We start from the raw sequence: 72,089 nt of genomic DNA on the forward strand, positions 1-72,089 counted from the left end.
GCAACTATTCTATCTCCAAAATGAACCTTTCGTACATCGTGATAACGATGTGTTAGTCAATCGCAACCATATATTGCAAAATCGACAGTGTAACGCACGCGACTAACATGCGTGTTAGTCAATCCGTACTGTCATTTTGGAGCCAGAATAGAATCATCTGTCTTTGTCAGCCTCCAACATGACCCTTTCACTTAGTAAGCTACCATCAATATCCAATTCCAAGTCATACACCATGAACCAAAATTCTTCTAACTAGTCCGTGTCAAAACTAGATTCTTCTCCAATTGCCTTCTTGAAGAATGCATAAGTAGGAGCGGAGCAGTCTTGATGCTCCCCAATGAAAATGGTCTTGAAATTTGCACCAAAAGGAAACAAATGGCACCACTACATTCTTCTCCATGTATGCTTTCAAATAAGTTGCAGTAGGAATGCCAATGCCATATTGCGTCACCACCATAACCTTACGTAGCCTACTAGTGTACTCATTTCCAAACAACCTTCTAGTCATACTTCTAATTTCATCCTTCAACATCTCTAGGTCCAATAGGGAGCCCACAAAGTGAGATACAATATTAGTGTTTACCTGGTAATGATCCTCACTAACCTGAAAACCTTCCTCTAGAATCCATTTTATGAAAATGAACACTAACTCGTTATTAACTTATTGATGAGTCATTCCAAATGAAGATCTGTTATTGTGCCTAGAAATCCTCACTGAGCCTTGGTGGTAGTTGGGCGCGTCTATTCTAGCTCCAAAATGACAGTACGGATTGACTAACACGCGTGTTAGTCGTGCATTTTACACCATCGATTTTGTAATTAACGGTTGTGATTGACTAACCTGTCACTAACATGTTGTATGAAAGGTTTGTTTTGGAGCCAGAATAGACGCAGGCATGGTTGTTAGCCTAATGGGAGTGTCCATCTTTGCCTAAGCCTACGCAATTGCACTAATGCTCTTTGTAACACTAGCTTAATTTCTAAGTTTGGAATAATGTAATTAACAGAGTAATTGGGCCTTTTATAGACATCTCTGACCCTCTGTGCATGTGTGAATAGAAATGCACCTACATTATGAGGTAGGTGATAATTCCTTGGAGCAAGTTTTGAGGTACTAGAGAAGTGTACCCAGTGTACTTTGTACTTAGTAAGTTTTTTAATTTGATGTCCCCTTATATGATAATAGGGATTGTATAAGGAACTCATCTTTTTAAGTTAAGTAAGACATTAATGCATTTATTTCTCCTATTTATAACATAGGATTTGGCTTGATTTTACAAAGATTTCAATTTTATCATAAATTCTCATACAATAGCCAATTATAGCATAGGCTTGTGGCGATGTCCATGAAATCCACTAATAATGACACATTTAATATTTCTTTAATGTGAATTAGGAGAAAATTACCTCTTTAAGTGAAAAATATAAAGGTTAATCTCACTACCACTTTGGTTTCCAACTTGGCAACCTGATTTTAGTATTGGCAGAATTAAAAGGTGAAAATAAATGAGCAAAATCTCTAAGGAAAAAAGGTACATGTTAAATATTTCTATGCCTTGTTGATGTGAATAACTCTACCATGGCTATAGATGTTCTATTGGTAGTAGAGCTATGTTTTTTGGAAACCAAAGCAATATCCTTTTTGGGACTATGTACGATTGTCTAGCATCAAGGCTTTATCTAGTTGGCTATGAGGAATAAACCTAACAATGTAGCTTAATGAGGATGTGTCTTTTGTTCTATTTTACTTTGTGGAAAGGATAAGGTATGAAACACAGTGCACACATTCAAATTATTTGATTCCCACATCTAGTGCTCTGATCCTCTATTGTACAATTTTTTTTGATATGGAGAATCTTTATCTTTGTTAGTTTGTTCTAAATGTTTTGTTATGAATTAGAGACATCAATGCACTTTTTTTATTCCACTAAAGGTAGTTGTCCTTTGTATTGATCTCTAATGATATTCATATCATTTTTGTTGGAATTGGGATGTCATCATATTCTCTACTAAGCATTGAGCTCACTACATAATGCATTTGCATCTCCTTGATTCTTTAACCTTTCTCCCACATCTCTTTATGGTGCAAGTTTCCCTTCTTTTTTATGTGTCTACATGCACTGCCTTGCATTTGTTTTTAGGATCTAAGGGTATTTCTTGTGGAGAGTCCTTTTCACCCCACCTCTACTATATTTTTTTATGCTAGCAAGCTATGTCTTCATGCACTATTTAAGCTTTAAAGAACAGATTAAAAATTTAGCCTAATGGACTCTTCCTAAATTAGATGATAGAGGTCTTGATTCTTGAAACTCTTTGCTCACAAATATTCTGAATATTTGATTGGAGCAGAGAACAAGAAAAGTGTGGTAAATGCAAAGAAAGATGGGTCATCTACTAGAAAACTAATGTTTCTAAAGGAGGCAATACATCAAAACATCATATAAGTCTTTACCCGAGTAATCATTGAAAATTAATCCAAGACATCTGCAATGAGTTGGTGGGAGTAATCCAGTAGTGCACTGCATACCTAGATTTTCTGGGTTCAACATCTATATTCGAAGGTCCCTTGTGAGTTACCAAAAGCCATAGATTCTCTTCTTATACCTAAACGAGGGAGCTTTGATTTGAAATAGTAATGGCCCCTCTGGCTCTTTCTCTGCTCCACCTCAAGTGCACAACCTATAATCTTCAAATTTCAAACGGGTTCCTCCTCTTCGTTTCCACCACGGGGTGACTTCTTGGTTTCCTTCGTCACGGTGACCTCTTCATTTGGATAAGACCTTGCTAACCTACTACATAGGGATCCCATACCCTTGTAGACATATAAAATTAATTAAATTAATGTTTAATTAATTTAAGCCTTTCCACATAATTAATTTAATCATGTTGATCCCCTTCCTCTTAGGATTAATTGAATCAAATTTAATTAGTCTTATCACTATAGTCCAATAATTAATTTATCAAAATTAATTATTTTCCTATTCTTCTAAAGTTCTCTGATTCATTATTTATTCTAAATCTCTATTAGATAATTAACTTTAATTAAGTAAGCTAACCATGTGATTACTTCAAATTGCCTTCTCTAATCCTATCATCTAGCCTAATTAATCACTCTTTAATCACACATATCATTTTCCTCAATTTTATATTCCTCCACCCATTATTTCTCTTCATGTCACATCCTCTTAACCTTCCTACTAGCACTCTAATCCCTCATCAACCCACCTAATCAGTACACTTAATCATTTTTCACATCCCTAATCACCTTGATTAAGGATAGGTCAACTCTTTTCCACAAATGGCTTTCTTCTCTCACCCTCCAAACCTTAAATTCTACCAAATTTGTCCCTTCCAAGGAATGTCAAATCCTTGCACATTCTAATGCCCCCTCTTCCCGAGGAATTTTTAATTCCTTTTCTCTTTTATTCTTTCCACATATCCTCTATTTTGGAATTTTTAATTCTTTCTCCCTTCCCCCAATGAATTTTGTATTTATTTTATCTTCCCAATGTACTTGGAGAACTCTTTCTCATGTACTTGTGGGGTGTGGAGACAAGAAAAGCCTTTATGGCATATCTCTTGGATCCCACATTTTTTTCTCTCAATCCTCTCCACCTTCTTTCAATCCTAGCCCTCCATTTCAAATCAATCTTGGTCCTCCATTTTGGCCTCCTCCAGTCTATAAATTGGAGTCTCCTATCCTCACAAATCATCCATCCTTTGAGTAATCTTATGCTACTAGTTTGAGCTTTGAATCCATTGCTCATATCATCATAATGCCCAATTGTTGCCTCATACAATCGATCCAATCCACATTTAGCCTTTGAATCATATCTCACCTTGTTGTGTAGTGGAGGGAAATCCATAACTATTTCCATCTCAAGGAGCAAATCAAGTAGACATCAAGGGCGCATTCCACTTCAAGCTCAATTGGAGGAGGAAGGTATAAAGGTTATTTGTTATTTCGAATGCTTTGTTGATATTTTGTGTTTTGTTTATGCATCTAACCATTTTACCATTTTCTCGTCTTCATTTTGGCATGCATGATGGGACCTGAAGTCCCTTTTATTTCACAATTTTTTTTATTTTTGTAGAAAATTTCTTGCAAGTAGTGCATTGACATCTTCGACTACGATTTGGTGCCTTTGCCTCTGCTTCAATGCCTTTGCAAGGAAAATTGGTGTTTGTATTTAAATTTATTTTCTCACCTAACATTTTGTGTGTAGGAAATCTATGGATCAGTATCTTAATATGAGCATCAACATCTTCACCTCTATTCCAGTTCCTCCATAGAAGTTGATCGGCATCTCCATTTTCTTTGTCTTACCTCTTTTTTTTTTTTAGCATAAGGCTCTAAAAATCTAAAATATATATATATATATATATATATATATATATATATATATATATATATATATATATATATATATATATATATATATTAAATTCTAAAAAATACAAAAAGTTAGCTTCTTATTTGTTTAGTTTTCATTCTAAATCATAGTGTTTTTAGATATTTTACTTAATCTTTTTTTGTGGGCTATGCTTCAACACCTATGCAAATGGAAACATCTATGCCTATAGATCGACATGTCTACTTTACTTTTCTCACTTTATGTTTGTATTTAAATTTTGAATTGTTAGAGCTAACTGTTGTTCTATGAAAGCTGGTTCGACATCTCTACAGGACTGTTTTGGCATCTTCACTCAAGTATATTTCTTACTTCTTTTTAAATTTTCCAAATTTTCAATTTGCAAGCTCACCCTTCCCTGTGTAGGACTTATATCGGCATATGCGCATACGTTGACGTATGCGCATATGCCGACGTCTACGCCTGCACTTCAGCATCTGTGTTTTATATTTTTTGCTCTTTGATTTGTTTTTTACTATCCTTCGTGTGTCCAAGGCCAAAAACTAAGACTACTAACTGTATATGGTGAAAATGGATAACAACAATGTTGAAAGACTAAATAGATTTAACCACAAAACCCTAGCCTAACAACAACAGAAATCCACCATAACATATGAAGATTACCTAAGACAATGCAAATCAAATGAAATCACAAAGATTATACCATCACATGTCCAATAGGGTTTGGATCTCCATTCTTCCTATCTCCATTGATCTTGCTTGATATATTTGCTCTCAGATTTTATGTGCACAAGAGCTCAACAAAGAACGGAATGTGGTTGCAAGTAGGATCGCCTATGTTCAAAAGCGTAGTGTAGTCAAGTAGTCAACGGGGGGGTGCATAGATTGATTGATTAGAATGATTGATTAGGGTTGATAATGAAGGAAGTATCCTCTTATATAGAAGACACTATATGAAATGGAGGGATAAGATTGAGAGGTGTAAAAGGAGGTCGGCTATGATTAGAGGGTAGGTAAAAGAAATAATAAAATAATGAAAGGGGTAGGTAGTGTAAAATAAGAGATGAATGACATGTGTCATGGGTGGAAAAGGTTAATGAATTAATTAAATAAATAAAGACTTATTTAATTAATAGAAGAAGTGGGATAATTAAATAAATAAGATATTTATTTAATTTAGGAAAAGGATAATTTAAATAAATAAATGAATTTATTTAAATGAGAAATAAGGCTAGCAAAGGATAAATTAATTAATTAAATAAATAAAGATTTATTTAATTAATAGAAGAATTAAGCTTAGATAATTAAATAAATAAAATATTTATTTAATTAGACTGGACAATTTTGGGTGTCTACACTAACCATCATTGCTTAATTTTAGATTAGCACTTGCACTAGTGTAGGGTGGACCCATTATTACACCGAGTATCCTCTCCCCTCGCTTTCATGGACCTCGGATGTAAGAGAAAGGTGATTAAAAAAACCTACTTTTTTTTGTTTTGAGTAGAGAATCACCTCTTGGGGGCCTCATCAACCCAAGGGAGTGTTTTAAAATTGAGGTACATTGGGGATATCATCTTTCCCAAGAGGATCTTGAGTGGTGTTTTTCGAGCTGCTATATTGAGCAAATAGAGTGTTGAGTGAATTCCGCGTATGTGGAGGCCTTCTCTACAATGATAAGCACAATTAAAGCCTTAAGTGGCTTGCTTTGAGAATCCATTGTTAGACTGGTTTCCCTCATAAAATTACTAGACACCTTGTTGTAGTTGCCAAAATCCTATTTGCTTGTTGGTGCAGGAGGTCAAACCTCCGAAGCTACCCCAATTCGTATCATTCAAAGTAGAGATAGATGTCCCCCAGTTCATAAGATCTCTGGATCTTTGGGGTAAGAGATTTTGATATGCCTAGAAGTGAGTATCATGGAGGGGAGCCAGTGCTACCAAATCTCTATCTATCTACTTTGTCTAGCTATTTGGAGAAATCCAAGTGGGAATCCAACAAGTACAATCCACTTTCCATCTTAGGTATATGTCTTTTGTGTGTCTTCATTGTTCATACTAGTAAATTTTGTTACATTGGGCTAATCTAAGGCCCCCTCTTCCATGCTTGTTTCAAGTGTTACCTTGCCCAACATGCTTTCATTGTTTGACATTTCTTGGCAAGACAAAATGATCCAAATCCACTTTTCACTCATACATCATAAACCCAAGTTATTTAAACATCCCAAGGAATCCATTTACCACCAATTCAAGAAGAAGAAGCCAAGTTATAAGTTACAAATCCTCAAGAATCATAAATTCTTATACATCAACTGCAAACTCTTGTTTAAACATCGTACCTTCCTACATCGTTTTCATGATTATCTACATGGAACTATGGAAATGAGTTTGACAAAGAACCTTTGAGATCTTGTGCTTTCCATCAAAGATCAGGATTATCCCAATTGCTTAACAGGAGTAGTTGCATCCCATTGTACAACTTGCCTCTACTATAAATCACTTATTGGGTCATTTCCCATCTAAGGTAGCCTTAATTCCATTTCTTTTCTTCAATCCATCTTCTTCCATAGTCATTGCCATTTTTCATCTTTAAGGACTTAGCTCATCAATCCAACCAACAACCTTAATCCAATTTCAATCAATCAATCAATCAATCAATCTCCCAATCCAAGGTCAACACTTTGCAAAGTCTGACTTAGACCTGTTATCATTTGTCAAATCCTCAATTATCCTTGTGCTTGAGAAAGAATCTATCTCAAGTATATTGTTTAATTGGTCCTAATCATTTTTATTAGTGAACAAAGTCTATCATAAGTAGAAGAAGTCTTGATTCAATCTTAATCCAAGGTCTGAGTTTAGCCTAGCACGGTTGTTACCTCACTATGTCGCTTGCATCGTTGACCCCTACACCTCATCTATGTCCTAATCTAAGGACTAAGATATCATCCAATCAATCTCATCCTAATCCAACGACCATAGAATCAAATCAAATCCAAATCAAACAAAAAACCAAATTTTCTAAGTCCTTCTCATCACTTTTTCTCACCGAATCCAAAATCCATTCTCATCATTTCCATCCTTGTCATTCTTGAGGCTACTCATGCATGGTCTTGACTCACTCCCAAAAAGTGAAGATGCGCACCAAAGGTAGTGAGATGCCTGAATCTAGTCTACTTGTCAATCATGATCTTCAATAAGAGGAACAATTAGTTCACCAACCCAAGCACTCTCCACATCTAAAAACTTTCATGGATGATCCTTACAATCAAGAATTGAGAAAAATTCTTCAAAGTTGATCTCAATGGGCTTGTAGCTCAGCTTTTTAGTCAAGGGGGTCGATTACCCCATGTATTTGTGTTGGACATTTGGAGGAATTGATGTTTTTTCATTGATGTCAACACTGGCTATTTTGGATGCTTTACCGACACCCTTCTGGTCCCGATAGGATGTGTGGTTTCTGGTTGGTTTGGATTCGACATGATCTAGTATGCTCTGATATGATTTGGTTATGGAATTGGATTATTCATGATACTCATGTTCATATTCAATCATTTGGTTTTGGTCTTGTGATCGGATGCTATCATGTTTTCTTAGAAGCTTGGTTTGTGGTTTCGATGAGGGTTTCACCGGCAGAGCTTTGATGAAGATCTTTCATGATATGCATGTGGTATTGGTGCAGCTTTTGGTGGAGATTCAAGATGTTGATGGTGATCATGTTCGAGACTTGGCGGATGGAGATCATTGTTTTAGCGTGTGGACTTATATTGGGTCTCGATTGATCTAGGTTATGGACTGGCTTAATGTAACGTGTGGATTGGACCTCTCGATGTGTTTTCGAGATGTTTTATGAGTTGAATATTATTTTTTGGTCTAAGGTCGACATGTTTTGTAATTATGTAATTAGTTTATTATCTGGTGGCCGACCTGATTGTTTATGGTCGAGGGTTTGTATATATGATGTAAGATCTCATTATAGATCATCATGGGAATGGGATATGGATATGTAATGTGCGAATAATGTAATATCATTCAGGCAGAGGATTTGGTCGATCATTGGAGATCGAGTTGGGTTTATGTAAGAGGATTTAGTCCTCCTGTATTGAGCTTAACCGAAACTGTACTCAGGCATAGGAGATGTTATCTTTGCAGTTCATTCATTCTTCCGGATTGTAGTCTAGATTTCTATGTAGTCAGTGAGACTCCTTTTGTGATGAGCAGTGCGCTCTAGGCTATTGGCCTTCCTGCAAGCGCAGGCCCCTCAATTGTAATTCACATACTTACTACAGAAGTATTATCTGACTATGGGTAGGCTTCCCACCGTGGTTTTTCCCTTTACCGGGTTTTCCACGTATAAATATTAGTGTCATGTGGATGGTATTTATTCTCTGATTATTGTTTATGCTTAATTGGTTTAATTGCTATTTCAATATTTGGTTTAAACATTCTAATATTAATGTTTTGGGTTTTGGTATTAAAGTTTTAATTTCTAAATGTTTTGGTAATCTGTGACAACTAATTCAACCCCCCCCCCTCTATTGTCTTTTGGTTATTTGAACGGTCTAACAATTGGTATTAGAGCTCTGGTCCTCTCTGCAGAAAGCTTAACCGCTTGAGAAAGATCTTATGGCGACTAATAATTCAAGTTCATCTAGTTCATCTGGAGCTATCTTTTGGATAGATATTCCTAGGCTTGATGGAACAAATTACACAGTATGGAAGATTCGGATGGAGACTCATCTAAGATGTCTTGGCAAAGGAGATTTGGGAGATGACATAGAATGGTGTTACACCTCATAATCCAGCATCTGGCAATCCTCCTCTTGCAAACTTGGATAAGGAGCTTGAGAATGATTGTAGGGCAAAAGAAGCCTTCTTGTGTACACTTTCTGATCAGCAAATAATGGGATTAACCGACAAATCATCTGGAAAGGCTATACTGGATAAGTTGGAGACTCTTAATGAAGGTGACCCTACTGTGAAGATTGCTAAACTTGATGGTTACCAGGTGAGATATGAAAACCTGAAGATAGAAGAAGATGAAAGGATTACTGCATTCATGAAAAGGGTAAATGAGATTGTTATGGGAATTCAATGTGTGGTGGAACTCTGAGTGAAGATGAAATTGTTTCTAAAGTTCTGAGAGCCTACCACCAACTTACAAGATGAAGGCTATTGCAATTAATGAGTTGAGAACAATGGCTAATACTTCTGTCAATAGAGATACCTTGGTTGGGAAATTATCTTCTTTGAGCTTGAAGAATTTGGACCTTCTGGAGTTGTGGAAATTGAACCTTCTTTTTATGCATCTACATCATCAACCGGTAAGAAAGATTGGAAAGCTTTATATGCAAAGGAATTGGATGATATGAAGAGAGAAGATGATGAGTTTGAACAACTTGAAGCACTATTTGATAGAAGAATACCTAAAGGACTGATAGGAAGTAAGTATGAAGGTAAAGAACCTTTTAAATGTTTTGCATGTAATAAGATTGGTCATTTTGCATCTAGATGTCCTGAAAGGAATTCAAGATTTGAAGAGAGAGTTAGAAGATATTTTAAGCCTAACCCTGGATATCAAAACAAGTATAAGTACAAGAAAAATAGAGGTCAAATCAAAGTTTATGAGAAGAAACTGATAGTGGAAATGATTATATCTGAACTGGTAGCATCTTTACCGAAATAAAGTGTTGAACCAGTTAGTCCGGCAGTATCAAAAAATTTAATTAACTGAAGAACTGGGAAGAGGAACAGGGAGTCAGAAGACTCCTAGGTATGTGAGATTGAATCATTCATAAGATCAGATCATTGGGGATAAGAACAATGGAGTGATTACAAGAAGACTGACAACTAATGAGGTATGTTTAATTTCTCAAGTTGAACCGGTATTAGTAATTGAAGCATGTAAAGATGAATGTTGGTTGAAAGCTATGGAAGAATAATTAGATCATATTGACAAGAATAACACATGGACTTTAGTTCCCCGACCTAAAAAATAAGAATGTTATTGGAACTAAATGGGTTTTTAGGAATAAATTGAATGAGGATCTGGTCAAGTTGTAAGGAATAAAGCTATATTGGTTTGTAAAGGATATTCTCAAAAGGAAGGAATTGATTATGGAGAGACTTTTGCACCTGTAGCTAGGATTGAAGCCGTAAGATTATTGATTGCCTATGTTGCCCATTAGAACTACAAGGTTTATCCGATGGATGTTAAGTATGCATTTTTGAATGGGGATCTTGTTGAGGAAGTTTATATTGAGAAACCCGATTGTTTTTCACTATCAGATGATAAAAACATGGTTTTCAGGTTAAGGAAAGCTTTATATGGATTGAAACAGGCACCTAGAGCTTGGTATGCAAGGTTGGATAAATATCTTTTGAAGATTGGTTTTATTAAGGGTAATGTTGATAGTAATTTATATTATAAGATCACTGATGATGATATACTGATTATTGAATTATTTGTTGATGACATTATTTTTGGAGGTGAAGATAAGTTATGTATGGAATTTTCTAAGAATATTGAGAAGAAATTTGAAATGTCTATGATTGGGGAAATGAAATTTCTCTTAGGTTTGCAGATTACTCAAACGGACAAAAGTATTTTCATCTGTCAAACTAAGTATGCTAAGGAATTTTGTATGGGATATTCTAAACCGGTAATTACTCATATGGTTACAAGTGATAAATTGACAAAGGAAAGATGTTTTTGCACCGGAAAATCCTACAAGATACAAATCTATGATTGTAGGTCTACTTTATTTGACTCAGACTAGGCCTAACATAATGAATGTTGTTTGTATTGCATCTAGATTTCAAAGTGATCCTAGAGAAAACTGTGAGAGTGCAGTGAAAAGGATTTTTAGATACTTGCAAGGTACATCAGAATATGGTTTGTGGTGCCCTAAGGATGATGACTTTACTTTATGTGCATATACAAATGTTGATTAGGCTGGAGATGTTGATGATCGGAAAAGTACTTCCGGTGGAGCTTTCTTTCTTGGAAAGAAGTTGGTTTCATGGATCAGCAAGAAACAGTCATGTACTTCTTTATCTATTGTTGAAGCTGAGTATGTTATTGTTGATACTAACTATACATAGGTTCTATGGATGAAGCAAATGCTGAAGGATATCAAGGTGCATTGCACTGGACCAGTAGTTATTCACTGTGATAACTTTGTTGCTATTGACATATCAAAGAATCTGGTATTTCATTCTAAAACTAAACACATATCTATCAAGTATACATTTTTGAAGGAGAAGGTGGAAGAAAATTAATTTGGATTGGTTTATGTGAACACTAAAGAACAGATTGCAGATATTTTCACTAAACCTTTGGCTAAAGAATCATTTGAGTACCTGAGAGACAGGCTAGGGATTTCTTCTCCTCCAATAAAGAACTGATTGATGTGTTTTGGCATCAGTCTAGTATGTATTATCAGAGATATCATTTATTCTGGCATTGATGTGGGGATGCTACTACTCAGGGGGAGTAGTTAGCCTTGTGTTTCAGTGGTTTTTGTTTTTGCTTTGATATTTTCGTCAGATTTCTGGCATTGATGTCAAAGGGGGAGAGATATTGATGTGAAAAATAAAAAAGGAGTTGTATACATTAGGGGGAGTGATATATGTGTAATTTGGAGCTTTACAGAGATATCATTCACATAGGGAGTTTGGTCTTTGTTTCAGAATTTCATTGCTATATCTTTATGTGGGAGATTGTTGGATGTCTTCCATTGGGGGAGACTTGTTTGGCATTTCTTGGTACTTAGATGTTTTTTACATCTAGTGTTGCCATCAATACCAGAGGGGGAGATTGTTGGACATTTGGAGGAATTGATTATGTGTTGCATTGATGTTTTGTCATTGATGTCAACACTAGCTATTTTGGATGCTTTACCGACACCCTTCTGGTCTTGGTAGGATGTGTGGTTTCTGGTTGGTTTGGATCTGGCATGATCTCGTATGCCCTAGTATGATTTGGTTATGGAATTGGCTTATTCATGATACTCATATTCATATTCAGTTAGTTGGTTTTGGTCTTTTGATCGAATGCTATCATGTTTGCTTGGAAACTTGGTTTGTGGTTCTGGCAAGGGTTTCACCGACAGAGATTTGATGAAGATATTTGATGATATGCATAAGTGGTGTTGGTGTAGCTTCTGGTGGAGATTCAGGATGTTGATGGCGATTATGTTTGAGACTTGGCAGATGGAGATCATTTCTTTAGCATGTGGACCTATATTGGGTCTCGGTTGATCTAGGTTGTGGACCGACTTAATGTAACGTGTGGATTGGACCTCTCGATGTGTTTCTAAGATGTCTTATGAGTTTAAAATTATTTGTTTGGTCCAAGGCCGACATGTTTTGTAATTATGTAATTGGTTTATTATCTGGTGGCCGACCTGATTGTTTATGGTCGAGGGTTTGTATATATATGATGTAAGATCTCATTGTAGATCATCATGGGAATGGGATATGGATATGTAATGTGTGAATAATGTAATATCATTCAGGCAGAGGATTTGGTTGATCATTGGAGATTGAGTTGGGTTTATGTAAGAGGATTTATTCCTCTGGTATTGAGCTTAATTGGAACTGTACTCAGGCATAGGAGATGCTATCTTTGCAATTCATTCATTCTTCTGGATTTTAGTTTGGATTTCTATGTAGTCAATGAGACTCCTTTTGTGATGAGCAGTGCGCTCTAGGTTGTTGGCCTTCCTGCAAGTGGAGGCCCCTCAATCATAATTCACATACTTACTACAGAAGTATTATCTAACTGTGGGTAGGCTTCCCACCATGGGTTTTCCCTTTACCAGGTTTTCCACGTATAAATATTGGTGTCATGTGGATGGTATTTATTCTCTGCTTATTGTTTATGCTGAATTGGTTTAACTGTTATTCTGGTATTTGGTTTAAGCATTCTGGTATTATTGTTTTGGGTTCTGGTATTAAAGTTTTAATTGCTAAATGTTCTTGTAATCTGTGACAATTGATTCACCCTCCCCCCTCTCAGTTGTCTTCTGGTTATTTGAACTATCTAACACTTTGACTGATCAGTCCTTGACACCCCTACGAAAGGTTACCTTATAAATCGCCATATTCTCAATACCATTCTTCATCCACTGCCTATGAATTCTACACTTGCGACCTACCTAACTTTGATTTCTATACTCCCAAGCAATTCTAATCCCCCCATCTCCCCTCCTAGGTCATCCACACCCCTTCACAATTCAGCTAATTACATCAATGCTAGCTTACCCCCTATTAGGACCATTACCATACCATACCCTCTAATCACTTGGCAACCTCCTACTTCATCCTATCAATATATTGGTGGTGGTATACCATCTGTATCCACATAAATACCAAGGTCCAACTCAATTCACTACATTCCTAATGTCCAAAATCAACAACCTAACCTCATGAAAGAAATCCAGGACATGAAGGATCTTATAAAAAACCTTAAGGGTGAGACTCATAAGAAACCATATACATTTGAGGAAATTTTTCCATGTCCCTATGATCCTTCTCTTTTGGTAACTTCGTACCCCCCTAGTTTTGGAATGCCTAAGTTTAAAAAATACAAAGGCAAAGGGGACCCTAGAGATCATGTCCAAGAATTCTATATAGCATGTCAAGAGATCTCCTATAGTGGTGTCTACTTACACTGACTTTTTCCCAAGAGTCTTAGTGGATCTGCCCTCGCTTGGTTTTTGGCCTTACCTCATGGTTCCATCAAATCATTCTCCGACCTTGTAGAAAAGTTTGTGATCCATTATGAATATAAGATTTGAAATGAAGCCTCTATGATGGACCTATGCAACACAAATCAAAGGCTTGGAGAGACTTTTGCCAACTTCTTGCAAAGATGGTGACACCTCATTAAGAAATTCCCTTGGGACATGCCAAAGTCTTACCAAATTGAGTTATTCCTATGCAACCTAGTGCCATAAATTTCTCATCCTTTGACTTGTCAGTGTCTTGATTCCTTTGAACAAGTTACCTAGACGGGTCTAACATTAGAAAGAGTCCTCCTAGAAGAAGGTACTCTCAAACCATATTAGAAAAATTTGCAAGGCCCCTCTTCATCTAATGACAAGCCTTGGTTCTGGTCCAAATATAAAAATGGTGTCAATGATGAAGTCACCAATGCCAAGCATGTCCAAATTATGACCATCCCCACCAAACCCACCACCACTAATAATCAATTCAATAACCAATCTGATTCCCACAACCAATCCAAACACTACAATAACATCTCCATCCAAGTTCGCCCATCTTGTTCCAATAATCAATCCCAATGTGAGTATACCCCACTTGCTGAACCTATAGAGGTCATCTTCCAAAAGCTTGTCAAGGCTGGCATTGTTGTATTTCTGATGACCCGCCCTTTTGATGCAAATCAACCGAAACCTAGATGGTACAATGAGATCGAATATTGTGACTATGATCGTTTCCAAGGTCATGACACACACAAGTGTATGAAACTCAAGAATTATATCCAAGACTTAATTGACAAGGGTGATGTTGAGGTTAAATTCGCTAAACCTAGTAATTCAGACAACAAACTTAAACTGTATCAGGACCCCTTCCCTAAACATGGTAAGGATAAAATCTCATCATCTCACAAAGTCCATGATGATTACACCAACCACATTACTAGCTTTGACTCCTTGGTAGGCCACTTACAACCTGCTAATACTCATGTTAACACAATTACAATCCAAGGAGATAACCCCTTTCCACTCCTCACAGAACTAGGGTAACCATTCAAGGTGCCCCTCCCCCACAGTCATCAAATAGACCCTCCCAAGATAAGATAGTTATCCAAGGTGCCTCACCTTCCACCTCATATTCTCAAAATGACTGCAATGCCACCACCCATAGAGGGAGATTAACCATTTAGGGAGCTCCTCCTCCTCCGCAAGCTTCTATGTCATCTACCTATCGCTACGATATCCTTGATCACCTCGATAAGATGCCTACATAGATCTTCGTCCTTGAAATCCTCAAGACCTCACCTGGTCATAAAGAGATCCTTGAACAGGCCCTCCTAGAGTCTCATATTCCAGATAAAATCAATGTATCTCAATTCCAAGCCTTAATTGGCAACCTTTCTACACAACACCATCTCGTCGTCACATCCAAAGAGGCTCCATCTACTGACCCATCCCATAAAAAACCTCTTCACATTGAGGCAACCATACATAAGCATAAAATTAAGAGAGTCCTTATAGACAGCGAATCTGGATTGAATCTATATACATATAAATTGATCAAACAATTGGGTATTTCTAAAGACTTGGTTGACACATCTAACAAAATCATAACAAAATCCTATGATGATGCAGAAAGGGTCTTTAAAGGCACAATCACATTACCTCTTCAAGTGGTCCCTGCAATGATGGAAACTACTTGTCAATTCTTAGAACTTGATCTCCCCTACAACATCCCCCTTGGTTGTCCATGAATCCACTAAATTCAAGTTGTACTATCCACTTACCATCAATGCCTTAAATTCCCTTACAATGGTAGAGAGATCATGATGTTGATTGATCCATAACCCTTTCCGTATTGTAAACTTCTTGAGGGAAAACATCCTACCATTGTCCACTCAATACACTCATTCTGCCACCTCCATCCGATCCTTCCAATGTCAGATCCACCTCCTCCAAATCAAATATCAAGGTTAATATAATTGACAATGGCTATAGAGAATATACACTTCAAAATGCACTCTATGTGGGATAACTCCCACCCTCTCCCAACTCATATGGAAGACCTAAAGAAATTGAGATCCAAAAAAAACCCACAATGAAATGCAAGAAGACCACCTTTGATAAGTGGGGCTGACTTGATGAAGAGAACATAGTAACTAATGTCAATTCTTGGCTATACTGAGAAGAGGATGAAAAGCCAACAGATATTCCAAAACAAATGTATCCTAAGGCATCTTCTATTTTATAAAAAATGGGCTATAAAGGACATGGTCTTGGACCCCAAGAACAAGAAAGGAAATCACGCATCTCACCAATCTCATACAAGTACAATAGGGATTGGGGTTACTCATTGGTTCCTAAGTTTACTATCATTGGTGCTCTAATAGAACCTCTTTCTAAAATCAAAGACTCGAATGAAGATGAATTTCATGAAGTGCCTTTTGAATACCTCGATGACCTCTTTGATGATGCCTGCATTAACACCATCACCCCCATTACCCCTTCCAACCCATTAGAACTTAAATTCATTCACTCATAACTCATTGACTAGGCCCAAAAATGATCACCTACCCTTGACATCTATGTTTATGACAATGCCCTTTTGGCATTACTAAATGTGCGAGACCTTGAAAATCACACATCTATGAATGTAATCCAACTCAACAGGGAGACATACTTTGGTAGTCAAGTTGACTCCCTCAGTCACAAAAAAGGAAATAAAAAGAAGAATCAGAAGTCCCTTGGTGAAAACCTCTGTAAGGTGCCTTCAAACTTTAAAAAAGTAAAAATAAAGGACGTATCTTCTAGTGAAAACCTAGATCAGGCACTAGAAGATGAGGGATTTGACCTACCTACCATGTTTCCTCTATTGTTGAAAAGATCATCACTTCTCATTAAAGAAACATGTACCATCAACATGGGAACCGAAGATGCTCAAAAGAATGTGCTTATTGCAAAATCCCTTACAGATCAAGAGAATTATAATCTCATAAGCTTCCTTATTAAGACATAAATCAAATTTTCCTATTCATATGTTGATATGTTAGGCCTTGATCCAGAATTGGTAGTACACAACCTCTCTTTCTAACCAGACGCTAAACCAGTAAAATAGAAACTCTACAAAACGCATCCACGGATTGTCCTACTTGTGAAAGCAAAACTAAAAAGATGTTGGATGTTAGATTCATTAGACCCATTGATTATCTTGAGTGGGTCTCAAACATTATACCTGTCTGCAAACCCACTAGGGACATAAGGATTTCTATAGACTTCAGGGACCTCAACAAAGCCTACCCTAAAGATGATTTTGTTGGCATTGGATTGTCTTTGATGTCAACAATTGAGAAGATGCAGTGGAGAGATCAGACAAGATGTAGTGGAGAGTTAAAATTGATAGGTTGGAAAAAGTGTTGTTATATCATCATATAACACAAGAAGAAAGTGTGTTGACATCAATGCCAAAGGGGGAGATTGTTGGCATTGGATTGTCATTAATGTCAACAATTGAGAAGATGCAGTGGAGAGATTAGACAAGATGCAGTGGAGAGTTCAGATTGATGGGTTGGCAAAAGTGTTGTTATATCATCATATAACACACTGTGTTATATGAACAAGAAGATATAGGAGAAATACATGAAGTGTGTCATTGGGGAATGAAAATGGACAAGGATGACACAGGAAATTGTGTTGGAAATGAATAGTGAAATCTGGTCTGACTCAAAAAAAGTTTGTTGCAGTTGTCAATAACACGATGGTGGTAGTGACCATGCAGGATAGCACTAATGTATGACAGAGATGTCAATAAAATGAAGGTTATCTTGCTCTCTCTTATCCCGTAGTATGATGGATGTGGGTTGAATACCCCATGGGATAACACTCAAGTGAAAAGAATAGTGTTATTACCTTATCCCGTGTTATATGAACAAGAAGATATAGGAGAAATACATGAAGTGTGTCATTGGGGAATGAAAATGGACAAGGACGACATAGGAAATTGTGTTGGAAATGAATAGTGAAATCTGGTCTAACTCAGAAAAAGTTTGTTGCAGTTGTTAATAACACGATCGTGGTAGTGACCATGCAGGATAGCACTAATGTATGACAGAGATGTCAATAAAATGAAGGTTATCTTGCTCTCTCTTATCCCATAGTATGATGCACATGGGTTGAATACCCCATGGGATAACACTCAAGTGAAAAGAATAGTGTTATTACCTTATCTTGTGTTGTCAAATGTGTTCAATGATTATCATTCAAGATAAGAAAGTGAGAAGTGGTCAAAGTGGGGAGTTGTTCCCTCTTATCCCACAGTGTCAAATGTGAACACAAAAAGTCATGCGGGACAAGAAACTAAAGGGAATTATAAATTCCCTTATCCTGCATGAAGTAAAAGGTTGTACAAGGAATGCACGAGATAACAAAGTTAAGCGATACCTTGAAGAAAACCCTTATCCCGTGAGGGTTTACAACTGCAAGAACATTGTTGCGGGATAATACTACAAAGAAAAAGGAAAGGGCCTCAGGACAAGATGTTGCTTATCAAGGCGTAAGACAAAGCTTATCTTGCGTGACCAAGCAAGAATGAGAAGAGACTCGTAGGATAGGGACAAACAAAGACAAAGGAGGAAAACCTTATCCCATGTAGGTTGAGAGGCGCTCAGAATGTTGTGTGGGCTAACATAGAAAAATAAGACACTTGTCAAAGGAAGACAAAGGCTTATCTTGCATAGGTGAAAAGACCATGCAAATGATGTGCGAGCTAACAAAGAAAGAGGAAGGCTTGTTGAAGGTTATCTCGCGAGGCATATAACACAAAGATCAACCACAATATGAAGAGCTTGATAGTCTACATGGACGTTGACTAAGCTTGGCATGACAACATGGAATGTACGGAGCGAATCAGAGGACACCTGTTAAAAGATGAAAGGATAGTTTGCCGATAGAATTGAAGATTGTGATCGATCTTGTGGCCATGTTTGCAATCTGATAGTCTCACAAATCCACGTGGTGGTCAACCAAGTATGACCAAAAATGTTGAACAACGAATTTGATGCCACAAATGTATGCCGATAGATGAAGAAGCTTATGTGGAAGCTGATCAACATTGACCAAGTGATGTGGATGCAAAAAATGAACACAAGTGGCCTCCAAGTGGTCGATAATGAAATCCGATATGCAGAGGTCGGTGCTTGGAGAGATCTTAATGAGGTAGTTGTCAATATCCTCAGAGAAGATCAACAAAGGATGAAAGATACATTAATGGCAAACCTATTATAGTCTGTTGATGGGCTCGAGATCATCAATAGTGGTTGAATCAAATCTATTGGAAAAATCAAGTTTGCTAAAAATAGCAACCTTGTGTAGAAGGTAAACAGTATAGAGACCAAAAAGAAGAAAACAGAGCAAGGTCATTCAATGCAGGTGGTCGATTCAAGGAGGGAAATCCAATCTACTGTAGACTGTATCCTTGAAGAGAAGATTAAGTTTACTAAATTTAGTATTCTATGAATATAATGACCTGAAGATAGATAAAACACATTTAATGTGAGCGGCTAGTCTGAGATCATACTAGAAGGTGGAATAAAATCTTGTTGATGCAGAGAGCTGACTGGAGGTAGAGGCAACTTGATGTGACTCAACAGAGATGAGAATAAGACTAAGGTAGAAACAAAGATATCCACACTAGTCGATTGAAATAAATTGTCCTGAAAAAAAAAAGGTGCGTTGTTGTTGAGAAGATTATGAGAGAGGAGACAGAGAGAGTAAGAGACAAGTCAGAGCAGCAGTAGAAGCAAAAGATTGAAAGCAAAGCAGTCCGAGTAAGGTAAAGTTGAGGCAAAGAGAAGAAGACAATCAGACAAAGTAAGAAGAAAGAAACAGAGGTAGAAAGAGCTACAGAAGGAAAGCAGAGCAGGACAAGGTACAAAGAGCAGAGAGAAGAAAGACAAAAGGAAAATAGTAAGGTTCTATAAAAAATTATTGTGTAGAAAGGTATTTATTTTTGTAATTGAATCTACATTCATTGTAAATCTCTGAGTGGGTACTCAGAGTAGGGGTATGTGCTCCTTTGATCAGGTGCTCATAAAACTAGGGGTTGGTACTCCTTTGAGTAGGTGCTCACAAAACTAAGGGTTGGTGCTCCTTGAGTTGGTTATTAGAATATTAGGGGTTGGTGCTCCTTGGGTTGGTTCCCTAAAAAATCTTGTAAAATATTATTTACCTGTGAGGTTGGATTGGAGCAGTAGACTCCAACAGCTATTCTCATCGAGGTTTTTCCCACATTCGGTTTTCCTCGTACATCTGGTGTTATGTGATGTGCTCTTGTTTGTGTATGTTCTCAATTAATTTATACTAGTTGTATTAGCACACATAGTTAAAAAGTTTTAAAATACACTAATTCACCACCCCCCCCCCCATCTTAGTGTCCATTTGTGTTCTTCAATTGGTATCAGAGCTTAGGTTCTCCCTGTAGTAAAAGATTTCTCTAGCTTGGGTAGATTCTGGTTAGTGAACACAGTGGCTAGGAATGAATCCTCCTCTAAAGAACCTATATTTGATGGCACCAACAATGCCTTTTGGGGTAGAAGAATGGAAACCTACCTATCTTCCCTAAGATTTGATGTTTGGATGTCAATTAAAAATGGTTACATTGATCCTCAAGTTCCTCCTACTAACCCTGATGCTAAAAGGGAATATGAGAATAATGCTAAAGCTAAGAATGCAATCTTAAGAAGTCTATCAGATACATAGTTTGTCAAAGTCATGCATTGCACATCAGCAAAAGAAACTTGAGACAAGCTGCAGAGTGTATATGAAGGAGATACCAAAGTGAAAGAAGCCAAATTGCAAAATCTAAGAACTCAGTTTGAAAAACTGAAAAATGAAAGAAGAAGAGAAGATAGTTGATTATCTGCAAGGAGTGGATGAGATTGTGAGTGCTATAAGAGGACTTGGAGAGGAAGTAAAAGATGAAGTCACTATTAAAAAGGTTCTGAGATCACTAACCTCAAAGTATGATACAAAAGTCTCAGCTATTGAGGAAGATAAAGACTTAAAGACTTTCTTTATGGATGAATTGGTTGGCTCTCTATCTACCTATGAGATGAGAAAAATAAGTGTTGAACCTTGAAAGAGAGAAGTTGCCTTCAATACCACACAAAAAGGAAAAGAACAAGCTACAAATGAAGATGAAAATGACTCTGATGCTACTGAAGGTAACTTTGTTAGAAAGCTTAAGAAAGGATCAAGCAAGTATAGAGGAAAGCTACATTTCAAATGCTTTGATTGTGGTAAAATAGGACATTTTGTGGCTAAGTGTCCCTATAAGAAAAAGGAAAATAACAATGTGGAAGATGTCAAGGATAAGAGTAAAAGGTTTTACAAGTAAAGAAGAAGAAATTTTCAAAAGAAGAAGGTTCTTTACTCAATTTATAGTGATGTCTCTGATGATGAAAACGAATCAGATGAGAAATACAATGAAGATGGAAAAAAAACTAGTGTCTTCATGGCTCAAGAGATCCTTAATGAGAAACATAGTGGTGATCAATCTGAAAATATAGATGATAGTGAGGAAGAAGATGTAGATGTTGTGGTTGACCTTGAAGGAGATTTGGTTTGTGCTCTTAAAGAACTTGACAAAGTAAGAAAAGAGTTCAATAAATACAAGAAGTCTGTGATAAAAGAGCATGGCATACTAAACAAGAATATTGAAGAATCAAACAATAATCTTGCTTCCTTGACCACTCAATTGGGTAAAGCTAAAAGAATGTACATAGTGACTAAATCAGATTTAGAAAACAAAGAGAAAGAATATCAGAAGATGGAGGAAGAAATTGTAAATCTAAGAAAGGAACTTGAAAAGCGCAAAGATGAACTCAAGTTGAGAACCAACTATGAGGGTAGCACTGATGCTCTAGATAAAATGTTGAGCAAGCAAAAGCACTCCAAAGACACAAAGGGTGTTGGACTTGAGGCTGGACAATGTTTTAACAGTAAAGATTCATCAAACAAAGAGATACTCTTCACCTCTTCAAGTGAGAGTGAAGTCAAACAAACCTTCCCAGTCAGCAAGCCCAATGAGAAGAAGACATATGTTGTTGCTACAAAGAATAAATCAAGGAACCCACATGCTGATCCAAAAAGAAAAGCCAAGATGGATGATGGAGGTTTCACAAGATTCAAGGATACACGAAGGGTTAATTCAAGAAGACTAAGTTATGTTTCTCCAAGGAGACCAATGAAAAATAATTTCACAAGTGATTGGTATGTACCTCAGTTCCATGGCTACTATTATAAATGTAATACATATGGTCATAGAATTGTTGATTGTAAGCTTATGCGTAGGACTCCTCCTAGTTTTGAAAGTAGAAATCAATTTTCTTCTCTAAGGGATATGAATGTTATTTTTTGTCATTGTAATGGGTATGGTCATAGAAGTTATGAATGTAGGAGAAATGTAACTAAGCCCTACAATAGATTTTCAAATTCATCATTCAATGTAAATGTAAAATGCTATCATTGTCAAAACTTGGGCCAAATTGCAAAACATTGTAAGCTTAGAGCTTCCAAACAAAAGAAGAAAATGTCACCTTTGGAACCAAAGACAGAATCAGATCAGAATATGATAGTAGAGAAGAAGAAAGAATCAAAACATGTTTGTGTTGAAAAAGAAAAGGACAAAGCAGAATAAAGTTTAATTGTCCAAACTACCCTACAAGCTAAAAGGAAAAACTTGTGGGTAGTAGATAGTGGTTGCTCCAACCAGATGACTGGTGATAAGAAGAAATTCATTAATCTTGAAGATTGGAATGGTGGCTCAGTGAGGTTTGGAGATAATTCATCAATCAAAATCAAGGGTAAAGGTACTCTAAATATAGATGGAAAACTGAAAGATCATGACGTATACTATGTGGAAGGTCTGAAGCATAATCTGCGAAGTGTGATTCAAATGTGTGACAAGGGATATAACTTTACATTTGATTTAAAAGGATGTAAAATCAGAAAAGAAAGAAATGGACATCTTGTTGCTAAAGGAAAAAGGCCATATGGCAATGTATATAATCTTAAGGAATGCTTTGAGTCTCAATGTATGATGGGACAAGTTGATGAGAGTTGGCTATGGCATAGAAGACTAGGTCAGATAGATTTTGATAATCTTGTTAAAGTAAGCAAGAGAGGGTATGTGAGGCACATACCACCGAAACTTAAACTAGCTAGCACCTTTTGTGATGAGTGTCAAAGAGGAAAACAAACTAAAGAGAGTTTCAAAACAAAGGAGTACTCAACTACAAGGCCTTTAGAGCTTGTGCATACTAATTTGTGTGGGCCTACAAGAACAAGGGCCCTAAATGGAGAAAGATACTTTATGTTGCTCATAGATGATTCCTCTAGGATGGCATGGGTCACCTTCCTGCAAGACAAGTCTCAAGCCTACGAAAGATTCAAAATATTTAGTAAAATGGTTGAGAAGGAAAGTGGATGCAAGCTAAAATGTATAAGATCAAACCGTCAAGGTGAGTTCACATCAAACCAATTTGAAGACTACTATGAGAGACATGGAATCAGAAGACAATATTCAGACCCTAGGACACCACAACAAAATGGTTTTGTGGAAAGGAAGAACAAAATAGTCAAGGAGATGGCAAGAACAATGTTAAATGAAGCAAATTTGCTTGATTTTTATTGCAAAGAGGCAGTCCACGCTGTTGTATACACCTTAAACAGAGTTTAACTAAGAGTAAACAACAGAATGACACCTTCTGAGTTATGGTATTATAGGAAACCATCAGTCAAGTATTTCAAGGTGTTTGGTAGAAAGTGCTTCATCAAAAGAGATGAAGATGGATTAGGAATTTTTTATTTAAGATGTGATGAAGGTATCTTCTTGGGATACTCCACTCATAGAAAGGCCTACAAGTCTTTCAATGAAATACTAAAGAAGGTAATTGAGAGTGTACATGTGAAATTAGATGAAGATATACATAAAGGAAGACAAAACTCAATTACTCAAACCAAAGAACCATATGTTGAAGATGAAGATCAATCTGAGAGTGAACATGAAGTAGAAGCACCTAGCAAAGCACCTAACAGATATATGCAAAAGAATCATCCCGAGTACCAAATTATTGGTAACAAGAATGATTGTGTACAAACTAGAAGGAGAGATAGGAACATTAAGCAAGTAAATTTTTTCCTTATGACAGAGATGGAACCCAAGACATTTGATGAAGCCAACAAGAGTGAAGATTGGATGAAGGCAATGGAAGAGGAGTTGCAGCAGATAGAAAGGAACAAAAATGGGATTTGGTTCCTAGGCCAACAGACAAAAATGTCATTAGAACAAAATGGGTCTATAGGGACAAGGTGAATGAATAAGGCAAGGTGGTAAGGAACAAGGCAAGGCTAGTATGTAAGGGATATTCTCAGATAGAGGGCATATATTTTGAAGAAACCTTTGCACTAGTTGCAAGACTTGAAGCAATCAGAATGTTCTGGGCATTCTCAACATATAAAGGATACAAAGTATATCAAATGGATGTCAAATCTGTATTCTTGAATGGTAATCTAGAAGAAGAGGTATACATAGAGCAACCTAAAGGCTTTCACCTGCATGAAAATGAGAACTTTGTTTTTAGATTGAAAAAAGCATTATGTGGTCTAAAGCAGGCACCTATAGCATGGTATTCTAGGTTGGATAAGTAACTTCATCAGCAAGGTTTCAGAAAAGGAAATGCTGACATCAATTTATATATCAAGGCAGATGGAGACCACATGATCATAGTAGTGGTATATGTAGATGACAACATCTTTGGAGGTAACAAAGATGTTAGATATGCAAAGAATTTTCTGATCAAATGCAGTCAGAGTTTCAAATGTCCAATATTGGAGAGTTATCATATTTTCTTGGTTTGCAAATATCACAACAGAATAAGGGCATATTCATTTCTCAAACCAAGTATGATAAAGACATGTTGAAGAAATTTCAGATGGAAGACAACAAACCGGTCAGTACCCCCATGGTGATAGGATGCAAGTTGAGCAAAGATGATAAGTCACCTAGTGTTGATCAGACCTTGTATAGATCCATGATTGGAAGCCTGTTGTATCTCAAAACTTCTAGGCCTAATATTGTGCAAGTAGTGTGCATGGTAGCTAGATTCCAAGCTGCTCCAAAGAAGTCACTTGTAAATGTTGTTATAACAATCTTCAAGTATCTGCAAGGAACACTTACTTATGGCTTATGGTATCCAATGAAAGGAGATTTCACTTTGTAAGCCTATACTGATTCTGATTGAGCAGGATGTGTAGATGATAAGAAGAGAAATAGTGGTGGAGCTTTCTTCCTTGGAAATAGATAGGTCTCATGGCACAACAAGAAGCAAGAGTCTATTTCACTATCAAATACTGAAGCATAGTATATTACAGTTGTCACATGTTGCTCACAAGTTTTGTGGATGAAACATACATTAAAAGACATGCAGGTATCATTTTCAGATCCTATTGCTATTATGTGTGACAATTCAAGTGCTATAAATATATCAAAGAACCCTTTCATGCATTCTAGGACAAAGCACATTGCCATCAAGTATCATTTTCTCAGGGAAAAGGTTGTAGAGAAAGATTTAAAATTTGAATATTTGTGTAGTGGTGAACAAGTAGTTGATATCTTTACTAAGCCACTGCCCAAAGATAGCTTTGAGTACTTGAGACAAAAATTGGGTGTTGTCTCACCCTCCTTCTACACTTAAACCATTGATTTGAGATTTGTGGTTCATGGGGAGTATATTGTTTCTACACTTATCGCCTTGAACCTTATGTAGAGTCTTAGGGGAAGATTTGAATTTTTATAAGCAGTATTGGTAGTGGTTTTTTATATTGTAATAATGGTTCATCTAGCTACAGGCAGCAGAGGTCAAGAAGTTATAAAATAAATTTTTAATGTATTGCAGATGTTTCATGATCGAAATTGGAAGTTCCATTCATTGCTATAGAAAATCAAAGGGGGTGTTCATGCACAATTGATAGTTGGTTGCAACACCCTTTTCCATTGTTGTCAAAGGGGGAGAGAAGAAAGTGTGTTGACATCAATGCCAAAGGGGGAGATTGTTGGCAATGAATTTTCATTGATGTCAACAATTGAGAAGATGCAGTGGAGAGATCAGACAAGATGCAGTGGAGAGTTCAGATTGATAGGTTGGAAAAAGTGTTGTTATATCATCATATAACATGAGAAGAAAGTGCGTTGAAATCAATGCCAAAGGGGGATATTGTTGGCATTATATTGTCATTGATGTCAACAATTGAGAAGATGCAATGGAGAGATCAAACAAGATGTAGTGGAGAGTTCAGATTGATAGGTTGGCAAAAGTGTTGTTATATCATCATATAACATAGTGTTATATGCATAAGAAGATTCTAGAGAAATTAATGAAGTGTCTCATTGGGGAATGAAAATGGACAAGGAGGAAATAGACAATTATGTTGGAAATGAATAGTGAAATCTGGTCTAACTCAAAAAAAGTTTGTTGCAATTGTCAATAACACAATGGTGGTAGTGACCATGCGGGATAACACTGATGTGTGACGGAGATGTCAATAACATGCAGGTTATGTTGCTCTCTCTTATCCCACAGTATGATGGACATGGGTTGAATACCCCGTGGGATAACACTCAAGTGAAAAGAACAATGTTATTACCTTACCCCGTGTTGTCATATGTGTTCAACAATGATCATCCAGGATAATAAAGTCAGAAGTGATCAAAGCGAGGAGTTGTTCTCTATTATCCAGCGGTGTCAAATGTGCACACAAAAATTCACATGGGACAAGAAACTAAAGTGAAGCATGAATTCCCTTATCACGCATGAAGTAAAATATTTCACAAGAAATGCGCGTGATAACAAAGTTAAGTGATGCCTTGAAGGAAACCCTTATCCCGCAAGGGTTTACAACTGGAAGAACATTCTTGAGGGATAAGACTACCAAAAAAAAGGAAAGGGTCGCAGGATAAGATGTTTCTTGTCAAGGCATAAGACAAATCTTATCCTATGTGACCAAACAGGAATGAGAAGAGACTCACAGGATAGGGAAAAACAAAGAAAAAGGAGGAAAACCTTATCCCATGTAGGTTAAGAGGCACTCAGAATGTTGTGTGGGCTAACATAGAAGAAGAAGACACTTGTCAAAGGAATACAAAGGCTTATACCGCATAGGTGAAAAGACCATGCAAATGAGGTGTAGGCTAACAAAGAAAGAGGAAGGCTTGTTGAATCTTATCCCGTGAGGCGTATAACATGAAGATCAACCACAATATGAAGAGCTTGATAGTCTACATGGACATTGACCAAGCTTGACCGGACAACATGGCCTATACAGAGTGAATCAGAGGACACCTGTTGAAAAGATGAAAGGATAGTTTGCCGACAAAATTGAAGATTGTGATCGACCTTGCAGCCATGTTTGCAAGACAATAGTCTCAGAAATCCATGTGGCAGTCAACCAAGTATGACCAAAAATGATGAATGACAAATTTGATACCATGGATGCATGCCAATAGATACAGAGGCTTATGTGGTAGCTGACCGACATTGACCAAGTGATGTGGATGTAGAAAATGAAGACAAGTGGCCTCCAAGTGGTTGATAATGAAATCCGATATGTAGAGATTGTTGCTTGGAGAGATCTTAATGAGGTAGTTGTCAATCTCCTCAGAGCAAATAAATAGAGGATGAAAGACACATTAATGGTGAACCTGTTGTAGTCTGTTGATGGGCTAGAGATGATCAACAGTGGTTTGATTAGATCTGGTGGATAGATCAAGTTTGCTAAAAATAGCAACCCGATGTATAAGGTAAACAGTACATAGACCAAAAAGAATAAAATAGAGTAGGGTCACTCAATGTCGGTGGTCGATTCAAGGAGGGAAATCCAATATACTATAGACTGTATCCTTGAAGAGAATATTAAGTTTACTAAATTTAGTAATCTATGAATAGAATGACTTGAAGGCAAATAAAACACATTTAATGTGAGCGGCTAGTCTGAGATCATATTGAAGACAAAATAAAATCTTGTTGGTACAGAGAGCTAACTGGAAGTAGAGGCAACTTGATGTAACTCGATAGGAGTACTTAAGACTGAGATTGAAGTAGAAACAAAGATATCCACACTAGTCGATTGAAAGAAGTTAAGTTCTGAAAAAAAAGGTGTGTTGTTGTTGTGAAGATTATGAGAGAGGAGACAGAGAGAGTAAGAAACAAGTGAGAGCAGTAGTAGAAGGAGAAGATTGAAAGAAAAGAAGTTTGTGTAAGGTAAAGCTAAGGCAGAGAGAAGAAGAAAATAAAATAGAGGAAGAATAAAGAAACAAATGTAGAAAGAGCTACAAAAGGAAAGCAGAGCAAGACAAGGTACATATAGTAGAGAGAAGAAAGACAAAAGGAAATCAGTAAGGCGCTACAAAAATTTCTTGTGTATCACGGTATCTGATTTTGTAATTGAATCTACATTCATTCTAAATATCTGAGTGGGCTCTCAGAGCAGGGGTAGGTTCTCCTTTGAGTAGGTGCTCCTAAACCTTGGGGTTGGTGCTCCTTTGAGTAGGTGCTCATAAAACCAGGGGTTGGTGCTCCTTGAGTTGGTTCTCAAAATATGAGGGGTTGGTGCTCCTTGGGTTGGTTCCCTAAAACATCTTGTAAACTGTTATTTACCTGTGAGGCTAGATTGGAGCAATAGACTCCAACATCTATTCTCACCAAGGTTTTTCCCACATTGGGTTTTCCTCATACATCTGGTATTATGTGATGTGCTCTTGTGTGTGTATGTTCTCAATTAATTAGCAGTAGCTGTATTAGCACACATAGTTAAAAAGTTTTAAAATACACTAATTCACCCCCCCTCTCAATGTCCATTTGTGTTCTTCAATTGGTATCAGATCCTAGGTTCTCCCTATAGTAAATATTTCTCTAGCTTGGGTAGATTCTGGTTAGTGAACACAATGGCTAGGAATGAATCCTCCTCTAAAGAACATATCTTTGATGGCACCAACTATGCCTTCTGGAGTAGAAGAATGGAAAACCACCCATCTTCCCTAAGATTTGATGTCTGGATGTCAGTTAAAAATGTTTACACTATTCTTCAAGTTCCTCCTACCGACCTTAATGCTAAGAGGGAATATGAGAATAATGCTAAAGCTAAGAATGCAATCTTAAGCAGTCTGATAGATACAGAGTTTGTTAAAGTCATGCATTGCACATCAGCAAAAGAAACTTGGGACAAGCTGCAAAGTGTATATGAAGGGATACCAAAGTGAAAGAAGCCAAACTAAAAAATCTAAGAACTTAGTTTGAAAATCTGAAAATGAAAGAAGAAGATAAGATAGTTGATTATCTATAACAAGTGGATGAGACTGTGAGTGCTATAAGAGGAATTGGAAAGGAAGTAAAAGATGAAGTCACTGTCAAAAAGGTTTTGAGATCAATAACCTCAAAGTATGATACAAAAGTATCATCTATTGAGGAAGCTAAAGACTTAAAGACTTTCTCTATGGATGAATTGTTTGGCTCTATGTTTGCCTATGACATGAGAACAATAAGTGTTGAACCTTCAAAGAGAGCAATTGCCTTCAATACCACACAGAAAGGAAAAGAACAAGCTACAAATGAAGATGAAAATGACTTTTATGCTACTTAAGCTAAATTTATTAGAAAGCTCAATAAATAATCAGGAAATTATAGAGGAAAGCTACCTTTCAAATGCTTTGATTGTGGTAAAATAGGACATTTCGAGGCTAAGTGTCCCTATAAGAAAAAGGAAAAATAACAATGTGAAGATGTCAAGGATAAGAGTAAAAGATTTTAAAAGTTAAGAAGAAGAAATTTTCAAAAGAAGAAGGTTCTTTACTCAATTGCTAGTGATGTCTCTTATGATGAAAGTGAATCAGATGAGGAATACAATGAACATGAAAAACAAACTAATGTCTTCATGGCTCAAGAGATCCTTAATGAGAAACATAGTGGTGATCAATCTGAAAATATAGATGACAGTGAGGAAGAAGATGCAGATGTTGTGGTTGACCTTGAAGGAGAATTGGTTTGTGCTCTTGAAGAATTCGACAAAGTAAGAAAAGATTTCAAGAAATACAAGAAGTCGGTGATAAAAGAGCATGACTCACTAAACAAGAATATTGAAGAATCAAACAATAATCTTGTTGCCTTGACCACTTCATTGGATGAAGATAAAAGAATGTACGAAGTGACTAAATCAGATTTAGAAAACAAAGAGAAAGAATATCAGAAGACGGAGGAAGAAATTGTAAATCTGAGAAAGGAACTTGAAAAGTGCAAAGATGAACTTGAGGTGAGAACCAAGTATGAGGACAACACTAATGCTTTAGATAAAATGTTGAGCAAGCAAAAGCACTCCAAAGATATAGAGGGTGTTGGAGTTGAGGGTGGACAATGTTCTAACAGTAAAGATTCATCAGACAAAGAGATACTCTTCACCTCTTCAAGTGAGATTGAAGTCAAACAAACCTTCACAGTCAGCAAGCTCAATGAGAAGAAGACATATGATTCTGCTACAAAGAATCAGTCAAGGAACCAACATGCTGATCCAAAAAGAAAAGCCAAGATGGATGATGGAGGTTTCACAAGATTCAAGGATACATGAAGGGTTAATTCAAGAAGACCAATTTATGTTGCTCCAAGGAGACCAATGGAAAATAATTTCACAAGTGATTGGTATATACCTCAGTTCCATGGCTACTATTATAAATGTAATACATATGGTCATAGAATTGTTGATTGGTAGCTTATGCATAGGTCTCCTCCTAGTTTTGAAAGTAGAAATCAATTTTCTTCTCTAAGGGATATGAATATTATTTGTTATCATTGTAATGGGTATGGTCATAGAAGTTGTGAATGTAGGAGAAATGTAACTTAGCCCTACAATAGATATTCAAATTCATCATTCAATGTAAATGTAAAATGTTATCATTGTCAAAACTTGGGCTACATTGCAAAACATTGTAATCTTAGAGCTGCCAAACAAAAGAAGAAAATGTCACCTTTGGAACCAAAGACAGAATCATATCAGAATATGACAGTAGAGAAGAAGCGAGAATAAAAACATTTTTGTGTTGAAAAAGAAAAGGACAAAGCTGAATAAAGTTTAATTGTCCAAACTGCCCTACATGCTAAAAGGAAAAACTTGTGGGTAGTAGATAGTGGTTGCTCCAACCAGATGACTCGTGATAAGAAGAAATTCATTAAGCTTGAAGATTGGAATGGTGGCTCAGTGAGGTTCGGAGACAATTCATCAATCAAAATCAAGGGTAAAGGTACTCTAAATATAGATGTAAAATTGAAATATTGTGACGTATACTATGTGGAAGGTCTGATGCATAATCTACTAAGTGTGATTCAAATGTGTGACAAGGGATATAAGTTTACATTTGATTCAAAAGGATGTAAAATCAGAAAAGAAAGAAATGGACATCTTGTTGCTAAAGGAAAAAGGCCAGATAGAAATGTATATAATCTTAAGGAATGCTTTGAGTCTCAATGTATCATGGGAAAAGTTGATGAGAGTTGGCTATGGCATAGAAGACTAGGTCACATCAATTTTGATAATCTTGTTAAAGTAAGCAAGAGAGGGTATGTGAGGCACATACCACCAAAACTTAAACCAGCTAGCACCTTTTGTGATGAGTGTCAAAGAGGAAAACAAACTAAAGAGAGTTTCAAAACAAAGGAGTACTCAACTACAAGGCCTTTAGAGCTTGTGCATATTGATTTGTGTGGGCCTACAAGAACAAGGGCCCTAAATGGAGAAATATTCAAAATATTCAAAATATTTAGTAAAATGGTTGAGAAGGAAAGTGGATGCAAGATGAAATGTCTAAGATCAAACCAATGAGGTGAGTTCACATCAAATGAATTTGAAGAATAATGTGAGAGATATGGAATCAGAAGACAATATTCAGCCTTTAGGACACCACAACAAAATAGTGTTGTGGAAAGGAAGAACAAAACAGTCAAGGATATTCACCCCCCCTCTCAGTGTCGATTTGTGCTCTTCACATTTTTCACTACCCAACATAGACATGATTGTTGACTTAATAGTTAGGCACATGATTTTTTTCTTAATGGACGATTTCTCTAGATACAATTGGATCAAGATCATCGAAGAAAACCAACACAAGACCGCATTTACCAATTCTTGGGGAACATTTTGTTATCAAGTCATGCCCTTTGGGTTAAGAATGCAGGTACAACTTATCAAAGAGAAATGACAACTATTTTCCATGACCTCCTACACAAAATCATGGAATACTAGTGGATGACCTCCTCAGAAAGTCTAAGACATGTGAAGAACACATCCCTATATAGAGAAGAATATTTGATAGACTATAAAAGTACAAGCGAAGACTCAATGCTAAGAAGTGTGTATCTGGGGTAACATCTAGAAAACTCTTGGGATTGATTATGTCTCATAGAGGAATAGAAGTGGATATGGCTAAAGTCAAAGCAATCATTGAAATTCCTCCCCCTAAGACACTCAGGTAGCTTTGCAATCCACAAGGAAAGCTTCAATCCATTTGCTAATTTATAGAACAACTCACATATAAGTGTCATTATTTCACACATCTCCTATGCAAGGACACCAAGTTTAAGTGGGAATTCTTGTGTTTGAAATCCTTTGATAAACTGAAAGAGTATTTGGCCTCCCCTCCAGTATTGATGCCACCTATTTCAGGACAACCACTTTTGTTTTACATATCAACAACTATAGTGGCTCTGGGGGAATTACTTGCACAAAATGATGACAAAGGTAAGGAGCATACAATACATTATATCAACTGCACTGTTGTGGGATATGAGCTCAATTACACTATAATAGAATGAGAATTCCTAACAGTGGTCTTTAGCACCCAAAAGATTCGCCACTGGGTGAAGCCACAATAGTGGGTTACACATTTTTGGAGGAAGAATTGCACTTGTTTGTCCAAAACATAATTTTTAGCACTTTTGATTGAATGCCATGTTCGATCAGACCAAAAAAATGATTCGATCGAATGTATTATTTTAAATATGTTCAAACAAAAAGGGGGATTCGATCTAATCCCTTTTTTTAATGGTTTTTAAAAAGGTTTTTTAAAAAGAACATGGTCATTAAAGGAATTTTTGTTGAAAGGGCTCTGATAGAACGTGGGTTTGATCAAACCCTAGGGGGTTTGATAGAACCCCTTTTGATAGAACATATGTTCTATTGAACCCACCTATTAGAGATCTCCCCCCAAACTCTCCTAGTTTCATCAAATTTCTGGCCTTCGAAGCTCAAATTGGGAGCTCAAATGGATGAATTTTGAGAAACCCAAATGCATGATAATAGTACTCGAAGCGAGCTTTCCAATGATTATTATTTTAATATATATTGAGTTTATTATGATTTTTTTTAGATTAACTAACATAGGCTTCACACCAAACATCAACTTCTGAGTTCAACACATGGAAAAATAGTAAACAAGTGAAAAAAAATTAAAATATCTACGCAATAGGTATTGAAGTCCTCTTTCCAACAAAATAATAATAATTTTGATACATACACAACAAGTTACAAGTGACCAAATGAACTTGTCAAAATTACAGTTAGCTCGACTTCAAAACTTCATAAAATATGAAATATTGAAGATAATGTTATGAAACCAATTGCAAACATTAGATAATGTTATGAAACTAGTTTTCGAGGGAGATAGAAAAATGGAAACAAATTGATTCTAAAAAATTTCAAAAAATATATATTTAGAATCTACACATAAAATTTCACAAATCACTAGTTCACGTCATATACAAATTCCTTACAATCTAGTAGTAATAGGTGTCTGAATGTGAACTTTTTTTTGAAAATCAATATTGCAGTGTCAAAGTTGGTAAAAAAAGTGTAACCCGCTATTGTGGGTTCACCCCACTACATTCTTAACAACAAGACCAAACTCATAGCAAAGATCGATCCCCTTAAATACTTGTCCAAAATTGCTCTTATTGGTTGCACAGCTAAATGGGTCATGCTATTGAGTGAGTTTGACATTGATTAAGTTGACAGGAAAGCAATAAAAGGATAAATCATAGCTGATCAATTGGTGGATGCTCCCCTTCAAGGAGATCATCCCCTCATAACATAATTTCCAAATGACTCCATCATGTCCATCACACAATCCGCCCAATGGCAATTGTATTTTGATGGTTCCTGCATACAACATGGATTGAGGGCAGGTATCTTGTTGATCACCCCTCAAGGAGACTACTTTCCTAAGTCCTACAAGATATCCTTTGCTTGCACAAACAACATATCTGAGTATGAAGCTCTTATCACTAGACTTCTCTTAGCTATCTAATGGAAGATCACTAAATTGCAAGTTTATGGAGATTCCCAACTTGTCATCGGACAAGTTAATGATGAGTATCAAACCAAGGATAAAAAATTGATCCCTTATTGCCGCATGGTTGAAGAGTTAAAGAAACACTTCACTTTCATTCAGTTTGAGAAAGTACTCAAGACAAACAAAAGAGTGGTCATTACAATGGCTACAATTAGTTCCATCCTACAGATGCCCACAAATAATTAGAAGTATGAAATCTTGGTTGAGCATCTTTTGGTACTGGCATATGATGTCCATGAATCAGATATGGTATGTGTCCTTGTTGGTCCTTTGCCTACCTTTGGGATAACACCACTCCCCCTCACCTCACCAAAACCCAACAACAAACATTCATCTGTAGATCTACCTGATACACTGACCCTAGTGATACCCTATTTTGAAGGCACTTCGATGGAACCCTCCTAAGGTGTTTAGACAAAGAGGAGGCTAAATGAGAACTACATGAAGTACACAAAATTATCTATGGATCACACTCAAGTGACCTCACTTTGGCTAAGAAGGTCTTGCGCACAGGATACTACTGGCCCATAATGGAACAAGATGCCTACCATTATGTGAAGAAATGTATCTCTTTTTAGAAACATGGTGACAAGATTCATGCACCTTCTCAAGATCTGCAGCCATTCATTACACCTTTTCCCTTCTCTCAACATGGGCTCAATCTCATCAGAAAATCCATCCCACCTCATCTAATGGTCACAAGTTCATAATAGCCACCGTTGAGTACTTCACAAAGTGGGTGGAAGCAATACCACTCGCATTTATCATTGGCAAATAGATTTCTAATTTTATCCTAAATTACTTAATCTACCACTATGAAATTCCTAAAGTCATCATTACAGACAATATAAGACCTTTCAAGAATCAAGATGTCAAAGAAATATGCTAGAATTTCATCCAACATCGCTTCTCCACCCCATACTATCCACAAGGTAATGGTCAAGTTGAGGCTTCAAATAAAACTCTCATCAAGATCCTCAAGAAAACACTCAATAAAGTTGGTTGTGATTGGCACTTGCAACTCCATCCTACCCTTTGGGCCTACTGCATAAGAATTCACACCTCCACAAGAGCCACACCATAAGTTACTTAGTCTTTGGTTTCAAAGCCATCCTACCCCTTGAGATCTAGATCCCCTCACTTTGGGTGTCACTACATGTTGCAAAAGCTAGAATTGCTAGATGAAAGGCATATCAAGGCCTTAAATCATCTCTAGGTATATCAGAACTACCTCCGACTGAGCTACAACAAGAAATTCAAGACTCGATAATTTTACATATAGGTGATCTTCTCCTTATGGAAAATCAAAGAAATCTTCAGGACTGTGAAAAGAAGGGCAAGTTCGAGCCTAACTGGCTTGGACCTTATGTCATCATTGTAAAGTATGGATCAGGAGCCTATCAGTACACTACACCTAAAGGATATCCTTTGTATGAGCCCATGAACATCATGCATCTGAATAAGTTCTATGCCTAGTCTTTAGAGATTGCCAGTTTTTAAAAATTAAAAAAAAAAAGACCAAAAAATTAAAAAAATCATAAAAATACATAAAAACAAAAAAAAATGAAAAAAGAAAAAAAGGAAAAAAAAATCAATTCATCCATTAGTGAAAACCACTATGTGGTGCTATGGGAAAGTACCTTGGTAAAAACCTATTTTTAGGCATCAAGGTAAATAAGTTAAGATCCACCATATGTTTGGACACTCCTCATATGCACTTGAATTGCTTCATGTTGCATCCATACCTTGTTCATCCATATCCATACCCCTTTTCATATCTATGCAGACACTCTTTACCCCAGTTGTTCACCTGCATTTGTGCACTTGATCATTCATCCCTACTCCCTCTGCTTGAGATAATAAGCTATATTTTGAACCTTGAATAAGGATTGTCCTAGTATACTAATCTTTGATCACATCACACTGAGCTTCACCCTTGTTCTGAGCTTTTCCCATCAAACTGGGCTTCTTCTTGACTTGTGTGTCACCCAAGAACCTATCTACACCGTGCTAATCAAATGTCAGTGCTTATATTTCATATTTGCATCCACTTGAATCTCCATCTTCTCTATTTCCTAACACAGTCCTATCAGTCACCTTTGCCCATCAGGATGTATCTGTTAGGTCCCAAAGACAACTGAGAAGGTGGGGGGGTGAATCAATTGTCCAATAAATTCAACCAAAATTAACTTAACCAAAAATTAATGCTTAATACCGGTAAACCAAACTTTATGCCAGTAGACAGTCTTAACAGTTAATTGCAACACCAGTAAAGATTAATGCATGAAACAGAAAGACAATAACATCCACAACACATAACACAAATGTTTGTACGTGGAAACCATGAGGGGAAAAACCACGATGGGAAGCCTTACCCACAATAAAATGATACTACTGTAGATAGTATGTGTATACAATATGGATTTTGTGTTGGTATTTTGGTATGGTTTTGTCATTGATGTCAACACCTACTAAACACTAGCACTTTAGAGATCCAGTAGCATTCATCGGCAAGCAAGTAACTATTGCACAGTTACTGGTATATGGTTCACCGGCAGGATATAATGATCACCGGCACTTGGAATGATATGGAAGACACCTGGTAATGTCGAAGACATCTTGTGGACACTTTGTTTTGATGAATTAATCATCAGTATATTCATACTTGCTTATTTTCTTTTACCGGCAAATAGGCCCAGGGTTATCCAGGGTTACACCGACAGGTTTATCTTTTCCAAATCAGCATGACACGCTATGAAGATGATTTATTATTGTTTTAAATGCATTAAGCCGACGTAATTTAATCGGTTATTGCATCAGATATTATATTGTTTGTAAAATGTTTTTATTGTAATATCTTGTAGAGCTGACCTACTAAAATTGGTCTTAGGTTATGGTATAAATGTAAGATCTTATTTGTAAGATCGAATGTGGAATGCGAAGAAGATATATTTTGAAGGTATATGTGAGATTAAGCAAAGCTATACATGAAGACATCATTTGAAGGTGAAGTTAGGATTCTATGAAAGCATATCAGCATTACACTGATACTGAATCCAACATATGAAGATGCTATTTTGCACAGTACATTCTTACTGGATTTAACCATCCAACTGTAGTCAGTGTGACTCCCATTTTGTGATTGAGCAGTGAGCTCTAGGTTGTTGGCCTTTCTGCATGTGCAGACCCCATTTATGTACACTTACTATCTACAGTAGTATCATTTGATTGTGGGTAAGGTTTCCCACCGTGGTTTTTCCCCTTACAGGGTTTCCATGTACAAATACTTGTGTTATGTGTTGTGGATGACTTTGCATTTATGTTTCATGCATTAATCTTTACCGGTATAGCAATTTACTGTTAACACTGTCTACCGACATACTTAACTGGTTTACCGATATTAAGCAATTAGTTGGTTGAGTGGTTTTTTATTTGAATTTGTAAGACAATTGATTCACCCCCCCCCCCCCTCTCAGTTGTCTCCAGGACCTAGCAATTGGTATCAGAGCTTAGTCCTCTTTTTACAGAAGTTTAACAACTTGAAAAGATCCAATGTCTACTAATTATTTCAGGAAGGACAGTCCTAAACTTGATGGAACCAACTATGGGATATGGAAGATCGGGATGGAGACACATCTAAATTGCATTGGGAAAGAAAACTGGGAAGTTACAAAGAATGGTTATACTGCTGCTACTCCCAATCAGCCTGCTCCAACTACCTTAGCTAAAGATGAAGAAAATGATTGCAAAGCAAGAGAAGCACTTTTGAGTGCATTGTCAGATCAACAAATCATGGGATTGTCAGATAGATCTACTACTAAAGCTATTTGGGATCATTTGGAAACACTGAATGAAGGAGATTCCACAGTCAAGATTGCAAAACTTGAAATCTTCCGGGTCAGGTATGAACATCTGAGAATGGAAGAAGATGAAAGGATTTTTGCCTTTATGGAAAGAGTAAATGAAATTGTTTTGGGAATTAAATGTTGTGGAGGAACTTTGAGTGAGGATGAAATTGTTTCAAAAATCTTAAGAGGATTGCCACCGGCATATAAAATGAAGGTTGCTGCTATAAATGAGTTGAGAACAATGCCTAATACATTAGTAACTAGGGATACATTGATTGGAAAACTTTCAGCTTTTGAAATTGAGGAATTTGGCCCTGTTGCTACTATAAAGACAGATTTGGCCTTCAAAGCATCAACATCATCTGCTCCATCATTTGACAAATCAGACTAGAAAGCCTTTTATGCAAGAGAACTTGAAGAAGTTAGTAAGGAGAATGAAGAGCTTGAAGAACTTGAAGCACTATTTGCAAGGAAAATGCCAAAAGGTCCAGTCGGAAGTAAGTATGAAGGTAAAGCACCCTTTAAATGTTTTAACTGCAATAAAATTAGTCATATGGCTTCAAGATGCCTTGATAGACATGCCAGACCTAGAGAAGAAGCTAGAAGAACATACAAGCCTAATCCTGAATATTAGAGATACAGATTTAAGAAGAACAAAGACAAATCATGTTATATTGCTGATGAAGGTGTGACTGATGATTCTAATGAGGATCTAGCAAACAATGGATGGGTTTTTGTTGCTATAACAAAAGATCAACCGACACCTACTGTTCAAACGGTAGAACAAGCCCTAGCAGCTAAAGTTGAAGTAAAAGATGAATGGATCATTGACTCAGGATGCTCACATCATATGACAGGAGACAAAGGTAAATTCTTGAACTTTCAAGAATACAATGGAGGTTTAGTAAGATTTGGAGATGACAAAGCTTGTTCAATCAAAGGTAAGGGTACAATATCTCTTGATGGTAAGCATAACACTGACAATGTCTACTATGTTGAAGGATTAAAGCATAATCTTTTAAGTGTTAGTCAATTAGTTGAAAAAGGATTTCAATTACAATTTAAGAATGGAAAATGAAAAATCATGAATAGAACTGGTTTGGAAATTGCAACTGGTATTCAAACTAGAGGTCATATCTTTCATTTGAACAACAATGAAAAAGCATGTTTGATTGCACATATAGATGAAAGTTGGTTATGGCATTAGAGACTATGTCATGTAAACTTTGATTGCATTGTGAAGATCAATACTTCTAAGGTAGTTAGAGATCTACCTAAAACTGTAAAACCTTAGAATACAATTTGTAAGGAATGTCAATTTGTAAAACAAGTTAGAGCTAGTTTCAAAAGTATTCCAGAAAAATTCAATAATGCTCTTGATTTGATTCGCACTGATTTATGTGGTCTAGCTAGAACTAAAAGCTTACAAGGTGATAGATATTTCATGTTAATTATTGATGATTATTCTAGAATGTGTTGGGTTACCTTTCTCAGAGAAAAATCAGAAGCACTTGGAAAGTTCAAACTATTCAAAGCAATGTTTGAAAATGAAACCGGTAAGAAAATCAAATGTTTAAGATCAGATCAAGGAGGAGAATTCACATCTAAGGACTTTAATATATTTTGTGAAGTGAATGGAATTAGAAGACAGTTATCAGCACCTCGAACACCACAGCAGAATGGAGTTGTTGAAAGGAAAAAATAGAACTATCCTGGATGCAGCAAGAAGCATGTTATCTGAAGAAAACTTACCACATGTGTATTGGAGAGAAACAGTTAGCACAACGGTCTATACATTCAACAAAGTTCACATCAAAGGTGAAACCGGTAAGACCCCTCATGAACTATGGTTTGGTAATACTCCTACTCTTAAGTACTTCAGAATTTTTGGAAGTAAATGTTATATTAGAAGAGATGAATACATTGGCAAATTTGATCCTAGAAGTGATGAAGGAATATTTCTTGGTTATTCATCTAAGAGCAAGGCATATAGATGTTTTAACAAGAGATTGCAGAAAATTGTTGAGAGTACAAATGTAAAAATTGATGAACAATTCAGAGGAACTTCAAGGTATATAGACTCTGAACTAGCAATAGAAATTATGACAAATGAACCTACACTAAATCCACTGGTACAGAATGAAGATCCAGTTACCTCGGTACCATCAAAATATTCCACAGTAATTGAAGAACAACAGCAAACTAAGACACCCCGGTATGTAAGATTGAATCATTCTGAAGATCAGATAATTGGAAACAAATTTAAAAGAGTTATGACAAGAGGAAGACTGACAAATGAAGAGGTATGTCTTATTTCTCAAATTGAACCATCATCTGTTAATGAGGCATGTGAAGATAAATTTTGGATTAAAGCTATGGAAGAAGAATTAGGACAAATTGAGAAGAATAATACTTGGACATTAGTTCCCCGGCCTAAGGATAAAAATGTAATTGGAACTAAATAGGTATTCAAAAACAAACTTAATGAAGATGGTAAGGTTGTCAGAAATAAAACAAGATTAGTGTGTAAGGGATATTCTCAGAAAGAAGGAGTTGATTACAATGAAACCTTTGCACCGGTAGCTAGAATTGAGGCAATCAGATTATTCTTGGCTTTTGCAGCTCATAAAAACTACAAAGTTTATCAAATGGATATTAAATGTGCATTCTTAAATGGAGATCTTGAAGAGGAAGTCTATATTGAACAACCTGATGGATTTTCTTTGACAGATGACAATGATATGGTTTGCAGGTTAAGAAAAGCTCTGTATGGATTGAAACAAGCCCCAAGAGCTTGGTATGCAAGATTGGATAAGTATCTTTTAAAGATTGGTTTTACTAAAGGAAATGCAGACAGTAATTTTTATTACAAAATAACTAATGATGACATCTTGATTATAGAAGTATTCATTGATGATATAATCTTTGGAGGAGAAGATGGATTATGTAAGGAATTTTCTATTGAAATGAAGCAAGAATTTGAAATGTCTATGATTGGAGAAATAAAATTCTTTATAGGATTGTAGATTTTATAGACTAATAAAGGTATATTTTTGAGTCAATCCAAGTACCTAAAAGAGTTACTAAAGAAATTTGGAATGGAGAACTCTAAACCAGTAAGCACACCTATGACTACAAATGACAAATTATCTCAAAGGGATGAATCTACACTTGTTAATCCAACTAGATACAAATCTATGATAGGAGGTTTACTGTATTTGACACAAACCAGACCTGATATTATGAATGCAGTATGTATTGTTTCAAGATTTCAAAGTAATCCCAAGGAAAATCATGAATCAGCAGTAAAAAGGATTTTTCGGTACCTACAAGGCACTGCAAATCTTGGATTATGGTATCCTAGAGATGAAAATTTTGATCTATGTGCATACACAGATGCAAATTGGGCAGGAGATGTGGATGATAGAAAAAGAACCACCGACGGAGCATTCTTCTTGGAAAGAGATTAGTTTCTTGGTTGAGTAAGAAACAGAGTTGTACATCTTTATCAACAGCAGAATCAGAATATGTTGCAGCAACAACTAACTGTACACAAGTACTATGGCTTAAGAAAATGTTGAAAGACATAAAGGTAAAATGCAAGGAACCTATCACTATATATTGTGATAACACTGCAGCAATTGATATATCTAAGAACCTGGTATTACACTCTAAAACAAAACATGTTTCTATCAAACTGAATTTTCTTAGGGAAAAAGTTGAAGAAAAAGAGATAAAATTGGTTTATGTGAATACTAAAGAACAACTTGGAAATATTTTCACAAAACCTCTACCTAAGGAGACTTTTGAATATCTCAGAGATCAGCTTGGAGTCATACCACCACCGGTAGAAACTTAGACAGTTGATAATAGTCATCAACCAATAGAATTGAAAGACAAATCTTTTACTCCAGTCTTTGATGAGGAAGCTACTTCTCAGGGGGAGTAGTTGGTACAATGAAATGGGTTGGAATTTTGTATAATTATACCTTTGGCATTTTATGTCAAAGGGGGATAGATATATGGAAAAACACATTGGGGAGAGATATATGAAAAACACATAAGGGAGAGATTGTTACTTTGATGAAGTTTGTTGGTTTTGTACTTGGCATTTCTGTTTTGGCACTTTGATGGTTTTTCCATCTTGTGTTGCCATCAATGCCAAAGGGAGAGATTGTTGGTATTTTGGTATGGTTTTGGCATTGATGTCAACACCTACTAAACACTAGCACTTTAGAGATCCAACATCATTCATCGGCAAGCAAGTAACTATTTCACAGTTACTGGTATATGGTTCACCGGCAGGATATAATGATCATTGGCACTTGGAATGATATGGAAGACACCTGGTAATGTCGAAGACAACTTGTGGATACTTTATTTTGATGAATTAATCATCAGTATATTCATACTTGCATATTTGCTTTTACCGGCAAATAGGTCCAGGGTTATCCAGGGTTACACCGGTAGGTTTATCTTTTCCAGATCAGCATGGCACACTATGAAGATGATTTATTATTGTTGTAAATGCATTAAGCCGATGTGATTTAATCGGTTATTGCATCGGATATTATATTGTTTCTAAAATGTTTTTATTGTAATATCTTGTAGAGCTGACCTACTAAAATTGGTCTTAGGTTATGGTATAAATGTAAGATCTTATTTGTAAGATCGAATATGGAATACGAAGAAGATATATTGTGAAGGTATATGCGAGATTAAGCAGAGCTATACACAAAGACATCATTTGAAGGTGAAGTTAGGATTCTATGAAAGCATATCAGCATTACACCAGTACTGAATCCAACATATGAAGATGCTATTTTGCACAGTACATTCTTACTGGATTTAACCATCCAACTGTAGTCAGTGTGACTCCCATTTTGTGATTGAGCAGTGAGCTCTAGGCTGTTGGCCTTTCTGCATGTGCAGACCCCATTTATGTACACTTACTATCTGTAGTAGTATCATCTGATTGTGGGTAAGGTTTCCCACTGTGGTTTTTCCTCTTACAGGGTTTCCACGTACAAATACTTATGTTATGTGTTGTGGATGACTTTGCATTTATGTTTCATGCATTAATCTTTACCGGTATAGCAATTTACTGTTAACACTGTCTACCGGCATACTTAACTGGTTTACCGGTATTAAGCAATTAGTTGGTTAAGTGGTTTTTGATTTGAATTTGTAAGACAACTGATTCACCCCCCCCCCCCCCTCTCAGTTGTCTCCGGGACCTAACATTCTGCACATGCAAAAAGGCCAGCTGCCTAGAGCTCACTACTCAATCACAAAATGAGAGTCACACTGACTACAATTGGATGGTTAAATCCAATGATAATGTACTGCACAAAATAGCATCTTCATATGTTGGATTCAGTATCGGTTTAATTTTGATTGCCTTCACAAAATCCTTCCTTCAACCTTCAAATGATGTCTGCGTGTATAGCTCTGTTTATTTTCACATATACCTTATTGAAATCCTTTTCGCATTCACTACTATGATCTTACAAATGAGATCTTACATTTATACCATAACCTAAGACCAATTGAATAGGTCGGCTCACTAAAAGATATTACAATAAAATCAATTACAAGTAAATCAATATTCGATGCATGATGTTGGCTCAATGCATTTACAATAATAATAAATCATCTCCATAACGTATTGTGCTGATCTAGAATAGATATGACTGTCGGTGCTTATCCTGGACCCATTTGCCAGTAACAGCAAATATGCAAACCCGAATAAACAGTTAACCAAATTGCCAAAACCAAGTGATCAAATAATATCTTCGACATAACCAAGTACTCTCCAAATCATTCCAAGTGTCGGTGAATAATATAATCTGTCGGTGAACCAAATACTAGTGACTTTGCATAAGTCTCTGACTTGGTGGTGAACATAACCAAAGATCTCCAAGTGCTGATAAGTATTGACAAGTGATGACAAGTGTTGACATCAATGACAAAACCATATCAACATATCCAAAATGCCAACAATCTCCCCCGTTGGCATTGATGGCAACACAAGATGGAAAAACCATCAAAGTGCCAAAAACCAAAAACCAACAATCTCCCAAAATACAGATATAGAGAGTAATCAATCTCTCCAACAATCTCTCCCCCAAGGGATAATGTGTTTTTCATATCAATCTCTCCCCCTTTGACATCAAATGCCAAAGCAATACAAAACCAAATACAATTAGTTCAAAGAATTTATCACAAAATACCAACTCATTCAATATACCAACTACTCCCCCTGAGAAGTAGCTCTCCTCATCAAAGCCGAAAAAAGATTTCTCTGTTAATTATGTTGGTTGATGACAAACATCAACTGTCTAAGTCTCTACCGGTGGGGGTAGGACTCTAGGTTGCTCTCTGAGATACTCAAATGTTTCCTTAGGCAAAGGCTTTGTAAAAATATTTGCAATCTGCTCTTTAGTATTCACATAAACCAATTTCACTTCTTTTGCTTCAACATTCTCCTTTAGAAAATTGAGTTTGATAGAAACATGTTTAGTCTTAGAGTGAAATACCAGATTCTTAGATATATCAATTGTTGCCATATTATCACAGTATATAGTTATAAGTTCCTTGCATTTTACCTTTATGTCCTTCACCATTTGCTTGATCCATAATACATGTGTACAGTTAGTTGATGTTGCAACATATTCTGATTCTGCTGTTGATAGACTTGTACAACTCTATTTCTTGCTCAACCATGAAATTAGTCTACTGCCAAGCAAAAATACTCCACCGGTGGTGCTTTTTCTTTCATCCACATCTCTTGCCCAATTAGCATTTGTGTATGCACATAAGTCAAGGTTTTCATCTCTAGGATACCATAAACCAAGATTTGTAGTGCCTTGTAGGTACTAGAAAATCCTTTTCACTGTTGATTCATGATTTTCTTTAGGATTACTCTGAAATCTTGAAACAATACATACTGCATTCATAATATCAGGTCTTGTTTGTGTCAAATACAGTAAACCTCCTATCATAGATTTGTATCTAGTCTGATTAACAGGTGTAGATTCATCCTTCAAAGATAATTTATCAGTTGTAGTCATAGGTGTGCTTACCGGTTTACATTTTTCCATGCCAAATTTATTTAGTAATTCCTTCAAGTACTTAGATTTACATAGGAATATACCTTTATCAATATGTGAAATCTGCAATCCTTAAAAATAATTTTATCTCTCCAATCATAGACATTTCAAATTCTTGCTGCATTTTGTTAAAAAAGTCTTTACACAAACCATCTTCTCCTCCAAAGATTATATCATCAACAAAAACTTCAATAACCAAGATGTCATCATTAATCACTTTGTAGTATAGATTGTTGTCAGCATTGCCTTTAGTGTAACCAAGCTTCAAAAGATATTTGTCCAATCTAGCATACCAAGCTCTAGGAGCTTGTTTCAATCCATATAAAGATTTCCTTAACCTGCAAACCATGTCTTTGTTATCTGTCAAAGAAAATCCGATAGGTTGCTCAATGTAAACTTGTTCTTCAAGATCTCCATTCAGAAATGCACATTTAACATCCATTTGATATACTTTATAATTATTTTGTGCTGCAAAAGCCAATAAAAGTTTGACTGCCTCAATTCTAGCTACCGGTGTAAAGGTTTCATTATAATCAATTCCTTCTTTCTGAGAATATCCCTTACACACCAATCTTACTTTGTTTCTGATTACCATGCCATCTTCATTAAGTTTATTTCTAAAAACCCATTTAGTTCCAATTACATTTTTGTCTTTAGGCCGGGGAACTAATGATCAAGTGTTATTCCTTTCAATTTGTTCCAATTCATCTTCCATAGCTTTAATCCAATATTTATCTTCACATGCCTCATTAATTAATGTAGGTTCAATTTGAGAAATAAGACATACCTCCTCATTTGCCAATCCTCCTCTAGTCATAACTCCTTGAAATTTGTTTCTAATTATCTGATCTTTAGAATGATTCAATCTTACATACCGAGGTGTTTTTGCTTGTTGTTGTTCTTTAGTGACTGTTCAATCTCCAGATGATGCCAGTGTAACTGGATCACCATTCTATACCGGTGTGTTCATAGTAGGTTCATTTGTGATTATTTCTATTGTTGGTTCAGAGTCTATGTACCTTGAATTTCCTCTAAATTGCTCATCAATTTTCACATTTGCACTCTCAACAATTTTCTGCAATCTTTTGTTAAAACATCTATATGCCTTGCTCTTAGATGAATAACCAAGAAATATTCATTCATCACTTCTAGGATCAAATTTTCCAATATACTCATCTCTTCTAATATAACATTTACTTCCAAATATTCTGAAATATTTAAGAGTACCTTTGTATTACCAAACCATAGTTCATGTGGGGTCTTACCAGTTTCTCCTATGATGTGAACTCTATTGAATGTATAAATAGTTGTATTGACCGCTTCTCTCTAGTATATATGAGGTATATTTGCTTCTGATATCATACTTCTAGCTGCATCCAAGATAGTTTTGTTTTTCCTTTCCACAACTCCATTCTGTTGGGGTGTCCGGGGTGCTGACAACTGTCTTCTGATCCCATTCACTTCACAAAATGCATTAAATTTCTTAGATGTGAATTCACCTCCTTGATCTGATCTCAAACATTTGATTTTCTTGCTGGTTTCATTTTCTACCATCACCTTGAATAGTTTGAATTTCTCAAATGCTTCATACTTTTCTCTGAGAAAAGTAACCCAACACATTCTAGATTAGTCATCAATGATTAGCATAAAGTATCTATCTCCTTGTATACTTCTATTTCTTGCTGGACCACATCAATCAGTATGAATTAAATCAGGAACATTGTTAGACTTCTCTGGAATACTCTTGAAAGATGCTCTAACTTGCTTTCCAAATTGACATTCCTTACATACCAGATTGTGAGGTTTAACAATCTTAGGTAAATCTCTAACTGCCTTAGTAGTACTGATTTTCACAATGCAATCAAAATTTACATGACAAAGTCTCTTATGCCATAACCAACTTTCATCAATATGTGCAATCAAACATGCTTTCTCATTATTGTTCAAATGAAAGATGAACAAATGAAAGATATTACCTCTAGTCTGATTACCGGTTGCAATTTCCAAACCAGTTTTGTTTAAGATTTTGCATTTGCCATTCTTGAATTGTAACTGAAATCCTTTCTCAACTAATTGACCAACACTCAAAAGATTATACTTCAAACCTTCAACATAGTAAACATTATCAGTATTGTGCTTACCATCAAAAGATATAGTGCCTTTTCCTTTGATCAAACAAGCTTTATCATCTCCAAATCTTACTAGACCTCCATTGTAATCCTAAAAGGTTAAGAATTTACTCTTATCACCAGTCATATGATGTGAACATACTGAATCAACAATCCATTCATCCTTATCTTCAACTTTAGCTACCAGGGCCTGCTCTACCGGTTGAACAATAGGTGTCGGTTGATCTTCTGTTATAGAAACAAAATCCCATCCATTATCTACCAGATCCTCATCAGAATCATTAGTAACTCCTTCATCGGCATAATAACAAGATTTGCCTCTATTCTTCTTAAACTTGTATTTCTGATAGTCAGGGTTAGGCTTATATGTTCTTTTAGCTTATTCTCTTAATATTGCATGTCTATCAGGACATCTAGATGCCATATGACCAATCTTATTATAGTTAAAACATTTAAAGGGTTCTTTACCTTCATACTTACTTCCAATTGGACCTTTAGGCATTTTCCTTGTAAATAGTGCTTCAAGTTCTTCAAGTTCATTTTCTCTCTTGCTTTATTCAATTTCTCTTGCATAGAAGGCTTTCCAATCAGATTTATCATGTGATGATGATGATGATGTAGTAGTTGATGATGATGCCTTAAAAGCTAGATCTGTCTTGATAGTAGTAACAGGACCAAATTCCTCAAGCTCAAAAGCTGAAAGTTTTCCAACCAAAGTGTCTCTAGATACTGATGCATTAGGCATTGTTCCTAATTCATTTATAGCAGTAACTTTCATTTTATATGCTGGTGGCAGAGCTCTTAAGACTTTAGAAACAATCTCATCTTCACTTAAGATTCCTCTAAAACATTGTATACCCAAAACAATTTCATTTACTCTTTCCATAAAAGCAGAAATTATTTCTTCTTCTTCCATTTTCAGATTTTCATACCTGACCCGGAAGCATTCAAGTTTTGCAATTTTGACTGTGGAATCTCCTTCATTCAATGTTTCTAGTTTTTCCCAAGTAGCTTTAGCAGTAGATCTATCTGACAATCCCATGACTTGCTGATCTGACAATGCGCTCAAAAGTGCTTCTCTTGCTTTGCAATTATTTTCCTCATCTTTAGCCAAGTTAGGTGGAATAGGTTGACCTTGAGCGGGATCAGTATAGCCATTCTTTGTAACATTCCATATGTCCTTTCCAATGCAATTCAAGTGTGTCTCCATCCTAATCTTCCATATGCCATAGTTAGTTCCATCAAGTTTCGGACTGTCCTTCCTGAAATAGTTAATAGACATTGGATCTCCTCAAGCTATTAAACTTCTGCAAAAAGAGAACTAAGCTCTGATACCAATTGTTAGGTCCCGAAGACAACTGAGAAGGGGGGGGGGGTGAATTAGTTGTCCAATAAATTCAACCAAAATTAACTTAACCAAAACTTAATGCTTAATACCGGTAAACCAAACTTTATGTCGGTAGACAGTCTTAATAGTTAATTAAAATACCGGTAAAGATTAATGCATGAAACAGAAAGATAATAACATCCACAACACATAACACAAATGTTTATACGTGGAAACCCTGTAAGGGGAAAAAATACAGTGGGAAGCCTTACCCACAATCAAATGATACTACTGCAAATAGTATGTGTGTACAATATGGATTCTACACATGCAGAAAGGCCAGCTGCCTAGAGCTCACTACTCAATCACAAAATGAGAGTCACACTGACTACAATTGGATGGTTAAATCCAATGATAATGTACTGCACAAAATAGAATCTTCATATGCTAGATTCAGTGCCGGTTTAGTTCTGATTGCCTTCACAAAATCCTTCCTTCAACCTTCAAATGATGTCTGCGTGTATAGTTCTGCTTACTTTCACATATACCTTATTGCAATCCTTTTTGCATTCACTACTATGATCTTACAAATGAGATCTTACATTTATACCATAACCTAAGACCAATTGAATAGGTCAGCTCACTAAAAGATATTACAATAAAATCAATTACAAGTAGATCAATATCCGATGCATGATGTCGGCTCAATGCATTTACAATAATAATAAATCATCTCCATAATGTGACGTGCTGATGTAGAATAGATATGACTGTCGGTGCTTATCCTGGACCTATTTGTTGGTAACAGCAAATATGCAAACCCAAATAAACAGTTAACCAAATTGCCAAAACCAAGTGATCGAATAATGTCTTCGACATAACCAAGTACTCTCCAAATTATTCCAAGTGCCGGTGAACAATATAATCTACCGGTGAACCAAATACCAGTGACTTTGCATAAGTCTCTGACTTGTCGGTGAACATAACCAAAGATCTCCAAGTGCTGATAAGTGTTGACAAGTGATGACAAGAGTTGACATCAATGACAAAACCATATCAACATATCCAGAATGCCAACAGTATCCTTAGCTTGTCTGACATTTTATCATGATCCTAGTCCTACTCTTGCCAATAGATGTCAGTTGGCCATGTGCATGTTGTTGCATGATTGGTATTTTCATTTTGGTTTACATTTTGTGTCCAATGACTACTCCTATCTAAGGCTACCTTGATCTTCTTATATTTTGGTATGTCTTGGGGCGGTGTATACTAGGTCATCTTTTGTGGTATAGCATGCTTGATGGTTTCTCTTGTATGATCCTGCAGTATTGCATTTACATCATTATGGTTTTTGAAAACTTGTGTGCACTGAGATACCTATTGTCTAAGAGTTTACCTCATGCCTTGGATATTCACAACATCCCGATTCCTATAATCAATGGTGTAGATAATCATTGGCAAAATAAAACTAGGTTTTCTCTCCACATCTACAGAACGAGAAATCCAAACCCCACTTCAACCCATCCATTCATTTCATTCATTCATTTTGGAGACTCCAATTTATTCATTCCCCTTCATCTCTCCTCTTTCTATCCATTCTTTTATCCAGTCTTGTTCATTGTATTATGGTTGGCTCATTACAAAAAATTGTCCATCCTCATTCTGTTGCATTTTCACTTGCATTCACAATATCATTCATATTTACATTGCATTCATGTCATTAAGCATATAGGTGCATATTGCATAATAAATTAGATTCTTTGCATTACTTCATTCTAAATATTAGGAGCATATATTTTCATATCATTTAGGTGTGATTTTTATAATTCTATTCATTATGGTTCATTACAACTCATTTAGGAAGAATTTTTAGCTCATTAATAATCATATCATTTTGCATATCATCATAGTTTTATATAGATTTACATCCCATGACATAATAAGGCATATCATTTCATTACATTCATTAGGTATCCATCTCATATCATAATCACATTTACATATAGATCATACATAAATCCATCATATCAACATTATGCACATCATCCATATTGCATCCTGCATACATAATCATGTCAGGCATCCCATAACATATGCATCGCATCCATAAAATTATAGCACATAATATGTCCATCCTACATCCACAAACATGTTAGATCATAAGCATAATCATCATAAATCTTCATTAACATGTGCTTACAACATATAAATATGCATCCATCCTACATTACAAATATGCCAGATAACCATCCCAATCATCATAATCATAAACAATCCATCATAATCAATCATCATCACATAGATCCAAAGTCCATAATAAAGTACATCACATAGATCATTGCCTAAATGATGGGCCATCTTATATATATCAAAAAATATAATGTGTCTAGTCATAATACAATGAATTATCTCCCCAAAGGGTCATAATGTCAAAATGTAGTACCCCTCCTTGATCAAACTCATTTTGTATGTTTTTGATTGACTTCAGTGGAACATTATTGTATATTGATTCAAATTTTATGTGATGTTATTTCATGCTTTATCTGGATTTGTGGTGTATGATTTTATGCAGTATCTTAGTGCTTATGATTAATGTTATTTTATGGATCATTATCATGGACTGACACTCTTACCTTATATGTGTGATGTGTTATTTATGTATTGCATGTTTGCATGTGTATGGGTTCAGAGGAGATGATTTTCCTTCACTCACTCTGGTGAGATAGGGAACGTCATGATTCTCCTTCATCAGTTTGTGTGCCATGTCTGTATATATATTTGTCTATATGCACATGTGGTTCTTTGGTGCAAGATATTGCAGGTACAAGTACCGGGTAGGTACGAGGTATCGACTCCACCTAGTTTCATAGGTCTGAGTGTGCCTTATATATCCGATGGGAGTGGAGGAGATAGATGTTGGATCCTAACTTGACCTGCAATTACACTCGTGTGAGTCTTGTCAGTCGGTTGTCTTTCCCATCTGGCTGGTGTGCGAGTCATAGTGCTTTAGTTTGGTCATTTGTGAGTTGTCATTTGATCATTCTTCGTTTTGTGTGTTTTCGTTCATCTGTATGGTTATTTAATTGAATGGATGATGTTATCTTATGTTGGCGTAATTAGTTAATTATTATGCTCTGAGATTATTGATTTAATTAAATTAATGATTTGCTAGATTAAATGGTTAAATGGATTATTTCATTGTGTAAAGTGCATTAATATATATTGTAGAAGGAAATAAATAATTGCCTAGCCATTTAAATGATAAATGCTTATGTTGAAGAAAAGTATTTTGGAAAATAGAAAATAAAATAAAAAGCTTTTCCTCTTACCTTTCCAATTGACTTTTTCATTCTATTGTTGGAAAAGAATTGTTTTTAGGAAAGAGTAAATCTAATTGCTTTTTATTTTTTAAAATAAATTAATCTGATTGGTGGAGAAAACTTTCAACCTAGAAAGTTTAGGTTGAAATTATTTTCCCATATATTCTTGAAATTCACGGGAAGAAGGGGGCAGAAAATCGGTAAGAGAACTTTGGAAAAAAAAAAAATCTGGAAGAGGAGCTCGAATTTGATTTGGTTTGCAAGGATTGGGATTCTCCATCATTTTGCTTGCTAGTTTGCTTCAAGGTTGGATGATCTCTTCTCATTTTTAAAATTTAACTTTGAAATTTTCAGTTGCTTCCTGTGTGTTGAAAAGATGCAAATCTCCTTGTAAATTCTTGTGGAATGATGGGAATGGAAGAAGAAATGTCTGTTATTGTTGATTTTGAAGAGCTTGTATCATATGTTTGCTTATAGGAAACAAATGGATCATTTCTCTATTTGTTGTTTGTTAATTGTTCTAGAAATCAACTTCTTGGTTTACCTCTTCTATTTGGAATAGAATGAATTGGATTTAGTTTGTTGTGTTCTTCTTATTATCTTATTGCCCAAGATTTGGGGTTCTTGTGTGATTATAGTTCACCATTTACCTTACTAAAAAATATCCATTTGAATTTTGGATCTTGGCACTATGTGTGTGTGCCCATGAAAAGATCTGGAAATGAATCATTTTTATGTTTAAACAATTAGTATCTTTTTTATTTTTAAATGCTTAAGAAGTATGAATTTTTATTAATCTAGACTTTACCTTACCCCGTGGTGGGCTAGTCCCACCATGTAGGTCGGTAGTGTCTGTTGCCCACAAGTATCAGTACTACCAGTCGGCAGTACTGCTACGCGGTAGTAGTACTATCGGTCAGTAGAACTGTTACCGATCGGTAGTAGTACTACCGATCGGTAGGACTGGTACCAGTTGGTAGCGGCTACTACCGGCGGTAGCAGCACTACTAGTCGATAGGACTGCTACCGGTTGGTAGCAGTGCTACCAGTTGGTAGAATCTACTATCGGGAGGCAGCAGCGCTACCAGTTGGTAGCGTCTGCTACCAGTCGGCAGCAGTACTACCGGTAGGTAGTGTCTACGGCCTCGGCAGCAGCACTACTACGGGTGGGCCTCGACCCCCGCGTAACCTTGTACCCTTAGCGGTACAAATTCCTATGTGCTTTGAATTTAATTTTTATTAAATGAAATATTTTAAAGTGGATTTTTATGTTAAATAAATAGTGATTTTCAAGTGATTTTTATTATGTGGATTGATAAATTTATCAATGGAAATCAAGGCATGAATTAGTAATGCAAATTGGTAATTTGGATATGTTCCGAAAATGAATTAAATGCCTGTTAGGAATTCATGTTTTTATTCGGTTGAGTATTTGACGTGAATTTTATCCTTGATGGAATATTGATTTGGAAATTGAATAGATATGAATGGTAAAAGAGTGTTTTATTTAATTTTCAATCAATGATGTTGCAAGTGCTTATGATGCTGATTTTCTCAAAGATTGTCTGAGTGTAGACTTAGTGAAATTAGCTTTCCTTGCAAGAGTTATATTGTGTTATTTCTGGTCTGTGGTTCAGTCGTCCTGTGGTGGCATAGTTGGTACCTTTGACCAAGTGATATATGATGACTTTGTTGTCTTAACCACGTAGTGTCTTGCCTTATGGTTAACCAAGAGTCAGGTGGTCCTTGTTTGAACACTTGTTTCTGGATAGTGGTGTTATGGTTGTCTGCTTCGCCATAGGGTCCTCATGGAGTGACCATGTTTGTTTAGTGTCCTTTGAGAGAGTGGCTTTCAAAAGGGGGCTACGCCCAAAGAGGTTGGCAGGATGACCCTTCGAAAGTAAGATAATAAGTGATAATCTAATTAATTGATTAGGTGGGTAGTATGCATAGGTGAGTTCTTGTCCTGAGGCTCATAATGTAGTGAGAAGGCCTGGAATGGCAAACCGACCACCTTGTCTTCACGAAAGGCTGGTAGGGTCTGCATGAGACTTAGTTGGAGCTGGAGGTTCAGGAAATGTTACTACGACAGAGAGCCGGGACCTATGGAGGCCGACCATGGTAACCATCATAAGCTATGTGATGACACTCTCTCTTTTGGGTCACTTGTATTTTGTGATGTCGATTCACTTGTGTGTGTGAAGTTGTTTCTCTTGTGTATTTGTGTTGTTGAGTCACCCGGATTATTGTGGAGTCTCTTTGTGTTGTCATGGTCGTATTGTTTTTTTTGACCATGTCATGCTTTTGCTTGCTTGAGGGTCCTCAGCTATCTTCTAGCATGGTGGGGTGATTCCATTTTGGGGATTACATGGTCGAGTGGTAGTGCCACTTCCCATTGGATGTATGTTTTCATACCTTCAAGTGAGGATTGGCTTCCCAGGTGTTTCTCTGGATCGTGGCTCATGCTTATCTCATGTTTGGAGATTATTGTTATTTGGAGACCTGTGTGGTCATTGTATCATGATCTTTTGCAGCCTTGTATTTGGTTAAGTTGTATCTTTATATGTATATTGAGAAGCCATGTATTGGAAGAGCAATGTAATCCTAAGATTGGGATGTTATTTATCAGTTTCCTTTATGTTATGTGTACATGATTATTGAAGAGAGAATTATATTGTATCCTTTCAATCTTTAAAAGGTGTAATCTATATTGCTTATGGCTTCTTGTGATCATTGAGTTAATGATGGGTTATTGGATTAATGTTAATTGTGGAATTTGTCTTTTGGTTTTAATTCTTCATTGGTAACCATTAAGGAATTCTGGTGTAAGTCTTCCGCTTATGTTATCGTGCATGTTGTGTGTTATGAACCTATTATGTTTACACTTTAAAAAAAAAATTGTTTCACCCTTGTTGTGGGTATTCCTTTGGGGTTCCTAGTGGGGCATTACATTTGGTATCAGATCCCATGTTTCAACACTGGGTACTCTTTATTTGTAGTGAGCCCATTTGCCTTGACCTTTTGTGTAGGTCTTGTGGTGTGACTTCCTTGTTTCTTTCCTTGCCTTTGATCTAAACTTTTCTCTCTTGTGCAGTTTTAGGTCATGGCTAGGAAAGCCAAGGGAAGTGGTCATGTTGGTGGCTGCACTAGAGGTAGAGGAGGAGGACAGGGTCGAGGTTCCAATCGCCATAGTCCCTCACCACCACCCACTCATGCAAGTATGGATTGGGATCAGTCGGTTCATCAGGAGGGACCGCATTCAGGAGAGCAGGTTCCCGAAAGGGAAGAGTTGCGACAGATGTTTCAGGAGGTGCTAGCTAGGCTAGGCCCCAGACCTGAGGTGGATCAACCCATCCATGCCCAGGTAGTGGAGTCCCATAAGCAGATTTCAGAGAGAGAGAGATCTCCTAGAGGGAGAGAGGTCCTAGTGGACCAGGACCCAGCTAACATGGGGCACATGAGGGATTTGATGAGGTCCAATCCTCCTTTCTTTGATGGTAAAGGTACCGGTCTCGAGGCAGAGACTTGGGTTATTAGTTTAGATCAGTGTTTCACCATGTATCCATATGGTAGCAACACCAAGGTGAGATGCGCTATCATGCATCTCAAGAGTTTCGCATCTATCTGGTGGTGGTTAGAGGAGAAGAGGATCGGTGTGAGCATTAACACCGTATCATGGGAGATCTGTCTGAAGAGATTTAGGGCATGATTTCTCTCACCCCAGTGGAGGCAGTCGCATACAGACGAGTTCTATGCTCTATGCCAATTTGGGTTGACAGTAGATCAGTTTGAGCATAGGTTCAATGAGCTCAAATAGTATGTCGGGATCGACAATGATGAGGCTATGCTTGTTCAACACTTTTTGAGGGGTCTTAATGACCACATCCATGGAGGAGTGAGAGTTTTTGAGCCTACTTCAGTGGAGGTAGCCATGGCGAAAGCTAGGCTAGTGGAGCAGAACCTTAGTCATGCTCATGGCGGCTAGTCTGAAGTTTAGATTGTGATTGATCCTTTCAGTGGGTCTAGAGGGAGAGAGAATCAGTCCCAGACTGTTGCACCTCTTAGGGGTCCTCAAGCACCCGTTAAGGGTGGTCAGCAGCAGCAGCAGACGTCGAGGCTGAAGCAGTCTTAGGGCCAACAGGGTGGCAACTCTCAGTTTCAGAAGAGCAGGAACTAGCAGAAGAGTAGGCAGACCTTTCCAGGGTAGTCCTCGTAGGGTACATCACAGGTCCCTAGTGGGGAGAGCTTTCGGTAGTCCAATGGGCCATCTGAGAGTGGAGGACCTGTTAGAGGAGCTTGCTTCTCCCGTGGTCAGTTTGGCCACAAATTTTCTCAGTGCCCTTAGCATCCTCACCAGATGAGTAGCCAGAGGCCAGCTGCATCAGAGCCGACAGTGGGGGATGCAAGTAGATCCCATAGAGTATTTACAGTGGTGGAAGACCGCTAAGCTAAGCATCAGAGTATCGTGATTGAGACCACAGGTGTGTTGTGTGGTATTCCTATCTTTGTACTTTTTGATTCTGGTGCTTTAGATTCTTTTATTTCTTCATCCATTGTGGAGCGGTGCAGGCTCATTTCTACTAAGCAGGCAGATAGGTGGCAATTAGAGTTGGCTACCGGTGTGTGTGTGTTCGTAGATGCCTTCATTCCTAGTTATGAGTTGGACCTAGGACCCTTTGTCACTTCAGTTGACCTTCGAGTCATTCCTTTGGGGTCCTATGGAGTTGTGTTGGGGATGGATTGGTTATCATCTCACAACGCTCATGTAGACTGTCGTCTGAAGACAGTAGAGTGTTTAGATGACCATGGTAGGAGAGTGGGGATCGTTTGAGTTCAGCGTTCGATATCCTTACGTATGATTTTCACGATGCAACTTAGGCAGTGCATGCATCAAGGGTGTCAGCTTTTTGCAGTTGCTCTTGAGGATGTGGATGAAGAAGAGAGTCAAGAAATCGCTCTTGATGGTCACCCTATTCTTTGAGAGTATGCTGATGTGTTTCCTTCGGATATTCTCGGTATGCCTCCAAAGCAAGACATAGATTTTTGCATTGAATTGGTTCTTATTGTGGAACCTATTTCAAGAGCACCATATCGGATTACTACTCAGGAGTTGAGTGAGTTGAAGTTGCAGGTTGAGGAGTTGTTGGCCAAGGGGTTCATTTGTCCTAGTGTTTCTCCTTGGGGTGTGTTGGTTATCTTCGTTAAGAAGAATGATGGTTCTCTTCGGTTATGTATTGATTATCGACAATTGAATAAGGTAACCATCCGGAATCGATATCCATTGCCTCGGATAGATAATCTTTTTGATCAGGTAAAGGGAGCCAAGGTGTTCTCTAAGATAGATCTAAAATCTGGGTATCATCAGTTGTGCATTCATGATGCAAACATTCATAGGATGGTGTTTCGTACTCGTCATGGTCACTATGAGTTCAAAGTGGTGCCATTTGGGTTGACGAACACGCCTTCAGTATTCATGAGTCTTATGAATGGGGGTTTTCGCACCTACCTTGACCACTTTGTCCTTGTGTTCTTGGATAACATATTAATTTATTCTAGATCTATGGAAGAGCATGAGGGTCACTTGTGTCAAGTATTGCAGTGCTTGAGGGAGAATCAGATTTTTGCGAATTTGGCGAAGTGTGATTTCTTCCAGTCAGAGGTGAGTTATCTTGGTCATATAGTCTCAGGAGAAGGTGTATCCATGGATCATTCTAAGATCCAAGCATTGTTAATTGACAAGCGCCGACCAATGTTTCTAAGGTTCAAATTTTCATGGGTTTGGTCGGATATTACCGTTGCTTTGTGTAGAGCTTTTCTTGGATAGGCCACCCGATTACTTCTCTTCAAAGGAAAGGGAAGAAGTTTGTTTGGTTAGAGAAGTGTGAGTCATCATTTTGTACCTTAAAGGAACTCCTTGTTAGTGCTCTGATTTTGGCAGTTCCCGATCCATCCAGAGATTTCATGGTGTGCACAGATGCCTCTCTAGAAGGTATAGGTGCGGTGCTTATGCAGGATGGACGTGTGGTTTCCTATGAGTCTCACAAACTCAAGGATCACAAGTTGAACTATCCATTTCATGACTTGGAGTTAGCAGTTGTAGTGCATGTGTTGGTGAGATGGAGACATTTCTTGTTGGGGCATTGGTTTGAGCTGCATAGTGATCACCGCAGTTTGCAGTATATTTTCACGCAGCCGAACTTGAATTCTCGATAGCGAAGATGGATGGAATTCCTCTACGAGTATGATTTTGAGGTTCGTTATATTCAGGGGAAAGAGAATGTAGTGGCACATTATTTGAGCCGTAGGCAGCATGGGGTTGCAGCATTGTCCCTTGGTGTGGACTTGAGTGAGAGAATTCTTGGAATTCTTCCTCAGGACACTTGGTATTAGGATGTTAGAGTTGTGGCAGAGTCTGGAAGACCATTAGAGGGTAGATATTCTGGATATACTCTTGATTCAGATGGTCTTCTTTGACATCTTGGATGGATCTATGTACCTCCTTTGGAGGGTCTTCGCGTTTTGATCATGACTGAGGCCCATCATGCACCTTATTCAGCACACCCTAGTGTCAAGAAGATGCACGCAGATCTTAGATAGATATATCATTGGGCTGGTATGAAACGCAACATTGCTGATTTTGTGTCGAAGTGCTTGGAATGTCAGTAAGTGAAGGCGAAGCATCAGCACCCTACAGGGCTTTTACAACCTAATTTGATACCAGATTGGAAATGGGATATCATTTCCATGGATTTTATTGTGGGGTTGCCTATTTCTTCACGTTGTCATTATGCCATCATGGTCATTGTTTATAGATTGACCAAAGTTGCTCATTTTTGTTCCTTTTCGATCTTCATATATAGTAGCAGTGGTGGCACGAGTCTTCTTGGAAGATGTGGTGAGGTTGCATGGGATCCCAAGGTGGATCATTTATGATAGAGACCCTGTCTTTACTTTAGCCTTATGGACCTCACTTCAGCATGCTTTGGGAACCCACTTGAACTTTAGTTCAGCTTGTCACCCAGAGACCGATGGTTAGACTGAGCATATGAATCAGGTTTTGGAGGACATGCTTCACATGTATATTATGGACTAGCAGGTGCACTAAGAGGAATATCTTTGCCTTGTGGAGTTTTCTTTTAACAACGGATATCACAACTCTATAGGCATTTCTCCCTTCTAGGCCTTGTATGGTCATCCTTGCCGTACTCCTTTGAGTTGGGATCGGTTGGAGGATAGGGTACGTTTAGGACCGGATTTACTTCGTGAGATGGAGCAACAGGTTGAGCAGATTCATGGGCATTTGGTTGCTGCCCAGGATAGGCAGAAGAAGTATGTCGGTGCCCATAGAGTAGATCGTCAGTTTTTTGTTGGCGACCATGTGTTTTTGAGAGTGTGTCCGTGGAAGAGTCCGATCCATTATGGAAAGGGTTCTAAGTTGGTGCCTCATTTCGTAGGCCCTTTTGAGATCTTTGAGAGGATAGCACCTGTTGCCTACTGTCTTGCCCTATCGGTGAGTCTATCCTACATCCATGATGTCCTTCATGTTTCTATTCTTTGACCTTATCATCCTGATGTGACCCATGTTCTTGATTGGAACGCTTTGCAGGTCGAGGACAGGCAGCTTTCCATGGAACCCATGCGCATTCTTCAACATTAGGATTTGACCCTCAGGTCGAGTACGTAAGGGTCCTATGGGATCCAAGTGATGAGACCTCAGCGACATGGGAAGATGCAGTGAAGATGAGAGAGCTTTATTCTTATCTATTTTAGGCTTCCAGGAGTAAGCCTAGGCTTGGGGGGGAGGATGAAGTACCGCTCCTTGATCAGACTCTTTTTGTATGTTTTTGATTGACTTTAGTGGAACATTATTGTATATTGATTCAGATTTTATGCGATGTTATTTCATTCTTTATCTGGATTTGTGGTGTATGATTTTATGTAGTATCTCAATACTTATGATTAATGTTATTTTATGGATCATTATCATGGACTGACACTCTTACCTTATATGTGTGATGCGTTATTTATGTGTTGCGTATTTGTATGTGTATGGGTTGCGAGGAGATGATTTTCCTTCACTCACTCCGGTGAGATAGGGAACATCATGATTCTCCTTCATCGGTGTGCATGACGTGTCTGTATATATATTTTTCTATATGTACGTGTGGTTCTTTGGTGCAGGACATTGAAGGTACAAGTACCGGGTAGGTACGGGGTATTGACTCCACCTGGTTTCACAGGTCTGAGCGTGCCTTATATGTCTGATGGGAGTGGAGGAGATAGTTGTCAGACCCTAACTTGACCCGCAGTTACACTCATGTGAGTGTTGTCAGTCAGTTGTCTTTCCCATCTGGCTGGTATGCGAGTCATAGTGCTTTGGTTTGGTCATTTGTGAGTCATCATTTGATCATTCTTTATTTTGCATGTTTTCGTTCATCTATATGGTTATTTAATTGAATGGATGATGCTATCTTATGTTGGCGTAATTAGTTAAATATTATCCTCTGAGATTATTGATTTAATTAAATTAATGATTTGCTAGATTAAATGGTTAAATGGCTTATTTCATTGTGTAAAGTGCATTAATATATATTGTGGAAGGAAATAAATAATTGCCTAGCCATTTAAATGATAAATGCTTATGTTGAAGGAAGTATTATGGAAAATAGAAAATAAAATAAAAAGCTTTTCCTTTTACCTTTCCAATTGACTTTTTCATTTTATTGTTGGAAAAGAATTGTTTTTAGGAAAGAGTAAATCTGATTGCTTTTTACTTTTTTAAATAAATTAATCTGATTGGTGGAGAAAACTTTCAACCTAGAAAGTTTAGGTTGAAATTATTTTCACATATATTCCTAAAATTCATGGGAAGAAAGTGGCAGAAAATCAGAAAGAGAAATTTGGAAAAAAACATTCCGGAAGAGGAGCTGGGATTTGATTTGGTTTGCAAGGATTGGGATTCTCCATAACTTTGCTTGCTAGTTTGCTTTAAGGTTGGATGATATCTTCTTGCTTTTAAAATTTAACTTTGAAATTTTCAGTTGCTTCCTGTGTGTTGAAAAGATGCAAATCTCCTTGTAAATTCTTGTGGAATGATGGGAATGGAAGAAGAAATGCCTGTTATTATTGATTTTGAAGAGCTTGTATCATATGTTTGCTTATAGGAAACAAATGGATCATTTCTCTATTTGTTGTTTGTTAATTGTTCTAGAAATCAACTTCTTGGTTTACCTCTTCTATTTGGAATAGAATGAATTGGATTTAGTTTGTTGTGTGCTTCTTATTATCTTATTGCCCAAGATTTGGGGTTCTTGTGTGATTATAGTTCACCATTTACCTTACTAAAAAATATCCATTTGAATTTTGGATCTTGGCACTATCTGTGTGTGCCCATGAAAAGATCTGGAAATGAATCGTTTTTATGTTTAAACAATTAGTATCTTTTTTATTTTTAAATGCTTAAGTATGAATTTTTATTAATTTGGACTTTACCTTACCTCGTGGCAGGCTAGTCCCGCCACACGGGTCGGTAGTCTTTGCTGCCCACATGTAGCAGTACTATCGGTCGGAAATACTGCTACGCGGTAGCAGTACTACCATTCGGTAGGACTATTACCGATCGGTAGCAGTACTACTAGTCGGTAGGACTTCTACTAGTTGGTAGTAGTGCTACCGGTCAGTAGTGGCTGCTACCGGTGATAGAAGCACTACCGATCGGTAGGACTGCTACCAGTTGGTAGCAGTGCTACTGGTCGGTAGCGTCTGCTACCGGTCGGTAGGCCTGCTACTAGTTGGTAGTAGTACTACCGACAGGTAGTGTCTGCGACCTTGGCAGCAGCACTACCGCGGGTTGGCCTCAACCCCCGCGTAACCTTGTACCCTTAGCGGTACAAATTCCTATGTGCTATGAATTTAATTTTTATTAAATGAAATATTTTAAATTGGATTTTTATGTTAAATAAATAGTGATTTTCAAGTGATTTTTATTATGTGGATTAATAAATTTATCAATGGAAATCAAGGTATGAATTAGTAATGCAAATTGGTAATTTGGATATGTTCCAAAAATGAATTAAATGCCTATTAGGAATTCATGTTTTTATTCGGTTGAGTATCTGACGTGAATTTTATCCTTGATGGAATATTGATTTGAAAATTGAATAGATATGAATGGTAAAAGAGTGTTTTATTTAATTTTCAATCAATGATGTTGCAAGTGCTTATGATGCTGATTTTCTCAAAGATTGTCTGAGTGCGAACTTAGTAAAATCAGCTTTCCTTGCAAGAGTTATATTGTGTTATTTCTGGTCTGTGGTTCAGTCATCCTGTGGTTGCATATTTTGTACCTTTGACCAAGTGGTATATGATGACTTCATTGTCTTAACCACGTAGTGTCTTGCCTTATGGTTAACCAAGATTCAGTATGTTCTTGTTTGACCACTTGTTTCTAGATAGTGTTGTTATGGTTGTCTACTTCGCCATAGGGTCCTCATGGAGTGACAATGTTTGTTTAGTGTCCTTTGAGAGAGTGGCTTTCGAAAGGGGGTTGTGCCCAAAGAGGTTGGCAGGATGACCCTTCGAAAGTAAGATAATAAGTGATAATCTAATTAATTGATTAGGTGGGTAGTTCTCAAACATTAATAAAGATATTGTACCTTGCGCATAGGTGAGTGCTTGTAATGAGGCTCATAATGTAGTGAGAAGGCCTAGAATGGAAAACCGACCACCTTGTCTTCACGAAAGGCTAGTAGGGTCCGCATGAGACTTAGTTGGAGCCGGAGGTTCGGGAAAGGTTACTAAGACAGTGAGTCGGGACCTATGGAGGCCGACCATTGTAACCATCGTAAGTTATGTGATGACACTCTCTCTTTAGGGTCACTTGTATTTTGTGATGTCAATTCACTTGTGTGTGTGAAGTCATTTCTCTTATGTATTTGTGATGTTGAGTCACCTAGATTATTGTGGAGTCTCTGTGTGCTATCATGGTGTCATATTATTTTGTCGACCATGTCATGCTTTTGCTTGCTTGAGGGTCCTCAGCTATCTTCTAGCATGGTGGGGTGATTCCATTTTGGGGATTACATGGTCGAGTGGTAGTGCCACTTCCCATCGGATGTACTTGTTCATACCTTCATGCGAGGATTTCTTCACTGGTGCTTCTGTGGATCGTGGCTCATGCTTATCTCATGTTTGGAGATTATTGTTATTTGGAGACCTATGTGGTCATTATATCATGATCTTTTGTAGCCTTGTATTTGGTTAAGTTGTATCTTTATATGTATATTGAGAAGCCATGTATTGGAAGAGCAATGTAATCCTAAGATTGGGATGTTATTTATCAGTTTCCTTTATGTTATGTGTACATGCTTATTGAAGAGAGAATTATATTGTATCCTTTCAATCTTTCAATGATGTAATCTGTATTGCTTATGGATTCTTGTGATCATTGAGTTAATGATGGATTATTTTAACCTTAATTGTGGAATTTGTCTTTTGGTTTTAATTCTTCATTGGTAACCCTTAAGGAATTCTGGTGTAAGTTTTCCACTTGTGTTATCGTGTATGTTGTGTGTTATGCACCTATTATGTTTATACTTTAAAAAAAAAAATTGTTTCACCCTTGTTGTGGGTATTCCTTTGGGGTTCTTGGTAGGGAATTGCACAAAATATCACACAAAATGAGAGCTAGCCTGTGCTCTCCTGGTCTCCTACACTTGGATCAACCCGTCTACTAGAAGGTCCTACTAGATGTGGTCTAGGAGCCCTCATCCCTATTGACTTACCAAAGCTTTATGTTTGGGTCTGACGAGTCAGTGTCCTCTCTATAAAATTTGGAGCCCATTGACCTGGAGGTACTGCATCCTGATATAAACCCCAATAGTACTATGCCTCTTCTAGAGCTCTCTTTGAAGCTCTTTATGCATTCATGGCCTCTATAAAAATGGTCATCATTTTCCCTAGCTCTACTGCTTAGCGTGCCAAATCCCTCTCCCCTCGAAGGTAGGTAACATATGTCTCTACTCTGCTCAGCCTAACTCTCAACCTATCTACCTCCCCCTCCAGACTCTCTCAATGTGATGCTCATGTCATGGAATTCCTCAACATGGCTCTCCTTTTCTTTGATCACTGTGGGCTCAATGAATAGTATGTGTGACAATGACCCCTCCATGGGCCTCGTGTGGCTTATATGGGCCCTTCTTTCACTCTTCTATCGCCCTTTATTCATCCTCTTTTTCCCTTTTTCTCCAAGTTTCTTCTTGCTTCATTTTTTCTTTGTTGTTCTCATCATTTCTTGTCATTTTCTTCTTTTTTGAGAATTTCCCTAAAAAAAAAAAAAAATCGATTAATTTCTCAAGGGGGCATACCTTACCCACGTCTTCATGTTGGGGCATCTTTCTTCATCTTTTACCAACCACCAATTTTGTTGCCGCGTAAAAGAGGGGCAAAATGTAGACATCTAAAATTAATTAAATTAATATTTAATAAATTTAAGCCTTTCCACATACTTAATTTAATTGTGTTGATCGTCTTCCTCTTAGGATTAATAAAATCAAATTTAATTAGTTTTATCACTATAGTCCAATAATTAATTTATCAAAATTAATTATTTTCCTATTCTTCTAAAGTCCTCCCAATCATTATTTCTTCTAAATCTATGTTGTTTAATTAACTTCAGTTAACTAAGCTAACCATGTGATTCCTACAAATCACCTTCTCTAATCCTATCATCTATCCTAATTACTCACTCTTTAATCACACTTGTCACTTTCCTCAATTTTATATTCCTCCACCCATTATCTCTCCTCATGTCACATCCACCTAACTTTCCCACTTTCACTCTAATCCCTCATAAACCCACCTAATTAGTACCCTTAATCATTTGCACATCCCTAATCACCTTAATTAGGGATGGGTCAACTCTTTGTCATAAATGGATTTCTTCTCTCACCCTCCAAACCTTAAATTTTACCAACTTTGTCTCTTCAAAGAAATGTCAAATCCTTGCACATTCACATGCCTCCTCTTCCCAAAGAATTTATAATTCCTTTTCTCATTTAGTCTTTCCACATATCCTCAATTTTGGAATTTTTAATTCCTTCTCCCTTCCCCCAAGGAATTTTATATTCCTTTTCTCTTCCCCATATACTTGTGTGGTGTGGAGACAAGAAATGCCTTTTAGGCACATCTCTTGGATCCCACACCTTTTCCTCTCAATCCTCTCCCACCTTCTTTCAATCCTAGCCCTCCATTTCAAATCAATCTTGGCCCTCTATTTTGGCCTCCTCCAATCTAAAAATTAGAGTTTCCTTCCCTCACAAATGATCCATCCTTTGAGTAATCGTATTCTTCTAGATTGAGCTTCGAATCCATTACTCATATCATTAGTATGCCCAATTATTTCCTCATGCAATCCATCCAATCCACATTTAGCCTTTGAATCATATCTCACCTTATTGTGTAGCGGAGGGAAATCCAAAGCTATCCCATCTCAAGGAGCAAATCAAGTGGACATAAAGGGCACATTCCACTTTAAGCTTAATCGATAGGAAGAAGGAAGGTATAAAGGTTATTTGTTATTTTGATTTCTTTGTGGATATTTTATTTTTTGTTTATGCATCTAACCCTTTTACCATTTTCTTATCTTCAGCCCTCTCCAAAGACTTCTCAACTCAAATAGACTTCATGGCAGAATGTTCTGCATCGAGGCCTTGTAAATCACAACAATGTTCATGAAAGGAGACTCCTAGTAATCCCCACCAATTTGCCACGTGTCCAAGGCATGAATAGAGTATGCTATTGTAGAGGTCTAATTTAGAACTAGGGTTTCACCAAGTAGGATAAGACCACCAATCAACCAAATTAGCCAAAATATTGAAAGAAGGGTGAATCCAATAGATCTATACTCAATCCAACTAAGGAAAAGGTTGTGTTTTTTTATTAGATTCATTGGTTAGGGTTTGAACTCCTCTTTCTAAGTTGAATTATGGAAATACGGAAATTATGGTAGAACAAGGAATTTCTTATGTAAATTGATAGATACAGTAAGTTATAGATGTTGTATAGAGCCACCAACTTGGATCTGAGCAAAATAATGCCTTTTGGATCTATTCCCAAAAGTTTGGCTTGATTTGTTGAGACCAAGGCGCATCAATTAGCCATAGTCCTCTGAATTTTTCATCATTGAAAGTTGAACCTGTTCATCTCTATGAAATTTTTTGACCCTCCTGAATGCAACTCTATACCTGTTTCCTGCACACACAAAAAAGAGGAAATTGTTAGGAATAGGGGTTTGCCTAAGTCAAACCCCAATTTAAGAATTAACCTTAAATGAAATAATGCAAATACTCAAATAAATGTTGAATGGATATGCCTTAGATCTGTACTTGTTGATGATAATGCTTTTCCCTTTGAATGAAATTGCATATGTTGTATGAAATGGAATGAACATGACAAAACACTAATCGCACACACATTCTTGCATCAAAATTGAGATGGCTTTGCTCCATAATGCTTGATGATGAATATGAAACCTTGAAGATATTTGAAAATACTTGATGATGAATGCTTCACAGATGCACAAGTGGTAGGAATTGATTTCTTAGAGTGTTAGATGAAATTAGGTTGATAAAATGTCTTTATATAGGGGTTTTTAGGTAATTTACCGATTAGGCTAACCTAAAACGATCATGTGGAGCCCTAAATATCAAATCTTACTAATGTGATAAAGCCCCAACCCCATTTCAAATTGGGGTCATATTTATCGGAACCATGGCATTTTGGGGGCCAATGGTCCAGACCAAGGCATGCTATCCTATGGTAAGATCCACAAAAGGTTGTTCATGGTCTCAAAGATGGAGAATAGGCACAAATGGACCTAGAAAGGGAATGAGGATAGGACACACTAAAGTAGAGGCATAAACATGAGGTGTAAATTGGTCCGGTGACAATTTATGATGCTACATTTAGCCTCCATTTTAATGGGAGTGTGAGCCTATGCAAATATTTGCGGTAAAGTAAATGAAAAGATGAATGAAAGAGAAGCCATTAGGAGTGTAATCACAAGGAGATGAGACATCACTGATTTCAAGGAACCAATTGCCCAATCTTAGGATCTTAACTCACACATTCTCATGCAAGGACACACAACACAAAGGTTCGACACTAAAAACAAGACCTCAAGTCAACTAGACAAAGAGACCTTGATAATAAAAATGTATCAAACTCTAATATCATTCTTGAAATTCCATCACAAGAACATAAGCGATCACATAAAAGGAGCGAGAGCATGCATCAAATCATGAACTACAAATAGCAAAGCTATGAGCTCATGAATAGGAAAAGTGAGAGGCATGGATATCACACTCTAGTTATGTTTTTCTAGGTGATCCATGAGAAGAAGAGTGAGAGAGAAGACATGGATACACATTCTAGTTGTATTTTTCTTGATGGCGCATGTTTGGGAGCAGAGTAGCAATAGTATAGCTATGTGTTTCTAGTTCCACTAATCTTGTTGTGTATGCATCTATCCGGTTTTAGGTGTTAAGCATCCTATATGAGAGTTTGTTTTATCTAGTTTTGAGCATGCAACAACCTGTGTAAGACATGAAATTAAAATGCAAATGTTTGTCTAGAATCATTCTTGTGTAAGAGTTTGTTTGCTCTATTTTTAAGAATTTATAACCCCATGTAAGACAAATATATGCTTGGTTTCAAGGACATCTCATGTAAGAATTTTTTTCTCTAGTTTGAAGAATGTGCACCTCGTATAAGACATATATAAATGTTGCATCTAGTTTTGAGCATGAATAATCTTGTGTAAGAGTTTGTTTGCTCTAGTTTTGAGAATGAACACCTTGTTTAATACATGCAAAAATATAGTACAACATTGTACAAAGAGGGTGATTTATATGCCCCCCCTTAAGATGTCAACATAGCCCTATGTTGATGTCTTAAGGAAGCTAGAAATAAGGATACCCACCTTCAACACCAAGGAGATATAAGAAGCAATGTTTATAAATCCAAGCTAAATAGGAAATAATCTTACAATCAAGGACAAGATAGTTGAAAAAGAGATATCTTGCAACAAGTGTAAAGGGAATCCTTGGAGGAGAAGAGATTTTTTCTCAAAGATACCTACCTCCAAGAGGAGTTTCTTGAAAAAACATAACATCTTCTACCAAAAGAAGGGAAGGAGAACAAGAATGCATACCTTCCTCCTATTCCTAAGTAAAGGGATTCTTGATGAAGGATGACACACTTTTGACCCAAAGTAAAGGATTTGTTTATAATAGATATACATTTCCAAGTGAAGAAGAGGTTGTAGTCAAAGATACACATATCTTGCATAAGAGAGAATCCTTTAGCAAACAACTTGACACAAGGAATGACATCAAATCATAAGCAAACACCACTCAACATTAGAAAAGTGGATCCTTAGAAAGAATAAGAAAGATTGATGCCCCTAAGTGTAGGGACAATGAGAAAAATTACACAACTTCTAAGGATATATTATACAAGTAAATGCACTATGTACTCACATGAAGGAATATTCAATGTAAGAAAAGACATCAAGATATGAAAAATGCAACTTTAAAGAAGAGGTAATCTTCAAATAAGGAAAGATTAAGATGAAGGATCACACACACCCCTAAGAAGAGATTATTCATAAGAGACGTACCATTTCAAGCAAGAGAAGACATCAAGGTATGAAAAATGCAACCCAAAAAGGAAATAGTGAAACCTTAGATAGAAAGAAGAGATAGGATAATATTATTGTCACCCAACTAGAGTGATAAGAATAAATGGACTATTATGTTTCTCACTAAGTATGATTGTACCTAAAATTATACCACCATGAATGACAATGAGCCCCCAATAGGTAAGTTAACAATGTCACATAGTAAGGAGAAACATAATAGGAACTTGAATATTATTTGGAATGATTATTGAGAAATATGCCTTTTATTGTCACATGTTATTTTTATGATACCCAAATCAATATATTGTTGTATTTTAATTTCCAAATCTTGACATTCGTTAGTACAATGACCATAGATTTGATGATACTTGCAAAAAGTATAACTTTCAAGATGTTGTCTATGTTTCCTTCTTTGTTTAGGCCCAAGAAGAGAAATTAAGTTAGCATGAAGAAGATCAGACAAAATATTATCCTATTGTGATATCATATTGAAATGAGAATCCATGGGCTTCTAGACAATGGAGGAGCGAATGTTGACAAAAGAAGAGCTTGGAAACCTAGTTTTTCATTAGAAAGGTGTTCTTTCTCATGACTTTAAAGACTTTGTTACAAACATCCCAAAACTTGTCCATTTTATCCATGAGTAGGACCAAGAGAGGGTTTTCTCTTCAGTGGAATTGGATTGAAGTTTAAACAAGCCCAATCAATTTCTAGACATGTGTTAGGATAAATATTCTGAGTATCAAATTCAAGCATCTTAGATCGTCTACAAAAAGATGGTGTAAAATCTAATGACCCCCAATCATCCTCCAAGAGTTATTCTTTAGGAAAATCTTTAGTAGGAGATTGTGTATTTGTCTAAATTGGAGAAAGGATTGTAGGAACTAACAAAGTGTATTGTGCTTCAATTTGTATGTTCTTGTTAGCTTCTAAAGTAAACAATTCACTATTATAGGTGTAAGGTACTACATGATAATCAGATTGAAGATTCATTCCACCCTTAGGCTTCTCAAAAACATGAATGGCATTGATTTGATCTTGATTAGGTTCTTCATCTTTAGGAGAGAGAGCATTGGAAACATTATCCTCTTTCTCTAAAGTATCTTCATGACAAACCTTAGGAAAGGGACAATCATATCTCATTGATGCTTCATCTGTAGGGGGAAGGTTGTTGAAATGAATAAAAGGTGAGGTGGTGTTAAGGGAATTGTCAATAATATCACCCTCTTTTACCATAATATCATCTTCTTTCACCAAAGAGTTCATTAAGTGAAGTGTTAATAATACCTTCTTGCATTAATATGTCCTTTCTAGAGAGAGAAAATTTGGGAGAGGAATTATTGAAAGGCTCATAAAGGGGATTTTTGTAAATCTTAAATCCTTGTGGCTTAAGAGAATCCTCTTGCACCAAACTATTCTCTTGTATTATCATGTCATAAGGACAAAAAAAAAATTCATAGGTACTAAATGGCTCATCAAATGTATTAAAGTCTTCCTTGAGGATATCAATGTGGGAGAGGCACATTTTAGGAGAAAGATCAACTTCATAAAAAAATCATCCTTAGAAGGGAGAGTTTTGAAAGAAGTGTTAACTATCTCTTTTTGCACCAAAATGTCCTAATGGGTAAAAATATCCCTAGGAGAGGTATAGAGTGAAAGAAGGGAGTCTGATCCATTATCACATCTAATGAAATAAATGCATCATGAAACTTACTAAATTAAAGTAAAATTACAACAATTTTCTTTTTCAAATAATAACATATGCAAAATGCATGATAAAAGGAAATAACAATGTGCAATTTTTATAATTTTTTTACTAATAGAAGTACATAAACAATAATTGAATTCATCTAAATCTAAACATAACATGTCATAACAATCAAATATAAAAATATAATATAAAAATTATGCAACCCACAAATCAAATTTGATCAAATAAATTAGGCTTTTTATGAAATTAATCTCTAAATTTATGTAATTTAATTGCAAATAAGATCTATAAGTGCAAATTTGAATTTTAAAATGCATAAAAAATATATATGAGGCAAGAACATAATTAAGCATGAAAGATGTCGGGTTCACCAAAATGTAGTGTAATTTGGAGCTAAGGTTTCACCAAGTACGATAAGACCACCAATTAACCAAATTAACCAATACATTGAAAGAAGGGTAAATCCAATAGATCTAGCCTCAATCCAACTAAGGAAAAGGCTTAGATTTATGATTACATTCATTGGTTATGGTTTTGACTCCCTCTTTCTAAGTTGAATTGTGAAAATGCTGAAATTAGGGTAAAACAACGAATTTCTGATGTAAATTGGCAAAAATGGTAAGCTACAAATGTCATACAGAGCCACTGACATAGATCTGAGAAAAAGAATATGTTTTGGATATGTTCCCAAAAGTTCAACCTAATTTGTCGGGACCAAGGCAAATCAATTCGTCATGGTCCTCTGAATTTCTCGTCATCGAAAGTTGAACCTATTTGTCTCTGTGAACTCTGTCAACCCTCCCGAATGAAGCTCTGTATATGTTTCTTGCACACATAAAGAAGGCAAAAATTGTTGGGAATAGGGGTTTGCCTAAGTCAAACCCCAGTTTAGGATATAACCTTGAATGAAACAATGCAAATACTAAAATAAATGTTGAATAGATATACCTCAGAGCTACACTTGTTGATGATGATGCTTTACTCTTTGAATGAAATTACTTATGTTGTATCAAATGGCATGAACATGACAAAACACTAATCACACACACATGCTTGCATGAAAATTGGCATGACTTTTCTCCACAATGCTTGATGATGAATATGTAGCCTTGAAGATCTCTAAAAATACTTGATGATCAATGCTTCACGGATGTACAAGTGATAGGAATCAATTGCTTAGAGTGTTAGATGAAATAAGGTTAATAAAATGTCTTTATATATGGTTTTCTATGTAATGTACCGATTTGGCCGACCTCCAACGGTCATGCAGAGCCCTAAAGATCAAATTTTATTGATGAGATAAATCCCCAATGCCATTTAAAATTGGGGTCAAATTGAGCAGGACCATTGGGGCACAATGGTCAAGACTACGGTGTTCCATGCCCTGGTCCCACCTCAATTAAGACCAA

General features: G+C 36.7%; 1 protein-coding gene across 1 annotated transcript; it reads left to right on the forward strand.

The window, feature by feature from the left end:
• The first annotated feature begins 21,862 nt into the window (after window positions 1–21,862).
• LOC131060072 (uncharacterized) lies at window positions 21,863–30,762 on the forward strand. The gene is made up of 2 exons (XM_057993177.2): window positions 21,863–22,262; window positions 30,200–30,762. Exons 1-2 carry the CDS (start codon window positions 21,863–21,865, stop codon window positions 30,760–30,762), a joined length of 963 nt encoding a protein of 320 aa, XP_057849160.2.
• Window positions 30,763–72,089: the final 41,327 nt, after the last annotated feature.

This window comes from Cryptomeria japonica, chromosome 8 (genome assembly GCF_030272615.1).
Source record: "Cryptomeria japonica chromosome 8, Sugi_1.0, whole genome shotgun sequence".
NCBI lineage: Eukaryota > Viridiplantae > Streptophyta > Pinopsida > Cupressales > Cupressaceae > Cryptomeria > Cryptomeria japonica.

Bases quoted from the DNA above. Each gene is read 5' to 3' on its own strand.
- LOC131060072 (XM_057993177.2), top strand. From the start codon at position 21,863: ATGTACATAGTGACTAAATCAGATTTAGAAAACAAAGAGAAAGAATAT. The intron at 22,263-30,199 runs GTTTCACAAGAT...GTGCTCTTGAAG, and splicing joins AGCCAAGATGGATGATGGAG to AATTCGACAAAGTAAGAAAA.